At 43.3% G+C, this 72,089-nt stretch overlaps 1 long non-coding RNA gene across 1 annotated transcript; it reads right to left on the bottom strand.

Moving 5' to 3' along the window:
• Positions 1–52,155: 52,155 nt before the first annotated feature.
• On the bottom strand, positions 52,156–58,415 carry LOC135286780 (uncharacterized). The gene is made up of 5 exons (XR_010350834.1): positions 58,312–58,415; positions 58,028–58,097; positions 56,417–56,620; positions 54,507–54,827; positions 52,156–52,847 (listed from the first exon to the last, which is right to left on the bottom strand). It is a non-coding gene; the product is annotated as an uncharacterized LOC135286780 (long non-coding RNA).
• Between the last annotated feature and the right edge of the window lie 13,674 nt (positions 58,416–72,089).

The raw sequence follows: 72,089 nt of genomic DNA, 5'->3' as shown, positions 1-72,089 counted from the left end.
GTGGGAAAAATCCCAAGATCTCAGTGTTTCCCAGCCCTCGACATCTCCAACCGGTTCTACAGAAAAACACTGGAAAACTATCCACACTGAAGGAGCCTCGTGAGGCTTTCTGGAAATGATAAAACTACTTCCTCCTAATCCAAATTTTTCTTCCTTCTTTTTTTTTTTTTTATTTTTATTTCCCTTTTCCTGGTAAGACTAAGAAGTGATAGGCACAATCCCAGGTTCAGGTCGCATTGAGTGCTGATTTTTCAGATTCCAAAGGAAATGGGAATTCATACAAAACGGCAAGTGGCTATAGTGTTGATTTTATCAGAAAGGATTTTCCCAGTCTAACTCCAATCAGTGACTGCCTTTCCAAGCAGCTCAAAATTCCATTAAATTTGTCTCAGTCTTCACAAAGGAAGAGGTGACCTGGATAAAGGCATTGTCACCAATATGATAATGAAAATGGAGCAAAATTCAAATTGGTTTTGGGTCACAGTGTAAATTTTCTTATTTAACTTTAAAATAGTGACCTTTCAATGCCGTGGCTGAGAAATGCAGATTTCTCACATTTCAACTCAAAATAAGAGTTAATACTTAAAGCTTGAAAGCCTTTCAATCAAAATAATTGAAAAATAACAATTATGCCCCATTTTGCAGGAGCTAAGGCACAAACATGAAGGTGTTTGCCCAGAATCACTGGCACATTTGGAAAGTCACTGACCTCTGGGATTGAAGGTTCCTTCCTCTAAAAATATATCTGTGACTTGGGATGTGCAACTCTAAGCCAATAAAGCCTTTTTTGTAAGCTGCCCCAAGGCAGAAGCTTGGAGAAAACCCAGACGTTCAAATGCCATTTTTTCATTTTTCAGTTCTACCTCTCATCCTTTTTTCAGCTTTGCACAACCTCTGAGATTTGCATCTGCCAAGTTTTACACAGCTCTGCTTGATTTTTGCTCAAGGAACGAGTCTTCTGACCTGGAGTCAGATCCCAAAATTCTTCCTTCTGAAGGGCTCCCACTTCCAAGGGCCAGCAGTGCAGCTCCATTGGCTGATGGGATTTGATTAATCCCCCTCTAATGAGGAAGTGGAGCAGCTGAGATGAAAGGCTGAGCCCTCACTGGGACAAGGTATGAACTAATAAACCAAGCTCAGCTCATACGGAGATCCAGGCATTCCCGGAGAGGATTGGAACCAACCTGACTTCGGTGTTTTGATCAAAATGATGCCAAAAATAATCCCCACAGGGTCCAAAACCTAAAGCAAAAAGTCAACAATGCTACCACCTGTCTGCTCACTCCTGGTACTGTTGGATATTCAGTGGTAAAAAACTGCTAAATTCACCCCAAATTTCACTGGTTGGCAGAATGAGGACTCATTCATCTGTTTGCAGAGAACAGAAGATATCTTGGAGTGTACTCCTGGTGATGAAGAAATTCATCATGGGTTTAAAACTGCATGGAGAAATGGAAATGTGGAAGGGAGGAATGTAATCAGAGGAATTTGGGCTGACTGAGTTTGGGACAAACCCTACAAACAATGAGACTTATTGGGCTGCAGAACTGAATTTCAGGAAAAATTGATCCACTAAAATGAGAAATTTAAAACTGTCCCCAAACCGCCCAGCAGAGAACATGCTGTACGTCCTTGGCCAATGGATATAAATCCTTTGGAGTGGTGTTTTCCAGGATCTGGAATGGAAGAAAAATATTTTGCTGTTGATGTTATGTGAGGCTACAGACTTTGTAATGATGGTGGTGCCCTCACAGAATAAAACAGGCTTCACCCCAAGGAATTTCCTTCCTCAGACATCAATTAAACACAATTTTTAAGCATGACTTTTCCTTTATGTAACATTCCTAATTAACAAAGCATGCAGGAGGACTTGATTGAGGGATCAGATCTTCAAGCAGGGCTACTCCTAAATTAGATGGGATGGGAGAGTGGGAAACCACAGCACAGAGGGCTAGAAGTCTGAATGCCAGGGATGACACAAGGGGGGGACAAATGGAATTTGCTCCAAAACCAATTCCACAAGTGACTGACAGTCGAAAGAGACAGTTTGAACCACATTTGAACAAGCTGCTGCCAATTAGCTGGAAAGCCTTGACGTGCCATTTTGTGATGTTGGTATTTTTCTTTGCACAGAGAGATGGATCCGTGGAAAATTCCATTGGTTAAGATTCTCATTTTCCTCTCAGAGTGAATTACTGGTTGCAGATCACTGTTCCTGTGACAGCGAGCAGCTTTGCCAGGAGTTTCTCCCAGGAATGTAAATTAAAGTGCTAAACTGCAATGCACTGGATTTGGGAATGGCATCCAAATGAGCAGTCTGGGACAGGTATCAAATCTCATTTAAAATCACAGAAGCAGAGGGCCACAGAATGGTTGGAAAGGACCTTCAGGATCATCTTGTTACACCCTGCCATGGGCAGGGACATCTGCCACTATCCCAGGGTGATCCAAGCCCTGTCCAGACTGGCCTTGGGCACTTCCAGGGGTCCAGGGACAGCCACAGCTGCTCTGGGCAGCATGTGCCAGGGCCTCCTCATACTCAGAAGGAACAATTCCTTCTCAATATCCCATCCATCCCTGCCCTGTGGTAGTGGGAAGCCATTCCCTGTGTCCTGTCCCTCCAGCCCTTGGAAATTGTCTCTCCGTCTTTCCTGCTGATTCCTTCAGGTCCTGGAAAGTCACAATTAGATGATCCCAGGGCTTCTCCTCTCCAGCTGAACATTCCCAGCTCTCCCAGCCTTCCCTCCCAGCAGAGCTGCTCCATCCCTGGGATCACCCTGGTGCCTCCTCTGGGCTCTCTCCAGCAGCCCCAGCTCCTGCCTGTGCTGGATCCAGGGCTGGGGCAGCTCTGCAGGTGGGGCCTCCCCTGAGCACAGGGGCAGGATTCCCCCATTCCCTGCTGCCCAAGCTATGGGATCAGCCCAGGATACATTGGATTTCTGATCCCAGTGCACATGGTCAGGGAATGTCCAGCTCTGACCCAGCAGGTCCTTCTCCCAGGGCTGCTCTCAATCCCTTAATCCCCAGCCTGGATTGATCCCAGGGTTATCCCAACCCAGTAACACACCTTGTACTTGGTCCTGTTAAAGCTCCACAAACAAAGGTGACACCTCAGAAAGGCAGAGCAGCATCAACAGTATTGCAGCGACATGAAGACCAAATATAAAACCAAAATGGCCATTTTTTCATGGAAATCTGAGCGTTCCTCATGGATTTCAAGGAATACAGGACCATCACACCAGGGATTCCCATGGGCGACTTCTCCCACTTGTCCTGGCACGGACAAGTCCTTCAGGAATGCCAACAGCACCAGTCAGCTCTGTGTCCTCTGCAAACCTGCTGAGGGTGACCTCAGTCCTCTCTGGATTCCATCTGCGGCTCTGCAAGGCTGGTCCAACACCCTGAATTCCATCTGTGTCCTAAAGGACTCCAGAGAGCCATGCATGGATGAACCAAGCCCACGTCATTCCTCCTGAGGGATTTCTCTGGGGTGACATGACCCAAATAACCCAGGGATGGTGATGATGGAGATGGGTGAGGAAGGTGGGCAAGCTGGGAAGACCAAATGTAGCCAACAAGGTGCTGGGAAGCGAGGTGGGAAACAAACTGGGAAAAGCTGGCTCTGCCAAGAGCAGGGAAGCCAGCTTGCCATCGTGATGGTAGGAGATGGGACAAGGGGTTTTGGATCCTTCAAGCTGATAAAGAGGGATTGTGTTACATCACAGCCATGCTCTGCCCCTCCAGCATTTCCAAGGGAACTGCTCTGATCTCATCCCAGCTAAAATAAGTCCTTGGCATGTGTTCCAAGGCCTTGGTCCCACCCCTGTCTGATGCTTGGAGCCACCCACCAAGAAGGGAAGCATCATCACGCGGCATGGCCAGCTGGGTGCTGTCAGGGACTGCCCAAACGTCCACACAAACTGTGGAGGAAGAACCACAGCCCCACGTCAGGCCAAGAGGAAAACCTTTTCCCTGAATTCATCTCCTCCGCTGACAATATTAATCAGGCTGACATTGAGCTGGGAGCATGAGGAGAGGGCACTGCTTTGACTCAAATCAAACATATCTCCTAAAAAAGTCCTCGCTAATTACATCTACAGACTTTCCCAGCCTCAGTTAAGGTGTATGAGCCCTGATTGAGTAGTTCCTGTTCCAAATGTCCCCAAAATTACACCTGTGCCAAGGATTTCCAGAACTCTCTGTTGGTCACGGCTGGTCTGAGCTTTGCCAACCATCTGTGCCTGGGTGTTTGGAGTCAGGCTGTGCAAGGGAAGCAGACAGGGCTCTGGAAAGAACAGTTTTATTTGGAAAATGCATTCCCATTGCTTCCCTGAAGTCCTTTCCTGCTGGTTGAACACACAGAGCCAGGCTCCACCAGGGCACCAGGAGTGAGCCCATCTCCACCAGGTGCTGTGCTGCTCTCACAGATAAACAGCCTGGAAAAGTTCAGGTTTTTTTCCCAAGGATCTGGTTGATTTTCCCAGGGGATGCACAGAAAGGTTTGAAAAAATCATCCAGGTGTAGCTGGAGGGAACTGGGTGCTTGTCATGGGGAAGTTTATGAAAAGGAACCATGGAATGGTTTGGGTTGGGAAGGGACCCAAAAGATTATCCCATTCCATGGGATGGGACATGGGCAGGGACACCTTCCCCTATCCCAGGGTGTTTCAAGTCCTGTCCAGCCTGGCCTTGGACACTTCCGGGGATCCAGGGGCAGCCACAGCTTCTCTGGGCACCCTGTGCCAGGGCCTCCCCACCCTCACAGGGATTTATTTTCCAACATCTCATCTAAATTCACTCTAAATCCACTCCCTCTCACTTTGAAGTCACCCCCACCGCCCTCTCTATAAGTTAGTTCAGTTCATTAAACCTACTGTAGAGAAACTCTGGAGGAATTGAGCTCTCAATCCCTGTTTTCCAGTGAAATCCCAAAGGCTGAAGGACTTAACTTGAACTCTCAAAGCCCACAAACTAAGAATAATGGGGATAGATTTTATCCCAATATATCAGAGATTACCTTCTCCCAGGGCAACTCTGCTTTTGTTTCTGACCTCAGAGCGGAGCGAGCCAAGAAGTGACTCAGATCTCCCACTTGCAACCATCACCAGGATTCAGAGTGAGGTTTATCCTGGATGAAAATGGAAATTCCTGCATTGAATCTGTACTAAAACAGATGGATTGTCTGAAAATTCAGTCATGGTTGTAGGTGTCAGGCCCTAGTTTAGGATTCCTTCTGGAATGGTGTCTAGCATGGATTGCCCAAACAAGAGTCTTTGCCATCACAATGTTGATATATTTTCCCCATCTACAGGCAGGAGAAAGAAGTTTCCTCAATCCCTATAGACAGTGATGGTCCTGAACTCCTTGAAATCCAAAAGGAACCCTCAGATTTCCATGAAAAAAATGGCCAATTTGCTTTTATATTTGGTCTTTTATTGTTGCTGCAATACTGTTGACATTGCTCTGCCTTCCTGAGGTGTCACCTCTGCTTGTGGAGGTGAATGTCCCCTCTACTCCTCTGTTGCCTTGCAGGCAAGGCGTAACGACCTGGTTCCAAGGAAACGCAGCACGACGGCCCAATGCTCTTGGCCGCTCGGGCTAAGGACACGCAGACATCAATGTGATAGACGGTCCAAAAGGCCCTTTATTGGTTTTCTCCTCGGTATATATACCCTTGGTCCTTCCCCTACCTTTGGGGTCTGACTTTTACCTTATATGGTTAGTAAGGGGACTGGGTGGAGGCCGTGTTAGGTAGGGTTACAACATTCTTGGGGGGATTACAACATTCTTGGCCTCTTGTCCTGCGGCTATCCTTATCTCTGGGAGTCAGGTGAGGGAGGCCCTATCAGGTTTCCGTGACAGCCCGAAATCTTCCGACCGCCTGTCCCTATTCTCTCTGCCACACTCCTCCCTTGAGGAGATCCCACCTGGAGTGACTTGTTCAGATTTGGAGTCCAACATCAAAAGGACATGGAACTCTTGGAGTGAGTCCAGAGGAGACCTTGGAGATGTTCCAAGGGCTGGAGCCCCTCTGGAGCCAGGCTGGGAGGGTTGGGAATGTTCACCTGGAGAGGAGAAGCTCCAGGGAGAGCTGAGAGCCCCTGGCAGGGCCTGAAGGGGCTCCAGGAGAGCTGGAGAGGGACTGGGACAAGGATGGAGGGACAGGACACAGGGAATGGCTCCCAGTGCCAGAGGGCAGGGATGGATGGGAGATTGGGAATTCCTGGCTGGGCTGGAATTCCCAGAGCAGCTGTGGCTGCCCCTGGATCCCTGGCAGTGCCCAAGGCCAGGCTGGATGGGGCTTGGAGCAGCCTGGGACAGTGGGAGGTGTCCCTGCCATGGCAGGGGTGGAACAAGATGGGCTTTAAGGTCCCTCCCAACCGAAAATATTTTGGAATTCTACAATTGTGAGGTGGAGTTGTTTTTCCTTTTATCAGTTGGGGCAGGTGCTGGGCTCTGGGACTGCAGCTCTGGTGACACCAGCCCGTCCCACACACTGCTGGTCCTCTTGGTATTTTGGAAGCCATTCAGAACCATTGCATGAAAAAATTAAGAGAATTAAGGAAACCATCACCTAAAGGGAATATCTCCTACAAGAGCAGCCCCAAGCTGCTGTTTCCAATGAGGGTAAGTCCTACCTGTCTATAAAATTGACTCAAAATTAAATATTTTCCACTTCATATTCTGTGAGAAGTCTCCAGATTTTGGCATTATTTTCACATGAAAGCCCATTTTGAAATACCAGAATTTCCTCCTGGATGGTCACATTTACTTTTGTTTAGCAACGTGGTTACTCTATTTTGTTTTGGGTCATCGCTTTTGTGAAATGTTGGCCTTTGCTATTTTTTTTACAAAATTATCCAGGAAAAATCACAAGTTCCATAGAATCACCCAGATATAAAGCTTTAAAATCCAGATACTGAGGAGTTTAAGACTTGCAATAAAATTTCAAGGTTTGGCAATACAGACAATGTCATAATTTCCTTATGGCTCATTTTTAACCTTTTCTTTGAGTCACAATAAACGTTCCTGCATTTTTTTTTTTAATGTCTGGTTTTATGTTATAGGAATAATCTGAGCATTCCAGTCTCTGTGGATTCCATTGATTAATCTGGCTGAATTCTTTTACTTTGGGGATTGACTCATCCCGGTTTTTCCTGACTTCCATAATGCCCCATTCCTGACATTTAGATTTGTGTCATAGCAGCCTGAATTCATATTTTCTGGGCCCTTTTCGCTCTGTTCACATTTGTTGTGGCACCATTTGGCACAGCCAATCTCAAACTCAGAGTAAGTGTGGAAAAAAACACACATGGTCCCATTGCTGTTCTTTAAATTAAATCAGGATTTTAATTCTTAAGGCTCTGGGTTACATCTGACACCTTATTGCACTAAAAAACCCCAAAAAGATAAACCATAAACACACTGTGGAGTCCTCTCACTTAATTAATGCCTCTAAAGCTTAAAGAACATTTTTAATTTGTAATTAATCCAAGTGGATGAGTTCTGGATAAAGACAGAAACCTTCAAAAGGTGATTCCATCTATTTCAGGATTATTTAAGGGAGCTGAGACTTTTGCCCCTAATTTTTGCCTTCAGTAGCTGAGGGTAACCCACAACAAAGATGGAGAGGGATTATTTACAGAGGTGGCAGGACAAGAGGAAGTGGCTTTAAGGTGGATTTAGATGGGATATTGGGAAGAAAATCTTCCCTGGGAGGGCGGTGAGGCCCTGGGATGGAATTCCCAGAAAAGCTGTGGATCCCTGGAAGTGTCCAAGGCCAGGCTGGAGCACCCTGGAATAGTGGAAGGTGTCCCTGTCCTTGGAATGAGATGATTTTTTACCCTGTGGTACCTTCTAAAATATTATTTTCTTTTGAATAAACCAATGTACATCTGTATTTTTACTTGTGAGAGCTCCTCAGCAAGGGGAAATCCATTCTGTTCTGTCCTTTTCTGTACTGTACATCCAGTATATTCCATTGAAACAAAAATTCAATTTTCAAGAGAAAACCATTGTCTTTTAATCAATTCTAGAAATTTCTTGCCTGCCCTCCAACCTCCCCCTCCTTTTCGTTTTTTTTTCTCTTTGATTTCTATTTTAAACAGATTAAATAAATCCCCAAATGGAGTTTTAATATTTCCAGCCATTTTCCCATGTCAGATTGCTCCCAGTAACAGATTTGACTCTGTAAGGCACAACAAATTCCTGTTCTGCCTGTCACTAAAAAATGGATCATTGATCTAGAAAAAGAAAGTTATCTAAATATTTCTTCTAAAACCCCTGCCTTTTCTTCTGCTGAATTCTTTTCCAACGCTCCCTTCCCTATTTTCCATGCCTTCCAGGAGCCTATCTCTCCCCAGTGATTACAGGTGAATTATAGGCCAATATCCTATGGAACATAATAAAATTTTGATAAAGTTTGGCACAATAAATCTCCCTCTTCGTGTCTTTAGACCTCCACGTCTGAACTTTCAGCCTTAATGCCAGACTGGGAAGGATGATTGTGGTTGGCTTTTTGCTTTGTGAACATGATAAAGAGAATTACTAATCAAGGCAGTATCTCTGTTATTAATTATCTGTATCCTCCTTTCATCTGGGAATTATTCTTACTCAATTATTTTTCATCTCCTCTGGATCCACCAGATGGGTTTGGTACGAGGCAAATTCTTTTTTTTAACCTGATTTATCTTATCACTTCCCAGGGAATTTTACCCAAATCTGCTGAGTCTGCACCAGGAGGAATTCAGATGCCAGCTCACCTGCAGTGTGTCTTCTCCAAAGTGCTTTAATCCTAGGAATTATCTTTCCCTGGGAAGCAATTCCTTTGCATCCCCAGAAATAATTCAGTGTCAAGTATCCAAACTAAAACAGCGTCAACAAAGGCAAGTTCGGCTGGAAAATTATGATCCACTTGAGCAACTCTCACCACTGATTAGTGCATATTTATGAGCGAGGTTTGCAGGAATTATTGCTGGACAAAAGCTCCGTTTGCCTGCATGGAAAAGGCCCTGGAATATCCCAGGCAGATGCATCATTTTTATGGCTTTGTGGGGGACCTTTTTTACAGAGCTTTGCAGTGATTTAGACCATTTATTCCACAGCCTCCATTTCACCTTGTAAATCTGGTTGTAAATATGGAAGTGGCCACACACAGAAAACTCTAAAAGAAGCAGAGGAACAGCTGAAATTCAGCATTTAAGGGTTTGCAGAAGATGGATTGCCTTCATATTCCAAAGGAAAAATGAACTGTTGTCTGGTTTGCTGGGATTTTGAGGGAATTTGCAATTTAAGTACTGGACTGAAGCACTATGGCAGAAAAAAATCCAAAGTGGAGATGCTTAAAATTACTTCTAAATTTAGATCTCAGTTGTGACCTGAAAAAGGATCAGATTTAAGTTTAAAACCTCCAGAATTTTCAACAAAACATTGTAAAAGCATCTAAAGAGAAAAGACGAATTTACAATGAATTTACAAGTACATTTTTGGGGGATAACAACAGAATCTTTTTCACTTGAATTTTGAAATTGTTGGTGGTTAGAGTAAATAGGGAGACAAAAGTGGGATCTAATTAGAAGTAAATAGCGCAGCATCTGCTTTGTTAGTGGAAGATTTTTTGCATATCCATAGAGATTAAGCAAAACCTCATTCTGCTGTTATTTTGGAATTCTCTGGGAAAGAAACCTGTGGAAAGGAATGGAAGCTGAACCTTGATCTGATGCTGCCTGGACACATTAATGGCTTGGAAAGCAAAATCCCTGGAGTTTTTATCTCTATCAACAATTTTTTGTGATCCTTTTCACTGATCCCAGGCATCACCATCATCTAAAAACTGGATTCTGTTCTCAGTTACATTAAAATTAAACATTTAATTTAAAATAAAGCCACTGAGCTACTCTTTTAAAGGATATTAATGCAAGATGGAGATGTCAAATCACTCACAAATGAAGTTACATTTTCTATATTTTGGCAGAATTAAGGTGGCAAATTTGTATTTTATTCATTTTGAGTTTCAGCTGCTTATTTGACTTTTTTTCTACAGCAAAATCCTCAGTGTTGTCCAGTGCCTGAATGGCAATTCAAGAGGTGTTCAAATATCTTGGAGCGTTTCTCCCTTGACTTCTTTTTTCCTAAAGGACAAGACTTTATCCACTTACCAGTCACTTTGGACAGAACTCGGAAATTTCAGAAGGATGGGATCATTTTGCTGCAATTCCCAATTTCTTCCATTTATGGTTTTCTCCATAACTTTGTCATCAAATTCTTCGGCCTCACAAAGACAGGAGGTGAACAAGGGGTAAGAAGGAAGAAAATTGACTCACAAAAAGAAAATATCAACCACACTGCTTAAGAATTTCCCAAATGAAAGTCATCAGTGAGATTTAGAGTTTTTATTACTTTGGGTTTGGGAGATTTTTTTAAAATGTTATCTTTTTTTAAAAAACTTCTCTGTTCAAATGCATTTTCTCATCATTAATTATAAATTAATATAATGGGGAACATGGAATAAAAGTTCTCTTGAGACTATTCCTTGCTGTAAATCATGAGATTGCCACTCTCTATTTCCAAGTTTTCCTGCCTTTCAGTAGGAACAAGGGATCCAAGGCTGGTTTATCATCACATAGATTTAAGATTTCAAATTTTTATGTGCCTGACTGGACCCAGTACCGTCTGCAGCTTCTAAATTTGGGACAACATCCAGGAACTGAAAACTGCACAGCCTGATTGCTCCTATTTTCAATGTATTTCCTAATTTCCTATGTTTAACGTAGGAATTTTGAGTGGCTAAGTAGGAATCAGCTTTTACAAATCCAGGAGGAGTGGTGTAAATCCTGAGTTAGCCAACCCAGCCTCTCCTTAAAATTAATGAGGAAAACCAGATAAAAATTCATTGAAATGCTTTTAAAAGAAATTCTTCCTAAAGGGAATAAAAAACCATAGGAGAGCATCTTAAAATTAGAATTTCCAGGACAGGAGGACAATGTGCAAAAGGATTCCTCCCTATTTTCTAAAGGAAAAGTGGGAATGTCACCAGCCAGGTGATTCACTGGCTTTAAAAGAAGTGGGCAAAGTACCACAGTGCCTTTTAACATGTCCTGACTTGGCTGATCCAAGTGCTCAACCTTCCTTACAAGAAGCACAAAGAAAGCCATAAAATAACCTAGAGTGAAGATAATGCCTGGAAGAAAAAAAAAAAAAAAAAGAATTATGGCTTGTTGTAAAATGTTACACATTTTACGGCCTTTCCAAACAGCTTCACAGCTCTTGGAGTTTGCTTTTCATCCTTCTCTTCCATGGAATACAGGAGGAAAAAGTTGAAGCAAAGACAGGAAAGGTCTTTCCTGGAAAAGCTCCACAACGTGGTTCTCCCTCAGCTGTTCCAACATTGGGATTCTCTTCCCAAAGGTGAAAGACCCAAACCAGCAAAACTGCTGAGTGAGCTTTGTTCTGCTTATCATTTTTACTGCACCTTTTATCACAATTAATCAATTTCTTGATAAGCAAGAAGGAACTTTTCCCTCGCCGCAAATTTCGGGCTGAAAAGGGCTTTGATATTTTTTTCTATCATTTACAAAAGCTCTGGAAAAGGAAAAGGCTCTGAAATGCCCAAAGCACCCCACAAACTCCACTCTGATAATACATTCAGAGAGCAAGATGTGACTTTTTCTTTCTATTTCTGGAGGAGGTTCTCAGGACAGGGATGAGGAGTTGAAGTGAAGAATGTTCCCCATAACTCATGGATCAGTTTCCTCACAATTTCTGCAGATTTAGGCAGATTTCTGTTTGGAGCCTTTGGTTCCAACAAAATAATTTAGGGCTTTTTCTCACTCTTGAGGGCTGGAGATTTGGGAAGTGGAGATGATCTCTTAAATATAAATTATTTGCTATAAATTTAAAGAGATTAATTTTAAACTAGGTAAATGGAAGGAATTTTTCTCAGTGAGGGTGGGCAGGCCCTGGCATAGGGTGCCCAGAGAAGCTGTGTCTGCCCCTGGATCTCTGAAGTGTCCAAGGCCAGGTTGGTCATTGAGGCTGGGAGCAACCTGGGATGGTGGAAGATGTCCCTGTCCATGGCAGGGGGTGGAATGAGACGACCTTGAAAGTCCCTTCCAATCCAAACCGTTCCACGATTCTGTGATTCCATGAACAGACCCAGGCAAATATTTCCTACAGTACCAATTGTCCCACAGAAGTTGCCAACATCACATTTAAAGGACTTTTATTCACCTTCCATGACCTTTGTCACAGATCTTGAGACATGAATGACAATTTATCCATCACAAACACTTTTCCATGACTGTTCCAGCACCACCAGCCCTCCCTAAGTTTTCCCTTCCCAACATCTGCTGTTACTAGCCTGACTTTACAATCACAGGGGTCAAATCCAGGAAGAAAAAAAGTCTTCTATGGGGATTTTGGGGAGATCTCAGAATATAGAATGAACAACTAACCCCACCCTGGCCCATCAGGATGAACAGGGCATCAATCCCCTCTGCTCAATACAGGGATTTCTGGGTTCTCACCTTGAAGATCATCTCATTCCACTCCCTGCCATGGCAGGGACACCTTCCACTGTCCCAGGCTGCTCCAAGCCCTGTCCAGCCTGGCCTTGGACACTTCCAGGGATCCAGGGGCAGCCACAGCTGTCCTGGGAATCCATTCCAAGGCCTCAGCACCCTCAGAGAGAACAATTCCTTCCCAATCTCCCATCCATCCCTGCCCTCTGGCACTGGGAGCCATTCCCTGTGTCCTGTCCCTCCATGCCTTGTCCCCAGTCACTCTCCAGCTCTCCTGAGCCCCTTTAGGCCCTGCAAGGGCTCTGAGCTCTCCTTGGAGCCTTCTCCTCTCCAGGAGAACATTCCCAGCTCTTCCAGCTCCAGAGCAGAGGGGCTCCAGCCCTTGGAACATCTCCATGGCCTCCTCTGGACTTGCTCCAGCAACTCCACAACCTTCTGATTTTGGAATCCCTGGATGCAGAGCTGAGAATTCCGCCCCTCAGCCAGTCATTCACGCTGGTTTGGATCCATTCTGGGACTCCAGAGTGACATCTGAAGTGTTTGGGATGGTTTTGCCACGACCACAGCTTAGTCTTGAGGCTTGTGGAGAATTACAAACACCACTGGGCTTGAAAGCATCCCTGGAACGTGGAAGCCACTGGACATTGGCTCCAGAAGTTTCTTTGGTCAGGCCGTCTGCAGCACTTTATGGAAACAATCGCCTGACTTTGCCAAAGGATCATAAATCCCAATTGCTTTATAGCACTTTGTTGAAAGGGAATTACGCTGCAAAAGCTGGGTGAGGTAAAGCTGGAACTGAGTGCTAAATCAGTTTGATGTTTGTGGTCTTCTGAACTTTCTTATCTTAAACGTCTTTTGAGTCATTCTTATCTCTCTCACCCTCATTAACCTCCCCTCAATAATCAAAACACAGCAGGAGAAGAAAGGGCACTGGAATACAACTGGTTTAAAGTGAAACTTTGCTTTCGCCCAGACAGGAGCTCAGATTAGGCTTAGTCTCTGCAAACCTTGGTCCTGAGCCTTTGTAGGCTTCACTCCTACACTTTGACCGGTGTCGTTACCTCTGGAGAACCATCCAAGCTCTAAAACCTGGGATATAAATTCAGCTGAAGTCTTTGGGGCACAGCTGGATGGGGGAATGGATCCACTAATGGAAAAACTTCCTGTGGATGTCCAGACAGAAACAGACAATCCTGGGATTACACTGAGGTGTCTTTCTCCACTAACGCAAAACCTGTAAAGAGTCAGGACTAAAATGCAGCTGCCAACCTCTGCTGGGACATAAACCAGGCATGGATTTGGGATGTGCTGAGAGTTAAATCCAGATTAAGCCTGGATTTAAAGAATGAGCCTGTTCTGATGGTGGTTTTGGAGGAAATGACCTCGTGGCTGAAACCTGGGAGAGTGAATGTTGGACCATCTCAAGTGGGAATTCTACATGGGAGATTAGGAATGTGCCATAAAAACACCATCAAGGTGATATTATTTGGATGAGGTGTAAGGGATTTGGAAGCCTAAATGGCTGATATTGGTTAATAGTCATGGAAATATCTTGGATTTGGATGAGTCTGCCTCAGAGTGGTGATGATCTTTTATATCAGGGGCAGAAATACAGACAATTTCTCTCTGAGTTGCCTTAGACACATGGTTCAAACAACAATATTTGTGTCACAAGAGCTTAAAAATTGGGTCTGAGGGAAAAATAATGGGATGAAACCTGAATTATGCTGGGAACAAGCCATTTAAAAGGCAGATCATTCACAGATATCCTATATTGCCAAGTTTTGGCTGATAATTAACCTTTTCTTACCTAAGGACAATCAAATTATGATTTTTTTTCTTCAATAAACAAACCAAGTTTCATTTCCATGAGAAGTGTTGGAAATATTTTCCATGAAAAAGAAAGAAAAAAAGAATAAAAACTTAACCCTCCAGCCTAAAAGAGTCAATTTTCATCTCAGGATTCCTGGAAAGTTCAGTTAATATTTATTTAACTTATTCAGGTCAAGAGCCTTTAGTCCTTTAGCAGGAGTGGACTTCCAAAATCCACGCGTTCATTCGCATTATTCCACAGTTTCTGGAAAAAAACTTGGTTTTCCCATTCAGCTGCAGCTGAAGTGAAACTCTTCCACATTTTGCTACCTTCAGTGAGACTAAAACAGATTTTCCTTTTTATTCCCTACTACAACATATGGCCACAATTAGTCCAGGATCTCACATTTTTGGAGGAGACGTCAGCAATAATTTGGATTTCTTCCTTCTCCTCCTTTTTCTGGGCAATCTGTGGGCCACACTTCCACGGGGACATAAAGCAGAATGTGAGATGGTCATTCCTGTCTGCGTCAGTCCTTCCCAAAACGGATTGCTCTCAAACCTGATGGCTCACGTAGCAAAATCCATTTTTTCCTCCCATGTCATTCCCAGCATTTGTCACCACCTCATCCTTTAAGCTCTAAGCACCGTCCAGGGAGTTGCATAACTCCTGTGCAAAATTCAAATACAAATCAATGCAGAAGTCAGGCCTTAAGGAGACGCCAAATTATCCTCTACTAAATCATTCTTTCTTTTCTTTTTTTTTCTTTTTTTTTTCGTGAAGACAAAGCCAATTTTTCATTTTTATGGCCTTTTAACATGAACTTCTTGTAAGCACATAACCTGCTGCATGATGGAATACACAGAAAAACAAAACCCCTGATATGAAAAACAGGGCTAAATTTTAGCTTTGCAATGGAGAAAAAAAAATTAAAAATTAAACTGCTACCAGAAGGATTTTTATTTCAGTGCCTCTCCCCGCTCCGTATTTTCATTTTAGGTGTATTTTAGCGCCTATGTTGATTTACTCCAGTTCAGTCTTCCTTATTGGCCCATTGGCCTTCCCTGCCCTTTCACCCTTATATGTTCATGATCTAGAAAGTTCTCCTTTCCCTGAACCTCATTGGTTTATGTAACCCCGCCCATCCAACCTGCCATTCCCTATTGGCTCCTGCCCTTTGTACCGCCCCTGTGCCCTCAAACCATTGGTCCCGATGCTCTGCTCCACCCACTCTGCGCCAAGGGAAATATAGGTTGGATATCAGGAAAAAATATTTTGCGGAAAGGGTGATAAAATTCTGGAATGGCTGCCCGGGGAGGTGGTGCAGTCACCATCCCTGGGTGTGTTTAACAAAGCCTGGATGTGGCACTGGGTGCCAGGGTTGAGTTGAGCTGTTGGGGCTGGGTTGGACTTGATGGTCTTGAAGGTCTCTTCCAGCCTGGGAATTCTGGAAATTCTTTCCCATACTTCTACCCTGCACCCTCAATTGTACCCCATCTTCTGTCCCTGGAGTCCTGTGGGGTTGGACCCCAATAAGCCCTCGTTGGAACCCCACACAGAAGACTCTCCTTCATCTTGTCCCTCAGTGTCTGTGGTGTGCTCGAGTGCTTGGCTGTGTGTGTGTCATGTCCCTGCCCAAACATTCTCCACACAGAGATGGAGTGCCGCTACCTTCTGTACCTTTCAGGGAAGGTAGCAGGATTTATCCACCCAGGAAGAGGGATCAGGATCAGGAAAACTGCTCAGCCTCACCAGGGTGGGCATAAAAATCCTGGATTTCCCTCAATTAGTGCCTCAGCTTTATGTGTTTCAGTCCTTCCAAACTCATCTGGTCTCCACCTGCCACTGCAGAAGGATTTTCACTTTCCAAGGGGCCTGAGTTGGACCTGCCAACTGTTTGTGAATTCCCAGACATTCTCCATGGCATGGGATGTCTGTGTTTAGGGAATTGGATCGAGTCCTCATCACCTGCTCACAGACTGGGAGAGAAACTGGGACCTCCAGGGGCTGCACCACTCAGAGTGCTTCAGACATCAGTGATGGATGGCTTCTCTCTGCCAAACCCAGACACTTTAATTAGAAACTTAAGGTTGGATGCATTGCTGAATCTCAGGTCTCCAGAGCCATTTGAGATCCCTCTGGGTGTCTGGAACATCTGCACAAGGCTGGCAGATGTGACACAGGACCATGGGAGCTGCTCGAGGAGAGCAGGGTGTCCTCAAGCTTTGGACATTCCTCTCAAATGAATGAGTTCTGTTCCCTAAATAAAGGTGCTGCCACTTCCAGCAGCTCAGGTCATCCCAATGTCCCTCCAAAGGACAAAATTCTCCCAAAATCCCTGCATGGAGTCTCCAACAGTGCCTGTGGCAGTCGCTGCTGCTGTAACCTGATACCACTGGAGACTTTAGCATCAGCTTTCCCTAAACATCGACTCCTGAGCTCACATCCACATTTTCCTGCCAGTTCATCACCACTCTGTGGCAATTCGAAGGATTCACATCATCCCATGGGAATGGCAAAATCCATGTTGTGATGGAACAAGTTTATTTTTTGCCTGTGATGTCACCAAGACCTCTGTCCCCTAAACCAATTCAAGGAGTTTAATACACCTAAAACAAGAGACCAAAGGAGACAGCGCAATGTGGAGTACAAGCACTGATATAATGATTATTTCTGGGTTTAGGTGAAGTATTTGGGACTGTGTAGTGTGGTCTGAAAGACAGAAGAGGTTTTGTGATAGTCACACATCCAGGACGCTGCATTCAGTGAACCATTATTACACCCGCTCTTAGAAAATTGTGTTGAGACACTCATAGATAAATCTTTTAGAAATTTTAGAATTTATTTTAGAAATTTTTGCTTCTGGCAATGGTTTTTAATTTATTTTCTGCCAGAACTCTGGGAGTGTTTGGACAACAGGCACAGGTTGGGGCTGTGCAGGGCCAGGAGTGGGACCCCATGATCATTTTAGGCCCTTCCAAATGAGAATATTTCATGGTTCCATGAAATACAGACACTGAGAACCATCTGACATGCCCCAGAGTAACTTGCCCCCAGCTGGTGCTGCAGAAGGCCATGAGTGTCCTGTAGGTTCTTGGTCACATCTGCCAGCCTATGCAGATGTTCTCACCATCCCAAGGTCTCTCAAACAGCTCTGAATGACTCTGTGTGGCAATAGAATCAAGCCTTGGATCCCCACTGTGTCCACAGAGAGCTGAGAGGCTGCTGCTCACCTGCACAACCAAATCCAGATGTCTTCATCTGAAAGTTTAACCCACCAGAGTAGGGGAGAATAAAATGTGGATCTGAGCCCACAGCTGGGATTTGAGCCCCAAAGACTTCAGCTCCCAAGCAGCTACTCTGTCCCGGGAATGTTTCTCAGCTGTGCCAGAGAAAACTGAATCCATTTGTCTCCGGTGGAAGCGGTTCTTCCCAGAGTTTCTCAGGTGTCAACACCGCAGAATTAGTGCCTCACAGAGCCATAAATCAAATCAAGTTGTGCAATGAAAGACAGAGCAGATGGATGGAAAGGAGACCCTTCCCTCCTTCCCCTCCCTGCTCCATTTCTCCTTTCCCACTGGCCAAACAGAGGTTTCTCCCTGTTTTTTAGGGTTAGTATTTCACAGGGTTTATTTTCACTTCCTTTGCTTTGCAGGTCTCATTTGGTTCCTCAGCATCTTTGGAGCTGGAGAACACCAGCCCTGAGCTGGGAGGGATCTAGGACATCAAAAACTGTGCACAGTTCTTGTCCAAATCCAAAATGAGGAGCTACAACTCCCCTGTGCCTCCCAACCCGGCAGATTTTACAGGACTGATTCCTCATAAAGGAAATCCTCTCCTCTGGTAGTTCTTTCACTTATTGGGACTGTGCTTGGTAAAAACTGGCTAAAAATAGTAGAAAAATGGAGAAAATACAATGTGAACACCATGGAGTATAAAAGATGAGGATATCTGGGAGAAGATGAGGATATCTGAGAATATGAGGAGCTGGAAGAGCAAACCAGTGATCACAAGATAATAAATCCCTAAGCTTCAGTGGAGAAAAGGTGAAATCTGGGATAGAGGAAGATTCCTTTCCTACGGAACTGGATGATGTTTTAAAGTCCTTTCCAGACCAAACCATTCCAGGATTCTGTGGATCCTTTGGGATCTGAAGCTGTGAAGCGGCAGAGAGCTGTGGATTTGTGCTCAGGAGGGAATGAACAAGTGGGAGATGTCACTTCTGAGCTGTGCCAACAGCACATTTCTGTAGATGGAACCCACTCTACTTGGCCAAAATGACTCAATAAACCAAACGTGTCAGGCCTTGTCCAAGTTCCATGGCAGCAGGAAAAAGATGGGATTGAGGACACAGAAACAGCATGGAGAAAAGAGCCGCAACTGAACAGGACATTGGCTTCAGCCATTTCCAAAATTTTCAGTTCTACCATCCATGGAAGTCCGGGTTTAGGGCTGATCTAGTGGGTCACTGCTGACAATCTGGGAAATCCTAAATCCCAGGAATATGGAAAGACTGCACCCTGCTAAACCACATCTTTCTGAGCAGCTCCTCCTCTCCCTGCTGGAACTCCTGCTTCCCCCTAGGAAGCACTTTGCTTCTCACAGCCCAGAGCAGATTTTGGGAATCCCCTCTGGGTTCAACAGTGGAGCAGAAGGAGGAAAGGAGCCCCAAACCACTCCATGAATTTTCCAGACTTTTGCTTTAAACGTTGGCAGAGGCTGTAATTAATTTCCTTGTTCTCTAAGCTTGTTGACTGATTTAATGAGGACTGGTTATAATAATAAAGAATTTATGTCCTTAGACATTAAACACGAGTGTTGCTTGTGATACAGAGCACGGGGCTTTCCCAGATCTCCTTCCTTTTTTTTTTTTCTTTTAATTTCCTTCTGGAATTCCTCGCAGCCACCCAAATACCTGTGAGTGCTCAACACTTTCCTCTGCCATCAGGGAGAAGATGCCAACCATGGTTAGCGCTGGGACCATTGGATTTCTTCCGTCATCCAGAATCGTCATCCTTGAAAAAGAGCAGCCCACAGCTTTTAGAGTGTGACTTATATAAAAATAATAATTATAAAAGGGACAAGAGTTTTAGAGTCTTAAGTTTCTCCTCTTTAATTTATTGATAATTTGGAAAAAAGAGAGATGAAAGTGAGTTCAGACTCTCTTCTCTTGCAGAGAAATGATGAATTTTGCTTCAGTGATTGGATTTCAATATTTTTTCATTAATCCTTCTTCAAGCCCAAACCCAAAATTAAAAACTGATTTTGAAAATAACCCCCAATTTCTCAGGAGTTTACGTTAAAACTGTCAGGGTCAGGGTAACCTGAGTTTCCTTTTCAACTACTTATAGATGTTAATGAGTTTTTTTCTGAAAACAAGAAACTCATAATTTGCTTCAGTGTTGCTGAATCTGACCTTTTTTTTCCTCTAAGAATATTTTTTTTTGGCCAAAGAAGTGTCACCCTGTGATTCTGATGTGACAAAAAGCAAAGGGTGCTCATTCCTCTGATTTTATTTGATATAAATGGGTGTGAAACACCTGTAGGGAAAATTTTACTAGTTGGGAAATCTTTAAAAATCCTGCAGAATTGCTTCTCCTATAATATTCCTTCATTTTTATTTTTGCATATCCTGAATACAGTGTATTAAAATGAGATGGGAAGTATCCACTCAGAAAGAAAGGGAATATCCTTTTGTTTCTATCACAGCAAGGGTAAAAGTGATGACATTAAATTAGAAAAGGAAGATGCAGAAGTTTTGAGGCAAAAATTTCAACACAAAGGACTAAAAGAACAAACAAACAAAAAATAAATAACCAAAGCCTCAAACAAAACATCTCCAAGAAGAGACTTTTTTTTCCTTATTTTTAAAATATTTTTTTATGTTTTTCAGCTGATTTATGAGAACAAGGTTGAAATCTCCTTAGATAATTTTTTTAAAGACCAGATAGTACAAACATTCTTCAGAAGTTGTGAGGTTGAGTTGGCTTAATTTTGGAGAAGAGGCAGAGTGGCAATTTTGTCTTTTAATCAACATTTAAAATTCCAAGATTAGAGCAGAATTTATTGCTTAAAGCAGCCTGGGGAATTTTGTCTTTCTCAGAGATCAATTTATTTCTCCATGCCATTAAATGACATGTTTTTCCCCTGGAGGTGACTGTGGAGTGAAGAAGGCAAAGGGGTAAATTTGGGTTTAATCCAAACTGATTAAAAACTGGATTAAATGGGCAGGACTGGGTGATCCTGCAGGACTACTTTGGTCCACTGTGTGAAAGGCAGGTGGGAATAGAGGTTCTAAAATCCTTCAAATTCCAGCTGCAGAGGGGAGAGCCAGCCTAACAAACACCTGCCTGTTTTCCTGGAGGCCCGCAAACACTTCATGATCCAAAAGTCATGGAATCATAAAATCATTCAGGTTGGAAAAGACCTCCAGGATCCTAAAATCCAACCTTCAAGCCAATCCCACCAAACCTTATCACGAAATGCCACATCCACTCATTTTTTGAACACTTCCAGGACTTCCCTGCAGAGCATCTTCCAAATCATGACCACACTTCCAGTGAGCAATTTCATCTCGCACATTTTGAAGCCATTTCTCCTTGTCCTATCTCATATCCTGACCTGCTGTGCCACCACTGGAAGTCACAAATGAATTTTATCATCCTAGCAGTGGAGGTGTGGATTTTCTGCACCAAATGCAATGGAAGCTGGAATTACCAATCCCATACAGCCCTCCAGACCAACCTGCCTGCGTCATTCCTGTAGGGTGATGTCAGGAATCAGCACTCCTGCCTTAAGGAAGGCAGGCACAGAAGTGCTGGACACCTCATTTTGGGCAGAGAAGTCTTGGAATGTCATCCTTGGACACACTCCAGGGGAGCTGCCAGCTGCATATGCTGATGGGAGGATTGATGCATTAAGTTCTAGCTTTTATATTTTTCACATTCTGTGCTGCTTTAGTGTGTGGGTCTGAGCTTCACATCAGGGCATGGTGAGCTCTCTGCACAGAGCAGGGAGACAAAACAATTCCTGCTCCAGCTGGGCACCAAGGACAAATGATCCAAATCTCAGCCCAAGAGCACAAACCCCGTGGGCTGCAGAGAGAAAAACAAGCAGGATGGGACTGCAGGGGCTGCAGCTGGGATTGGACACTGAACTGCAATGTGCACATGGAGCAGAGCTGAGCCCAGGGAGAGACCCCGGCAGCGCTCGTGCATTTTGGGACCATTTGGGTTCATCTTGGGTGCAGCCCTGGCTGGGCTCTGGTGCTGCCCAAGGTGGATCCATGGAGGAGATCCTTTGAATAAATCCCTGCTTTATTCTTTAGCTCTGTCCAGTCTCTGTTCTAGGGCAGCCTGCACAAAGCATCAGGATTACAGCAGAGCTTCTCTCTCACTGCACCCAGCTGCAGAAAAGCTGCTCTGCACCAACTCTAACCCAGCTAGAATGTGACATTTGATCATTTAAAACCCAATTATCAGCTCTTAATCATCAAGACCTTCCCTGTTTCCAAGAGATGCCTTTCCCTGTGTTTCAAAGCCATTCCTGTCTTACCCAGCTTGAAGAAGTTGCTCTGTTGAATGTAGGATCATGACTTGGAGAAGCCACGCCAAGGACCGGTATCCTCAGGAAACATTTGGGAATGTCCTTTGCACACACCGCTGTACCTTGCTGGATAATTCCACAGCCTGTTCCAAAGACATGCCTTGCTCTGGAAACAATTAACAGAAAAAAAATAAAATAATCAGAGATTCTTTGTGCCTCACCATGAAACTGAGAGAGAAAATGATTTCTTGTCTTTACCACAGAGCATCCAGTGAGGCAAGACCACCGTAACTTATTTCCCTCAACAGACAGTGGGTACAGGTTTAAAATACAGGTACAGGGCTCAAAATCCATCCCATTTCAGACAGAAATTCCCTGATTTAGCTAGGAAAGAACTGCATGGATACAGACTTTTAATAATTTTCTATTAATTTGGTGACAGAGTAGGAGAACAGGAAAGTTTGGAGACAGGGAAACCCTTCTGCAGGTCTGGAACTAGTAACAAACTAAGAACTTATGGCGAAAAATTGCCCTGAGCGTAACTTAATGATGTTAATTGCCTGCAGAGGGGATATTTGAGGAGCAGGAAGATGTGTTACAGAGGATGTGTTAGCAAGGAAGAGGGGATAAGGTCGACAGTTCCTTAGGGAGAGGGAAGGGGATAATTATCCTTTGTGGAACACGGAAAGGTTAGTGCAGGGTCAAGGGTCAGGATAACTGTGCTATAAAATTGTGCTATAAAACCAGTATTTATTATTTTTAGCAGGCAGTGGATCAATAATCTTATCAAGTTAATCACCAGATATCCTGGTTGATATTTTCTAGGGACCAGGATGCAGCTAGAGGGAATGTTTGATGGAATTTTTTCCCCCGATAAATAAAATGTTTCTGACCTTGCCTACTTTCTGCAAGGGCAGGAAATTTTCCATTGCCTCACTGGCCTGAGTGAATCCCTGCTTTGCATGAGCTGGTGTTTCACTGCTGCCTCTTCCCTGCTTGCTCCTCCTGGCACTGTCCTAAGGACCTGTCCAAGTCACTTCAGTCACCTCTGCTTGAGTCACCCCCAGTGGAAAAATGAGGCACAAAATTATTAATTCCCCTTCCTAGGAGCATCAGGATGATGGATGGAAAGGGAAAAGCCTGGTTGGTGGAGGTGGGAGCGTGGCATGAGGGATGTCAGGATTCTGCTGTCACTTTGTGAGGGTCACCTCTCGTGGTGACATCTGCACTGGCAACCCTGGCAGCTGTCAGCCAAGCAGCAAAACAATCCTGAGCTGCTTTGTGAAACACTTTGATATCCTAAGGTAGAAAAAGCCTTCCACATCCAATCTCTGAACATCAGGAATGGATTGAACTGAGTCCTGTGGGTTCATTTCTTAAAGGGTGGCACTGGGAGCATGAGAAACCCGGGGGATTTGAGATTTAGGATGTGGTCATCGTCTTCACACTTCATCACAGCAAGGTCCTCTGTGTTGAATGTAAAGGAATTAGTTCTGATTTAACTAAGCCAATCTTAGTTAATTTGGCAGATAAAGCTTGTATTTGTCCAGGCTAAGGAAGCAGAGCTTCTGGTGTCTCAGAGCACACATGGGACATCCCATGTTTTGAATGTGTAGAGTCAGCCTGGTCATCAGAGAACCTTAGAAAGGTTTGGGTTGGAAAGGAACTTTTTAAAGATCATCCAGTTCCCCCCCTGCTAGGAGCAGGGACACCTTCCATTGTCCCAGGTTGCTCCAACTCTGTCCGGCCTGGCCTTGTGCACTTCCAGGGATCCAGGGGCAGCCACAGCTTCTCTGGGCACCCTGTGCCAGGGCCTGCCCACCCTCACAGGGAACAATTCCTTCCTAATATCCAACCTGGTCTTGTTACTTTAAAGCCATTCCCTGTGTCCTGTCCCTCCATGCCTCGTCCCCAGTCCCTCTCCAGCTCTTCTGGAGCCCCTTCAGGCCCTTCAAGGGGCTCTGAGCTCTCCCTGGAGCCTTCTCCTCTCCGGGAGAACATTCCCAGCTCTCCAGTCTGGCTCCAGAGCAGAGGGGTCCAGCCCTTGGAACATCTCCATGGCCTCCTCTGGACTTGCTCCAGCAGCTCCACATCGTTGTTCTGGGGCATCCAGAGCTGCATGCAGCACAAGAATGGAGTGGAGCGTGAGAATCCCTTCACTCACATTTCTTTTGATGCATCCTTAAATGCAGTTGGCTTTCTGGGCTGGACGTGCACATCCCCAGGTCGTTCAGCCCATGGATCCAATCCTATTTATGTATGAATGTATGGAAATGCAATCCACAGCCCTTCCCCTCACTGGTGCCATGGTTTTAGGATGCAGTGGGGGGCACAGGGGATGCAGTGGACCCACACATGGACCAAAGGAGTTGCTTTTCATTTCTTGTCCACCTTGTGTCCATCTGCATTGCTGCAAAGGACTCATAAAAAGCTGCCTCAATGACCGAAGTAGCTTTTCCAGTATCTTTTTATTCCTGGTTGAGTGGAAGGTAAAGCAATCTGCTGTCAGGCTTCATCCAGGCAGGCTGACCTTTCTCAGAGGAACATTTTACCCACTGGAAAACATTGCCAACTAATCCTATTAAATGAGTGTGCAGACAACAATTTTCCTTGAATTTCTTCATTTTCCTGCCCTTAAACCTGTCTCTAAACTAAGCTGTTATCTTTTTGAAACCAGACGTGTGCCCACTGTCTTTTCCTTCCACAGCCTGGAGGAATAAAATAATAATAATAATAACCATCTTAATAAAAGCCTCATCAAATCATCTGTTTAGTCTCATCTCCTTGGTTTTGTTGCTGGTCAGTCTGGTGAAGTACTGAGCTGGGAATGTGAGTCTGGAGTGTCAGTGCTCATTAACGTAAATACGAGCAAATGGAAAAATATTCCAAGAGCTGGATTCACACTCGCTCTAAGGTCCCTTTTTACTGCTTTGGCAGTGAAAAGAGACCAAGAAGTGGGTGGCCGTGTCATTTACTGCTCTGTTCCCATGTTTACGGCACAAGGACTTGCTCACTTTTCAACAGCTCGACTTAAATCTGCTAAGATGGACCAGTGGAGCCGTGGCTGCACAGCTTCATTCATCAAACAGCTCCTACTTTGTTGAGCAGCCCCATTTAAAAACCTCCAGTAGCAGAGGAGCAACTGAACTCATGCAAAGAGGGAAAGCTTGGGTCATGCACTGCTGAACGTCCTCCAGATGAACACCAGCACAGGAGTTCCTTTCAAGTCATTTCAGATGTTGTGGGATCATTTTCTGAGGGGAGGTGTCGTGAGCCCCCTCGGTGATGTCATCACCTCTTCCCGAAATACCTGGGGATATAGGTCAGACAGTCTGGGCCTGAGAAGTTTATTGCTCTGCAGTGACAAAGTGGGGATCCAAGTGTGTCACTTCCACCCAGAATCTTTCCTTGGATTCCCCTCAAGCCTGACCAATAACGGGGTTTCGACCTTTGGGCATTCCCTAAGGTTGTTGTGTCCCACTTGGTCCATCCAGCTGACTCCGTGCAGGGAATTTGGGTTTCCAGAGAACATGTGTTCCTCTGAACCAGGAATTGTCCTGGGAGAATTTCCAAGGGGCGTTTAAAACTCTCCAAGTTTTTCACCAGACAGGAGCAAAGGAGGGGTTTGCACACAGCCGGTCACTCGTCTCAGCAGGGAAAAATAAGGATAAGTGGTCACTTCCAGGATCTCCTGCTCAGGGAAGGGAAAGGGAATCTTGTGGGAAGTCCTCTGGGAGCCAGAGTGCAGGGGAGGGAGGGGTGGAGGGGTGTCCCAAGGGCAGCCAGCCCTCAGCCCAGCCTGCAGCAAAGCACAGAGGAGCTCCCAGTGCTGCCATCAGCACGAGGGTCACGTCTCTCTTGGTGTCCCCCCAAACCATGGCCGATGTCACCCCTCAGGCCAAAGCTGCTGCTGGCTCCGACTGGGAACTTCCTCAGGCTCAGCATAACAAACAAATTGTGTGGTTGACCACAGGCAAGCTGGGAAAGGCCAAGCTCCACTTCAGCTGTGCTGTCATCAGTGTCCCCTGGGGAACGCGATGTTTCTGCAGAGCTGATTCTCGGGCAAACTCAGTGATTCCCAATCTTCTGTGGCCAGCAGCAATCTGAAACCTTTCCATGTTTCTCCAAGGCCACCAAGGCCTGTCGTTGCCAAGCCTGAGGCTGGAAATGCCAGACAAATCCTCCAGGGTGCTGTTGGAAGGACCACCAGCGCTCTGGAGCCAGGGAACAGCGGCCACTCTTCCATTACAGCACTGCTTGTCCCGTTCCATAGGCAGCATCCGGATGCTACCAGCGATGTTTTATCCATCTGCAGCTCTTTCCCTCACCTGTCATCATCTCCAAGTGCTTGGCATCTCTGACACCAGCAGCTGAGCTCAGGGCAGAAGGAACTGGATGGAAATCATGCCGCTGGTTTACGTTGGAGATGATTTTAAATAATCCGAAAAGGCCTTGGCCTTAAAACGCAGAAATCCTCTGCTTTTTTTCCTTCCCTCGTGGCTTGCAAGAGTTCAAAGACCTCAGAAAGCATCTGCTAAAACACTCTGGACTGACTCAAGACTCCAGAGCAACTGTAAATAGACCTTAATTCCAAAAATAGAGAATGAGCAGATTCTCCCTTTTGGATGTCCTGGACAGGAATCAAATTCAGAGCATAGGAAAAGTAGGAGTCCTTGAGGTCCTCTGAGTCCTCTCCTGCCATCTCAAACTTCCAAACAGACCAGGAGAAAATCCATAGGATGTCCTGCACTTATCACAAGCCAGCAAAAGCTACTCTGCACCCTGAAAGGCTCCTAAAATCAGAGAGGAAAGGAGGGGGAGATAAGAGACAGCACTGAAGTCCCGGCAGCTGCAAAAAAAAATTGTTGTGGGGAGTTCTTATTCCCTCCTTGTGTCTACACAGTTGAAGAGTAAGTTAATGTCTAAATAAGCAATACTCCAAATCCCAGAACTTTCCAGGAAAGGAGGGTGAGTGTTGGAACCCTGGATACTGAGAATTCCAGACTTTCTGTGCTGCCAGGCACTGACCCCCAAGAGAACACTGCATTGACCTGAGGCCGTGGAGAAGCTTCCAAAATGGAATGACAGGACTGGGATTGTGGGTGTGGAGTTTGAATAGAAGTGTGTGATATCACAGGGTGGGAAACTTCGAGTTTAAGGGTTTAGAATATAGAAATATAGATAAAGCAAGATGGAGGTTTTAGGGTGGAGGCTGCTCCTTCTTCTTCTCCTTCTTCTTTTTGTTCTTCCCCTTCTTCTCCATGGGTTTGGGTGGTTTTGTGGAATTGAATAAAAAAGTCCCCATTGTGGGCACGGGTGGTTGTTTATTGGGTTAAAAGTAAATAAAATTTAGGTGTCATTTCTTAATTGGACAGTTGATCCTTCAAAGGCCTTGCAGAGAGAGAGATGGGGCTCCATTTTTTAGTTTGTCAGAGTGCAGTGCTGCAGAACTCAGGGTTTGTGAGAGTGTGACAGAGATAAGAACTGATAAACATCTGAGTCCCAACAAGAAACACCATCTTACACATTTAATCCCGACCTTGGCAAAAAGAAGTTAAGTCTCGACTGGTGAGGTTATCCCAAAGGAAACGACGAGGAAAGGATGTAGTGATATCTCCAAGGGTCAGTTAATCACAAAGTCCTGAACTTCGCATCCTTTTTATTTTCTCTACTTCACTTTAACTTCAGTCTCCTCTTGTCCAGAGCAGCAATTTCCCAGTCAGGGACTCCAAGTACCTTTCCCATAATGGATTTTCCATATTTGAGGATGAGTTCAGATCTTCATGCATTAAAATTCTCTGTATGAAATGTGAGACCCAATGGAAAGAAGAGTCCACCACTGGTAGAGAAGACACCTGCAAGGAATGTGCCATGAGTTTGGAATTATTTTTCCTCCTTCAAATTCCACTTGCTGGACTCATATGAGTTCCTAAATTTTGGATTATGATTTAACCAAATATTTTTGTTTGGTTCTCTTTTTTTGTTTGTTTCTTTTGGTTTGGTTTTTTTGTTTTTTGTTTTTTTTTTTTTTTTTTTGGGTTTTTTTTTTTTTTTTTTTTTTTTTTTTTGTGGTTGTGGACAAAAAGGTCAAGTTTCATGGCAGAGAACAGACAAAAATAATCTAATTTCTGTTGGCTCTAAAAAGAAAATCTTCTTGATTTATACATCCATTTTTTCCTTCTTCCACTCACCTGTGGCACAGAAGTTTGGGGCAATGAAGCAGAATTTGTCTCAAATCTTCATTTGAATGAGTGACATTTTGGTCCTCATGAGGCATGGAACTGTAATGAATTCAATCAATTTTCTAAAAATCACCTTATTTCTAATGTGTGTCATTTCAGAAATGGGATTTGGCTGAACATCCAGGCCAAAAAAAATCAATGAAAGTATTTTTAAATTTTCATTTTTAAGGGAAAACTCAGAATAAATAATGAAAAAAAAAACCAACTCAAACAAAAAATGAAACCAAAACCAAAAGCCTATGAAAGAATTAAATCTCTTTATTCTCAGGGTTGTTCATTCATATTTTTCAGTGAATATCTTGAGTATTTGAGTTACCTTCATTTAGATATCTAGAATGATGGAGAAATGCTGCAAACTTTAGAGGAAGAAAAAGAAAGTTTAGAGGGAGAAACAGTCTCAAAAAGGAAAGAAAGGAAAAAAAATAGGTGGAAAAATGAACTAAACTCTCAGACAATCCTTTATTATCAATCAGCTAAATTAAAGTCACTGCAAGTAGACAATATTCTTAGGTAAAAGAGTAGAAAATATACCATACTAAAAGATGAATTGAAAAAATATAATTAAGCCTTTTCTTGCCTCAGTACTAATTATTTCATGGTATTTATTAACTATAGCTAATAAAATATGAATATTTAAAAATATTCCAAAATAATATTTTATTTCAAAGCGGAATTATTTTGTTTTCTATAATAACCAAAATACTGTAATACACAGAGGGAAGAAATTCACTTTTCTTCTGCTTTGAGGCTATTTTATTCCCATTGGATTTGAAGGCACAAAGTGGCCTGGAAGTGACATTTCATTTCATTTTCTGGTGATGAAAATGAATTTGATTCCCCATTTATCTGAATTTTATTGATAAGCACCCAGCCAGTGTCATCTGAAAGGGAAAGAGGGAAGTGCAGTGAATCTGGAGGGAAAACCACTGAGCAGGCACCAACCTGAACTCTAAATCAGCCCAGATTTGATACATCATGACCAGACAGAGGCAATTCTGGGAAATTGTGATTTTTCTTAAGGGGTTCAGATAATAAAACCCAGAGGAGAATTTTGTCCTTGTGCCAAAAAAAAAAAAAAAAAGGAAAAAAAGTCAGTTCTTTCGCTGAAATACCACAAGGGTACAACTTTATGCAGCATTTCAGAGTGAGGCCCATGAGGTTTTTATTTGGGAATGCCACGAGAAGCAGTACTTGTATGGGATACTCCAAATGAGGAACACATGGATGCAGGAAGTGCTTGGAATGGTGTTATCCTCCATAAACACTCCTGTTAAAGGCAGCTAAAAGTGTGGATCAAGGGAAGATGTCTGAGGGGAAGGATAGAAAATTATCAGCTCATTCACATCCCCTGACCTGCAAGAAGTGATTATAGGTGGCTTAATGCTCCCCAGGCATTTGGATCTCTGTTAAGGATTTCATGTCTTCAAAATTCATGGGGTGGAAGGAAAAGAAATAAAAACCCTAAAGGAAAAAAAAACAAAAACAAAAACAACAAAAAAACCCCCAAAAAACTATAAAAAATAAGTGGTGTGCACTTTTGAAGACAGGTGTGATGTTTTACTGGACAATTTTATGGAGGGGGAAAGGTGATGAGAGCTCATTCTCCTCCTGGTTTTGTTCTGTCACCTTTCCCAGGCCTCTGGCTGTCCTCATTCTAGTCCATGCTCCGTGTGCTGTCACCCCACACACCCCACTGCCTCCAGGTTCTTCCATGATGCCTTAAGGTTTTGCTTTTATGTTTTCAGATTCTGTGCTGCTTTAGTGTGTGGGTCTGGGCTTCACATCAGGGCATGGTGAGCTCTCTGCACAGAGCAGGGAGACAAAACAATTCCTGCTCCAGCTGGGCACCAAGGACAAATGATCCCAATCTCAGCCCAGGAGCACAAACCCTGTGGGCTGGAGAGAGAAAAACAAGCAGGATGGGACTGCAGGGGCTGCAGCTGGGATTGGACACTGAACTGCAATGTGCACATGGAGCAGAGCTGAGCCCAGGGAGAGACCCCGGCAGCGCTCGTGCATTTTGGGACCATTTGGGTTCATCTTGGGTGCAGCCCTGGCTGGGCTCTGGTGCTGCCCAAGGTGGATCCATGGAGGAGATCCTTTGAATAAATCCCTGCTTTATTCTTTAACTCTGTTCATTCTCTGTTCTGGGTCAGCCTGCACAAGGCATCATCCAGAGCTGCTTCCCAGCTGGAATAAGCAAATAAAGGAAATCAGGGCAGAATTTGGGGTGATTTCTCTGTAGTTCCTCAGATAATGAATTACAATTTATTCCTGTGAGTGTCCCTGGGATGGTTGCAACTGCATCTCTGAGGTCCTTTCCAACCGAATCCATCCTGGAATTCTGGGATTCTAATTTAGTGGAGTGGGTGTAGCCTTGAGATGGGATTCTGATGCTCCTGGCACACAGGGAAAAATCCCAAAACAGAAAGATGTAGAGGTTCCTTAGCAGAGCAATTCTGCCCCAGCAGGTTCAGGGACAACCTGCTGCCACAATTCCTGCTAGGAGTGAATCACTGGAGCAGGTCAGATTTGGGATGAAAGGTTGGAAAAAGCTTTGTAAAAAACTCTTTATTAAAAACTTCCCTCTGCTTCTCCCCAGGTGGCAGCAAAGAAGGTGTGTGGAGGTATTAAAGGGAATAAATTGACTGGTGTGGTCTGGGATGAGGGTATCAGGATCAGGGGAGGGGAGAGCAGGATGAGCAAAAACTGGGAAAGGCGAGAGATGGAACAGAGCAGGATAGAAAAGATGGACACAGAAGGGAGAAACCACAGGAGAACGGGAAGTTGGGAAAAGCAGATTATCCCTCTCCTTTGGGCATGGAAGTGTGAAACCAATCCCTATCTGCAGGTAAGGAAGTTATTCTGAGAAAGGGATTGGGGTGAGGATAGACAGAGAGCAGAGCTGGGACATTCCAGACACTGCTGAAACACCACTTAAAAGCTGGGCTGGACAGCCTTGGAATGATGTGAGAGAGCAGGAAAAGGAGATCCAGCCCTTTGGTAGGATGGAGAGAGCACACAGGGAGTCTGCACTAACTCCTGTGATGCTGCACTCACCCCTGGGATGATGCACTCACTCTGGGAGTCTGCACTCACTCCCAGGCCCTTCATCACCACAAAGATAGGGATGAGCCAGAGGAGGCACCATGGGAGAAACCCAATTCCATGATTAATTGGCTGAGGAGAGCTGCCTCTGAGTCATGTCAAGATGAATGGCTTGGCTCTGAAAGCACAGCGCGGGGAACCTGGAAACAGCCTGCAGACACTGGACGAGATGTTTCCAGAAAGCAAAGAGAATTTATCCAGCACGGAGCAAGGGAGTGATGTTTGAACAGGGAAATGGTGAAAAATTGCTGGAGTAGGAGCCACTGGAGATGGGGCAGGGTGCTGGTGGGAATGGCAGGATTTGAGCTGGCGTCATTACTTGGGAAAGGTTGGAATAATGAGAAACAGTTATTTTGTGGTCTGGAAGGAGAGAGAAGACCGTTGTTTATTGGGGTTATAAACCTTACCTGTGGGAAGGAGTTGATGCTGCAGAGCTCTGGGAAGAATAAACAGGGAAGTAATAAATGGCTTCCCAGATAAGAAGATCTGAGAACACACTGGAATCACAGAATCACAGAATCATTAAGGTTGGAAAAGACCTTCAGGATCATCAAATCCAACCGTCAGGCTGGCACCACCACCATGTTCAGCACTAAACCACATCCAGACACGTGCCACATCCACGTGATTTTAGAACAATTCCAGGGATGCTGACTCCATCACAGAATTCAGAGAATTCACAGAATTCCCAGAATTACCAAGTTGGAAGAGACCTTCAGGACCATCGAATCCAACCCAGCCCCAACAGCTCAACTCAACCCTGACACCCAGTGCCACATCCAGGCTTTGTTAAACACACCCAGGGATGGGGACTCCATCACCTCCCTGGGCAGCCATTCCAGAACTTTATCAACTTTTGCATGAAAACTTTTTCCTGATATCCAGCCTGTATTTCCCTGGGTGCAGCTGGAGGCTGTGTGCTCTGGTTGTGTCAGTGCTGCTGGAGAAAGAGCCCAGCCCCAGCTGAGCACAGGCACCTTTCAGGAGCTGTGCAGAGTGAGGAGGGCAGCCCTGAGTCCCCTTTTCTCCAGGCTGAGCACCCCCAGCTCCCTCAGGGGTTCCTCTCAGGGTTTGTGTTCCCAGCCCCTCTCCAGCCTCGTTGCCTCCTCTGGACGTGCTCAGTGTCCCAAGGTCCTTCCCAAACTGAGGGGTCCCCTCACTTCCCCAGGCCCCTGTTCCAGTGCTTGACCACCCTTTCTGTGAGGAAATGTTTCCTGAGATCCAATCTAAACCTCTCCTGGTACAACTTGGGGCCATTTCCTCTCCCGTCACTTGTTCCCTGTGAGAAGAAACCAATCCCCACCTCACTGCAACCTCCTGTCAGGGAGTTGAAAGATGTTGGACAAAGCCGTCAGCTCTCAACAGTCTCTCCACTGTTTTGGGCTGTGTCAGAGTGGGATGCTGCCACATTAAAAAACAAATAATAGCTTTGTTCTTTAATTAAATCCTTAATTAAGGATTTACAGCGATCTTACTGACAAAAAATTTCCAGATTCCAACAGATTTTCACTATCCCAACATAGGTGATCACTAAATTTTTAATTAACATCTGCCTTGGCTCTTATAAAATGCATTTTTCTGTCTTAAAATACGCTCCTTCCTCTTGGATGCCTTTGCTTCAAGGACTCCATTTTCCACTTTCACCTTCGGGGAGCTGTTAGTCGTTAAATATCCGTTATCATTTAAGTTATCAGCACAAAGAGAGCTTGGCACTGAGCAAGCTGAGATAGTTTGGGTTGTTATCAGGCAGCTGAGATAACCTGGTGGTGGAAAAGAGCATTATCCTGCTACTGGAACCAAAGGGCAGCGGGAAGCCTGGGAATACCGTTGGGTGTAAAGGAGTTTCTTTGGAAATCCTGGAGGAATTGTGGAAGCCCCAGCAAAGGAATTGCTACTTCTCTCACATTAAGTAATTTGTTAACTAATATAAAAAATGTGAGACGTGCAACTCTGCAAAACAGGACAACAATAAATTTTCTTTTGCTAATGGGTAGACATGAGTGTAAAAATTGGGGAAGAAGGGATGGGGAAGAGCAGGATGCCCGTCAGAGGATGTTGAGGGTTATCCATAAGCTGGGACGTGTGTTATGATACGTCAGGTTTCAGCTTTTCTATTTTTCAGATTCTGTGTTTCTTCAGTGTGTGGGTCTGAGCTTCACATCAGGGCATGGTGAGCTCTCTGCACAGAGCAGGGAGACAAAACAATTCCTGCTCCAGCTGGGCACCAAGGACAAATGATCCAAATCTCAGCCCCAAGAGCACAAACCCCGTGGGCTGCAGAGAGAAAAACAAGCAGGATGGGACTGCAGGGGCTGCAGCTGGGATTGGACACTGAACTGCAATGTGCACATGGAGCAGAGCTGAGCCCAGGGAGAGACCCCGGCAGCGCTCGTGCATTTTGAGACCATTTGGGTTCATCTTGGGTGCAGCCCTGGCTGGGCTCTGGTGCTGCCCAAGGTGGATCCATGGAGGAGATCCTTTGAATAAATTCCTGCTTTATTCTTTAGCTCTGTTCTGGGTCAGCCTGCTCAAGGCATCGGTTGGAACACGGATGGATCTGGGATGTGGATCCGGCGTGGGAATGTGGTTCTGCTTAACTGCACACGTGTGTGCACATGTGGGAGCAGCACAAATCCGTGTGAGCGCACGATATCCGCAATCCCTGGAATCTCACGGGAGCACCGCCAAGGAACACTCACCGCCAGCTCACAGGACCTGCTCCTCCAGCTCCTTCTGATCCAGGGGAGAAGCCGGGATTCCAGATGCAAGTCTCATCCCTCTGTTTTGGAAAAAGGCTGTGGGGATGGTTTCTGTCACTACTGGCATGGACAGAAAACAGAATAAAAACGTAGGAAGGATTCCTCAAGGAATGCTTGATGTTGCTCACTGTCAGCAGAGCACATAATATTAATAATAAAAAATATTTTAACTCAAATTGAGTTTATGGACACCCATTGCTCCAGATTGAAGTTTTAGGAAGGATATAGAGAGGGATTAATGAAGAAAATCTTAGGTAATGGCTGTGACACTGAAAAAATTCAAAATTCCTGAAATTAATTTGATGCTGGGGAGTTCATCAAAATAAGATGAAATAAAGATGACTCCTGATTTATAATAGGATTTAAAATTTAAAATTTGTATTTAAACTCCAAAATAAAGATGAGCTAAAGATGACTCCTAATTTCACAAGAATCAAAGGTTCCATCTTGAAATTTTCTGCTGTAAGAGTCCTACAAATGCAGATAAAAATGTTGAAGGAAGAAGACTTTTATTTCTTTTTTTCAGTCTAAAATATCAGAGATTATTTTCATCAATACTTAAACCCCAGAAATAATTTAAAGAAATGTATTTGTTTTCTTTGACTTTTGCTAGAAATCTCGAAGTATTTCCTGAGTGGTTTTTCCTGTTGTTTGAATATTCTTTAGCTCCAGACTGAAGGGGAAAAAAATACCCAAACAAAACCAAATCCAAAAAATTCTCTCTTTCCAAATTCCCAGTCAATCTTCATCACGAAAAACAGAGATAGAACGCAAATCTGACTTCCAGCAGTTGTTGGAGCTTCTGGTGTTACAAAATTTCCCTCTCTGATTTGGAGTGAAGCGAGAACGTGGCAACAAGTGAATGTTGGAACATGTGCTAGCAAGTCTGAAGCTCGAGGAAAAACTCATTCCTAAGCATGGATTACACATGGGAGAAGATTTTATCTGGTGCAGGAGCTGGTTGAGAAATCACAGGGAAAAATCATTATGGCAAAATATGGAAATGCTTTGAAGAAAAGAATTTATTCCTAAATTTTCGTGACAGTTGAGGTGGTGGTGAGGATTAGAGAGAAATAATAGAGAGAAGCAATAAATCATTTCAAATACATTGTGCGTCTGTGGGTTTCTCACATTTGTGGTGGAACACTCTGGATTATCCCACCCTGCCTTGCTGGTTTTTAATGGAAAATGTTTGCTAGGTGGTGTTTCCTCCTGCGTCAGAAGGAAAAGTGCCTTTGTAAAACCTCAAATGCTTTTCTGAGGTTAGGACACCCCGGGATTGAGCTCCAACCCAATATTTTCAGTGTTCAGAGATAATTTGTGAAGATCCTGCAGCAAAACCAGGCCAGAGCCTTCTCCAGACCATGCTGGTGGGACATGGAGGGACAGGACAAGGAGGAATGGCCTTAAATGGAAGGAGGGGAGATTTAGATGGGATATTGGGAAGAAATTCTTCTCTGGGAGGATGGGGAGGCTCTGTGAGAGCTTTCCCAGAGCAGCTGTGGCTGCCCCTGGATCCCTGGAATTGTCCAAGGCCAGGCTGGACAGGGCTTGGAGCAGCCTGGGACAGTGGGAGGGGTCCCTGCCCATGGAAATGGATGATCTTGAAGATCCCTTCCAACCCAACCCACTGAATATTTTTGTGAGTAAGATGAATTGTTACAGTATTTTTCCATGAGTAATTGTTTAGAAAAGCCTTTTTTCTTTATGTTTCATAACAGTCATTTAAAATAACAACCACTGCCATTCTGCAGTTGTTATCTCAACCTGAAAATATAAGTGGGGAAAAGTGTGTAGGAAAGAGATGAATTTATTGCAGATTTTAATCCAGTAATGAACTTTGAGGAGCACAAATTCTATTTTGAATTAAAGCCAGGAGAGATTTCAGAAATAAAATCCAAGTGTTTGTTCTTCAGCAAATTTTAAGTTGAAAAAAAAATCCCCCCAAAATAAAGTTTTTTAAAATCCCTCCCTGACTTTGCAATTTCGTTGTTATTAATTTTACATGAGGTGTCACATGTGTGGAACAGTAACTTCATGCTCTAATGTGTCAAACAGAGAAAGCAGAAATAAAACATTTCCCTTGATTGGAACAAGATGTTTCCCTTTTCATAAATATTTTTCTGCTGGCAGTGTCAAAATGTGACAATTCCACGCTAATAAAATGAAATATTTCTCTGGTTCTGAACAGTATTTTCCTTAAATTAGTGTTGTTTTCATATGACATCTTGGAATTCTCGTGTTCATGGCTGGTTTAAGAACAGCTCTTGGAATTTAGGTGGGACTGGTCTCACCTGATGAGGGCATCTCCCCTCCAGGGGCCTGTCTGTGGACTCAATAAAATCTAAATTAAATCCAGCTAATTGCAAAGAAAATAAATCCAACCAATTGGTTAAATCCAATATAAAAATATCCTTTTTTTTAATCCACCAGTAATTTTTGGCATTGATAAGTAGACCTGTTTTGAAATTAAATGCACCCTGTGCAATCTTCAGGTCTATATTCAATTTTGTTTTAATTTTCCTTTCTTTTTCATTGTCTTTTTAATGATGACTTTTTCTGTGAATCTTTACTGGAGAGTTTCTGAATTAAAACTCAGTGGTCACTATTGATCCACTGAATATATTTCCAATAGAATTCCAATTCCAAGGATCCCACTGGCAATAAACCATAAAGACAGAGAAATTTTTGTCTAGGACAAAGCAAATCTTGTTTTCCCTCTACAGAAGTTAAACCAACTCATTTTTTCCGTGGAATTTTGGAGTGGACTAAAATCTTGCAGGGCAACAATTTAAGACCAACCAGGAGTTGCCAGAATTTACCTGTGCTGGACTCCGTGCCCAACTTTCCTCTGGAAAAGGTGAGGGATTAATTTTATTCCTTGAAACCCAACTGTAAACAGCAGAACATGGACGTGATGGGACGGATCCTTGTGCCCTAAAGTCTTCCCATGGATTCCAGCAGTTTTGGGACATTCTAACCTGGAATAGCTCCCAAATGGGATGGGAGCTGGAGCTGACCCCATGTCTTCTCTGTTGGATTTTGGGACCATCCCCAAGACTTCCTTCCCTTCTCTGTGGTCCAAAGGAGAATTTCAAATAATGACTTGAAGAATCTCCTGAGCCCAATGGAAATAATAATATTAATAATAAAAACAGACCCCTAAAATAATAAAAATTAAAATAAATAAAAATAAAAAATATTTTAAAATAAAAATAAATAAAAATAAAATAACAACAACGATGATGACAGCACAACAGCAACAGCAGCAGTAATAATAACAATAACAATAACAGCAAATAATAATAATAATAATAATAATAATAACAATAATAATAATAATAATAGTAAAGTAGCTCCTTGTGGAACATGCTGAGTCCAGGGAGGCAGCCCAAAATGCCAGAGTTTCCTCCACGATACAGGAGATTTGGCAGCAGGACTGGAATTCTATCTCATTCCAGACAGGGAAAATAACCAAAACCAGGAGGTTTTTCATGGAACAAATGGGAACCATGTGACCAAGTCACAATGGAAAAAGTGGAGCTGCTTTCAGCTCCCTAAGCCCTGACACTTCTTTTTGATTTAACCACAATAATCTAAGTGGAAAATGAATAAATGTCTTTTTTTTTTTTTCAGTAAATCTGTGCATGAGCGAGAACAGGAACCAGAATAAAAGCTTTTCATGACATAAAATTCGTGTGTTTGGATCTCTGACAACATTTTCCTTCTCTTATTTTTTATCATTATGATTACGTCCGGTTGCACCATTTATTTCAGAAAACAAAATATTTGAAGACAGGGAACCTGCCTGGAGTTGCTAAGCCTGGAGTGAAAGCCCAGTTCTTAACAGGATGACCTGAAGCATGATGTATTTATTTATTTTTATGAGTTTTAAACCAAATATTTGAGAAAGAAGGATTTGCCCAGCGGTCGCTTGGGCAAGGCTCCTGCCTGTTGAAATGAGAGTGGTTGAGCACAAAATTTCAACCATATGCCAGCAGAAGAAATTAAATGGGATAAGATTGGGTGTCATAGCTGTCATTTTTTGGAGGGAAAATTAATGTCAGGAATAACCCCTGCAGCCTCATTGGTGTGTTTTTGTGTACCTGACTGAGCCAAAGCCTCAAGGAAGAATTAGTTCACCTGACAATGGATGTTATCTCTTAGACAATGTCTTTTTAGACAAAAAAAGAGTAATTTTGGAACACTGGTACAGCAGTGACTGATGACAATTCATGACTTTGGAATTTGATTGGAAAGAGAAATTTCCCTGAGACCTCATTTCTAGGGAGAAGGTACTGCCTGGCATGCTTATAGGAAGAGATGATATTCAGATAATGTTCAAAAACCCCCCATATTTATCACTATAAATCTTGCCTTGCTTATGACTTAACCCATCAAAGCTATGAAACCACTCCTGCTGTATCTATTTTATGTCCAAATTCCAGCTTATTCCCTAAATAATAAGGATGCACAAGTAGAAAGCCACAAAAATTAAAATGCTCTAACAGACACATTGTCCTGGAGGTGGAGGAGAAAGCTCTAAAGTTCAGCCTCCACTCTGTGCCAATCCCAAATGCAAAAAAAATCCAATTTTTATTGCCAGAGACTTCTAAGATCCCTGGGCCAAACCAGTAAAGGTAGATCCCATTACTGGAAATGATCCTCATCTGTTAAAATTGCTGCCACGGAGGGTCTCCATTGCCTGGGAGACATCCAGTGTTTTCAGGCATCCTGGTGCCACCTGCCCTGACCTTCCCAGTGGGTAAAACCCACTCTGAAGTGGGGAATGTGGAGCTCAAAGGGTCCAGGTGGAAGGAAAAGAAGCAACAGTGACCAGAAACAGGAAGGGAGATGGAATTATTCTTCTGGGAAGGACAAGCAGGGAAGCAACGCAGTGACTTCCCAGAGAAGAAGATCTGGGCACACACTTGATTCAGGAAATGGTGGAATTGTTAAGGTTGGAAAAGAAACCCTTAAGATCATCAGATCCAACTGCCAGCCCAGCTCTGCGTGTCTTCAAGTGCCACATCCACTCATTTTTTGAACACTTCCAGGGATGGTGATCCCACCACTGCCCTGGGCAGTCTGTTCCAATGTTTACAACCATTTCTATTCTTTTTTTCCCCTGCTACTATCCGATTTAAACCTTCCCCCGTGCAATTTGAGGCCTCTTGTTACCTGGGAGAAAAGACCAACCCCCACCTCCTCACAGCCTCCTTCCAGGGAGTCCTAGGGAGCAATAGGGTCCCCCCGAGCCTCCTTTTTTCCAGGGTAAACACCCCCAGCTCCTTCAGTTGCTCGTCACAGGACAAGTTTTCCAGCCCCCAAATTAAGGAAAACCTCTGGGTCTGCAGACAGAAGAGATGTTAGTGTGGCTTCCCATTTATTCAGACTGAGAAAAGCTGGGAACACAAAGAGTCCATCGCAAGGGAAAGAAATTTTGGACAAAATATTTTCCCCACCACCTGAAGGACAATAGAACATCTGGAAAGTGCTACCAGCCTATTCATGCAGGAATAAAGCCTGGGAATGAGGTTTGGAAACCAACTGGGTGCTCTGGGAAGTGCTGGGGGAGTGCTGAGTGGGTGAATCAAGGTGAGAGAAGTGATAAGGAGAAGCTCACCAAGCACAAAGGACATTTTAGCTTTTCATGACATAAAATTCATATGTTTGGATCTCTGTACAACATTTTTCTTCTTTTATTTTTTATCACTATTATTAGGTCTGGTTGCACCATTTATTTCAGAAATACCTGCTTGTCGGTGGTAGGTTGGAATGACCTTTTCCCTCTCCTTGCTTTGCCAGGTCCTGAGGCCAACAATTTATTTAGAGGCTTTATCCATTTCAAAATCTTGCTGTGAAGGTGTAGAACCTTTTATAAGACATTCACATTAAATGACACCAAGCTTGGCATCCTCTTCTGCCACCTGTCACAGGGGCAGCACTGCAGGGACCACCCTCAACCTTCCAAAGTCTGGGAATGACAGACTGGGGGGAAAAAATATGCCCAGAGTAGAGACAGCAGAGCTAGGAAACATCTTTTCCATAAATACCTGCCTGTTGTGAAATCTTAGCCAGCAGAAATAAATTCCATGTAGAGCAGCAGAGTCTCTCTTGGCTTCACGGGGTGAGGTGGGGGGTCCAGTTCATGGCAGCTGAGCACCAGGTTTGGATCTTCCAGTGGGATAATTCTCACTTAACGAGCAGTTTGATGTCCATGGAACACTCCCATTTCCAAAACTGAAACCAGGTTTGATTAGGAGGGGAACAAGGCTTTCATCTCTGCCGGTCAGTGGGGCCCAGTCCCCAGGAGCCAGGATCACTCTGATTATCAGCCCTGGGGTTTGCTCCTCAAATGCTTCCCTATTGAAGCTGAAGGCTCTTGGACAAAAGAAGATTTTCCTGCTCAAGATTTTGTTCCAGATCCCAAAGTTTGTCGTAACTCCCGGCAGTTCCTAATGGAATAAAGAAGTTTTGATTCATGGCCCTCATTTGGCACAAATAATTTTCAATAGCCTGTGTTCTGTTTGTACCAGATCAAGCTTTTTGCCATGATTTCACAGAATTGAATGGGAAAGAAATTCCCATTGACTGGACTGGCAACATAAAATATCACATTAATTTCTTAATACCTAATTAAGACTATTCTGTCAAATAAAGCTTTATTTTTGGCATAGTACTCCTCATGTTAATTGTACTCATTAAGATTGGGAAGAATTCAACACAAACTTTATTTAATAAAGACCCAGGGTTTGGGTGGGGCTCAGGGGCTGATGTGGAATTTCCTGGCATAAATTGCTTTCTAGGTGTCCTTGGAATTTTCAGCCTGGATCAGATCCATTTCATGTGGCCAGTACTTGCCTCCGACATTGATGGATTCAGGAAAAGTCCAAGTCTAAATTATTTGGGGTGTGTGTGATAAATCACCCTCTATGCCTAGTTTGTGAGAAACACTCATTTGTTAAAATTTTAGAAATTCTCCTCCTTATAGCTCAGGTTGTAACAATCTGTGGGTTTTTTTTTTTTTTTTCAATTTAAGGAAGTCCTTGGCTGAATTTCTGTGGAATTGACCACAATGGAAGTCAGAGGATCATGGAGTTGTAGACTATGCTGAGCTGGAAGGGATCCACATGGATCATTGATCCAAATCCTGGCCCTGCACCCCAACAATCCCACCCTGTGCATCCTGGGATGTTATCCTGGAGCTCTGGCAGCCTTGGGAATGTGCTCATTTCCTGGGGATCCTGTTAAGTGCCCCAGCATCCTCTGAGGGAAGAACCTTTTCCTGAAATCCAACCCAAACCTATCCTGACACAGATTCAGGCCAGCTCCTGTCACTGCTCAGCAGAGGAAAGAGCTCAGTGCTTGTTCTCTCTTCGCTTCTCCCAAAATCTTCACTCAGACAGACAGGAAAAGTGACCTAAATCTCCATCCATGAAACTTTTATCCAAATGACCCACGAAAGGCAGCTCCAGTTTCCGTTCTGAAATGGTTTCACCAAGCTTGGATCAGGAGTTTTCTCCTGGAGAGCTTATTGCAGTCCCAGACATGGGGAATCCATAAAAACCTCCCTCCTTTATGGATTATTTGCTTCTTTTTTGCCAAGGTGGGGATTAAATGTGCCAGATGCTATTTCATGTTGGGACTCAGATGTTTATCAGTTCTTATCGCTGTCACACTCTCACAAACCCTGAGTTCTGCAGCACTGCACTCTGACAAACTAAAAATGGAGCCCCATCTCTCTCTGCAAGGTCTTTGAAGGATCAACTGTCCAATTAAGAAATGACACCTCAATTATTTTCACTTTTAACCCAATAACCAACAACCCGTGGCTGCAATGGGGACTTTTTTATCCAATTACACAAAACCACCCAAACCCATGGAGAAGAAGGGGAAAAAGGAGAAGGTGAAGAAGGAGGAGAAGGAGAAGGAGAAGGAGAAGGAGAAGGAGAAGGAGAAGGAGAAGGAGAAGGAGAAGGAGAAGGAGAAGGAGAAGGAGAAGGAGAAGGAGAAGGAGAAGGAGAAGGAGAAGGAGAAGGAGAAGGAGAAGGAGAAGGACAAGCCTCCACCCCAAAACCTCCATCTTCCTTTATCTATATTTCTATATTCTAAACCCTTAAACTCTGAGTGTCCCACCCTGTGATATCACACACTTCTATTCAAACTCCACACCCACAATCCCAGTTCTGTCATTCCATTTTGGAAGCTTCTCCACGGCCTCAGGTCCATGCAGTGTTCTCTTGGGGGTCAGTGCCTGGCAGCACAGAAAGTCTGGAATTCTCAGCAGCCAGGGTTCCAACACTCCTTCCCTTTGGTGCCATAGATCTGGAGCATTCCCTCGTGGAGAAGTGACATCGAAGGTAAACAGCAGCTTCATCTCCCCAAAATGAAAACCGAATGTTCTCCCTTCACATCAAAGAGCCAAGAGTTGAAGAGTCCCAGACTCCGGGACATGAGCGTTCAACTCCAACATAAAAACCTCATTAGCACATGAAAGTGTTACATAAACATGTTTGCATTGTTATTTACTGAGTGGCCCAGGAATGCTTTGTACCACTTAATCAACTCAAGGGCTCGAGCAGCAGGAGGAAATGGCTTTGCAATAATGAAAGACAAAGATTCCAGATCAAATGGAAGTGAAAAAGAACAAATAATCCTCTAGAAACAACAACTAAAGCCCCAAATCCATCCAAAACTCTGTATAAAAAAAAAAAAGGCAGCCTCAAAACAGCTGTCTAGAAATGAAACTTGTAATTGTTTGGGATGGCTGCTTTGGAATTACATCTGCATTTTAATTAATATTTCAGTTATTGAAAACTTTGAACTACCCTGCTCATGCTTTCAGGTCATGAATGTGAATCACCAAGGGGGCTGGAGTTTCAGGCAGAAAACAGATCCTAGAAAGGGTTGAAAAGAAATTTCTTCATCAGGGCTTTTCCTTGGAAGGTTGTAAAATTCCTGACAGTAAAGGCAGTATGGGTTATACCAATGGGAAAGAGGATTTGGGCAGGATTCTGAATGTGAGGAGGGGAAAAAAGAGGATTATTTTGCAAAAAAAAAAAAAAAAAAAAAAAAAAAAGAAAGAGATTTGTTTAATTATGAGCAGCTGACAGGCAAGACCCTTTAGTTGCATGTCATCCAAAGCCTACATGGGCTGTTTTCATTTAGAGCAGGAAAATTGCAAGAATGAGGCTCTTTTCAATCCATCTTGATAGGAACTTTTTTAAACAGAACTTTTAGAGTATGGTGACGCTTCAAAAATTATTGTCACTGAAGTACTCTGAGAACTGAGATGAAATTGGATCAATCCCAGCTGTGGTGTTTTTGTGAAGCTCCTGTCAATTCCTCGATGTCCACAATTCCTGTCCTTGGGAGACATGGAAAGACACTCCATCGCTGGAAGGAAATCACCCTGGAAAATATTTCTTTTTTTCTGGTTCATCTGTGGAAGACACAGTGGTAACCATGTGGGAACAGGGCTGGGAAGGGTCTGGAGCCCCAGGAGAGGATGAGGGAGCTGGGAAAGGAGCTCAGCCTGGAGAAAAGGAGGCTCAGGGGGGACCTTGTGGCTCTGCACAGCTCCTGACAGGAGGGGACAGCCAGGGGTGTCAGGCTCTGCTCCCAGGGAACAGGGACAGGAGGACAGGGAACGGACTCAGACTGGGTCAGGGCAGGCTCAGGGTGGGCGTCAGCAGGAATTCCATTCTAGAAAGGGTTATCCAACCCTGGGCAGTGGTGGAGTCCCCATCCCTGGAGGGATTTAAAAGCCCTGTGGATGTGGCACTTGGGGACATGGGTCAGTGGTGACCTTGGCAGTGCAGACTTGATGATCCCAGGGATCATTCCCAACCCAAATGATTCCAGGATTCTCTCTTGACGTGCCTGCTCTCCTTCAGAACATCCAGTAACCCCATTTTGGCTGATGGGATGATCTCAGGCCATGGTGACCATAAACATTTTGAGGGTAAGTCAGGCACAGCCTCCAATAAAAGAAAATTCTGCTCCCTTCTCTCAACACTTCTGTGATTTAAACCAGGCCTAAACTCTGAAGGAAGTTCTCAGGAGCAGCTATAGCTCAGAATATGATCTGCAACCTGACAGTCACCAAACTCCACAGATTTTAATATTTTTTTTCTTCAAAAAATGTTGCTATTCTCTTTTTTGTTTTGCTTTCAGTACTTCTTTGACATTTTGCCTCCTGGTTTAAGTTACCACCAGAAAACAGCAGATTGTGATTCACTGGGGCTAAACTTCAAATTTGATAGATCATTGCTCACTGTAAGGCAGAGAAGTGACTTTTATTTAAATCAGCTGTGGAATCATGGTGACAAACGTAAACAACCCAAAATAAAGTCAGATTTTATGAGTGAGGCTGTTCTTGTAAAATTTTGGAAACCATCAGGTGAGAACAGACTGAAATCAATTTGCAGCTGATTCTGTGGTGTGGATGCATTGATGAGACAAGCTGAAATTATGGAAAACATCCTTTAAATCTGTAGGGAGTCAATCTTCCATTCTGGATACAGAGAATATTTTTATCTAGGGAAGATCAACAAGGCAGAAGTGAAAATCTGATCCCTGTTTTATACAAGGAAATTTCACCTGCCCTTTTCTGAGCACAGACAACAAGAATTCAGCAAAATCCTCGCACGGAGTGAGGAACACACACTTGTGTGTTATCCCAGGAAAAATTGCTTCCCACTGGGCAGATCCAAAGACCTGGAGAAGCTGATAAAACTCAGATTCTTCTCTGAGTTTTTTGGCCTGGCACCACTGGGTGATCTACATTTGGTTGTCACACAGGATTGCTGTGTTGGTCACGGTGAGCTCAGGTCTGGTCCCACTGCCATGGGCAGAATTGAGTATTTAAGCCCAAAAGTTGAGGTTTTAGGCCCAAAAGTTGAGGTTTTAAGCTCAAAGTCAATAGCCCAAAGTCCTGTCACCTCAAATTCTTGGGAATCTGGAGGTGTGTGCTGCAATTAGGGGTGCAGAACAGAAACTTAAACTGAAAAACTGAAGTATTATTACAAAAACCAAGGTCTGCCCAGCTGCGTCCTTCATCCAAACGCTGACAAACACGAGGAGGGATTCCCACCACATCTGTGCTGTCTCTGGGAGTGAATCCACAGAATCCAAGGCTTGGAGAACATGGGCTGCTGCTCCTCTGTGAGCTCCATCACACACCACTGGTGCTACTGGTCAGCTCTGGGAGCCTCCCCTCTGATAGCCCCTTCTAGTGATGCATTTTTTGGGGAGGTCCCACCTTTTCCCATGTGGAAAAGGGATTTTCCCTTTTTTTTCCCCCCCTTTTTTCCCCTTTTTTTTTTTCCTTTTTTCCCCCAATTTTTTCCCCATTGTTCCAATTTTTCCCTCTTTTTTCCCCTTTTCCCCCCCCATTTTTTCCCATTTTCCCACCTTTTCCCCACTTTTTCACATTTGTGGCTCCATCCTCCACGTGTCCCATCACCGAGCATCCAGCCAGGCACTCTCATCTTCAGGAGTGTTCTCCATGATCCTTGTGGGGCACTTCCAGCTCAGGAATTCCATCCTCCTCTCCCAGGATGAAGTCAGTGGAGACCAAGCCTTGTCCTCCTCCTTGCTGGCTGTTGGTCACTCAGGTGCCCATTTGTCCCCACATCTGACACTGATCTAAGCCCAAGTGGCTACAAAAACACGACATCCTCCAGCCCCACACACGCACAGATGGCTTTGAAGTCCTCCAGGCTTTCCTTCTGATTTCTTCCCTGTGTTTTGGTTTGGGTTTGCTGCTCCTTTTTATTGTTATTTTGTTTAGACAAACCTTTTCCAGGCACTGTGTTCTTTGTTATCCCTGTGGGAGAGGGACAGTTGTTTTTTCACCCCTTCCACAGCAATTTTTTTTTTCCAGGCACTGCCCTGATATGGAATTTGCACATGTTTGAAGCAGAAATAAATGATTAACATTTTTTTTCCCTTCTCCCTTTTTTTGCCCCTTTCTTGGAGCTGGATGAAGGTAAGAACACGGCATCCTTTCCTACAGCCATCATGTGCAAGCGATTACAGAGTTGCCCTTAACTTGTACCATATCCCCAGTCAGCCCTAATAAAAAAGACACAAGAAATACGAATTCCACCAGATTCCTGTATGGAATCAATCCCTGCTGTGTTGTTAAAACAGCAGAGGAAATTTGGTGTTGAAAGAACGGGAATTCAGGGGGGGAAAAGCCACTGGATAAATCAGGCTTCTAACACCAGAAAGACAAACCTATACTAGATAAAATCTTATCACAAGTGCTGCCCCTGTTCTATGGACCGGACACAATATTTGAATAACTCTGCTAACTCCAGGATTGAAAAGAGTAAAACCTTTAAAGAAATATCCATTAAAAGGGTTCCTGCATGTGGAAATGTTGGAGCCTGGATGGACAAGGATGAAACTCAGCTTCAAGGTGAAGAGCTTGGATGCTGTGAAATGAGTTTGGACTGATTTCAGTTCACTTTGTCTGTGTAGTCACCCCCTAAAATCACTGTAGAGGAATAAATTTATCCAGAAAGGGATTTATTCTCCCTCTCAGGATGGGAAATAACTTGTGTCTCTCTTTACCTCCAAAGCCAAGCTGGATGATTGAGGTTTAAATAATTAAAATTAGGTAAAAAACATATTCACAGATATTTCTGATGTTAAATGCTCCCTGCAACAGAGCCAAGATCTCTTTCCAGGATTTTAGAGGTGCTGCTCAATATCATAATCATGATTCCATCCTTTTTCAGCCAAAACTCAGGTGGTCTGCAAACATCCAGGATCTCTGGAAATTGCCACAGAATTACACAATCATAGTTTGATGATCTGAGAGGTCTTTTCCAATTTAATGATTCTGTGATTCTCTGAAAGGGACATTCCTGTGAAAGGAGGAACTGAGCAGGGGAAAGGGAGTCACAACCCCAGGATTACCAGTGGCTACATAATTATGTAGGAATATTTTTGGGAAGAAGATCCCAAAATTAGGAATGCATGTTAGATGATGTGGGAAGGTGAGTGAGAGGTAGCTGTGACTCTGAAATTCAGAGAAGTGAGGAATGTGCAGCACTGACTGGCTGCCAACAGAAGATTTAGTAACCATTCCTGTTCCTGATTCCCCGTCCCTGAACCAGAGGATATCTGGAATTGGTGCAGGAATGAAAAGAGCTGTAATAAGGTAATTAGGAATGGGAGCAGAGCATTGGTTGTATTTCCTTTTCTAACCTAGCCAGGAAAATTATTTCCTAAGATTTGCCAATCTTAGATCTTCCTGGTTCCCTGGATGTCTGGTGAACCCTGAGAATATCCTGAGTCAGAAGGAACCCACAAGGATTCCAGCTCCAGGCTCTGCATAGGAAGATCCCCAAAATCTCACCTTGTCCAAATGTTCCGGGAGCTCTGGCAGCCTTGGGAATGTGCCCATTCCCTGGGGAGCCTGGGCAGTGCCCACCACCCTCTGGGGAAGAACTTTGTCCTGATATCCAACCTAATCCATCCCTGGCACAGCTCCATGCCGTTAATTTTTATTTAAAAAACATTTAACTCCCATTTTCCAGGTCCACACAGTGCTTGAGGGATCAAAAATAATCAAGTAATTTGCAGGGTTTGGGAAAGTGCTGGTGTGTGGAGCAGGCTCTGGGATGCTGGGAAGGGTCAGATTTTCTACAGGATGAGGAATCCCAGAGGATCCCATAAGGGGAAATTCACCCCAATGCCTGACCCAACACCTAAATCTTGCACAACTTCCCTTTTTTATATTATATTGCATATTAACATCAACCTGTAAATTCTTGTTGGTCAAAACTCTCATCCTCAAAAAAAAAAAAAAAAAGAAAAGAAAGAGGAAAATCCACAAAATTCCTTCCTGGAGAATTTCCTTTGGTCTGAAGCTCCTTTTTCTCAGGATAAACACCAGTCTGGCTCTCCTGGTTATTCCCATATTCCCATTATTTTCATCTGTAAGCAATTTCAGCCATAGGATGGAGAGGAGATGAAATGTGCAAAGCATAAAGTCACTCAAGTGTCCCAAAACTGTGACATTCCCTTCAAATGAGTGGCCTTGGAGAACAATTCCTTTGGTTTATGACGATCCCAAGGATTTTCAGCTCCCTGCTCCCACACTGCAGCCATGAGGAACAAAAATCTGGTTTATATGAGACCAGCATTTCTCAAAAAACAGATTTCAGATTTTCTCTGGAAGTCCCACCAGATATAAATTCTGAAATTATGAGAGATGAAAGGTTTGAAACCCTGAAGGGAAGCTCTGGTGAGGTTTCCTCATTCCCTGTGCTCAGCTACTGCCTCTGTATCCTGCACAGCTCCATTCCCATCCACATCTGGGAGCAACATTGTCCCTGGAATCCAGGCTGGGGCAAAGTCTCCCTTTAGTTCAAACATTCTGTCTTTTGATAGGAAAATTATCCCCAAATTTGTTCGTGTGTTCCTGAAGGGAAAACATCCCTTAATCAGCCAGGCAAATTTGCTTTCATGTCATCCAAATTAAGTGTTCTTGCAATGTTTTCCAAACAGTTTATCCAAGGGAAAAAGCAAATAAAAGCAGGCAGAGAAGGAAAGACGGAGGGTGAGGATGGAAAATTGCTCTTTGTTCATTTGATTTATTTTTGTCAGGACCTGAAGCCACGGGAGAACATTAATGAGTCACTTTTGAGAGCTGGGATAAAGAAAAACAAGATTTTATCTCATTTCTGCAGAGCACGAAAAACTGGACATGGAGGGATGGTGTGAGGAGAAACTGGCTGAAGTAGAGTTGACACTTGCAAGGGTATCCAGAGCTCTTAATAATCGTAATAAATTAATAATAAAAGGATGGCCAAGGAAAATTTGTGCCTGTTTCTGGGTGGGATGGGTGATTTAGAAAGAGCTGCCACAAATAAGGCTGAGGTACCCAACCTCTTCCATGCTTTAGTCTTCCAACAGGATTCCCAGGCCTCTATGACAAGAGGTGGGGAGAATTCCATGAATTTCATGAGGAGAATTCCAACAGTGAATAAGGGTCAAGTCAGGGATTCCTTGAAGGATCTTCCTGTTCAGTTCCATGGGCAGAGAGAACTGATGTCCTTGAAAACCTTACCAGGTCATGGAGAACACCCTGTCAGCCTGTATAAAAAGGAATTTCTTCCCAATATCCCATCTAAACCTGCCCTTGTCCAGCTTAAGTCCATTCCCTGAGTCCTGTCCCTCCATTCCTTGTCCCAAGTCCTTCTCCAGCTCTCTTGGAACCCATTTAGGCCCTGGAAGGGTCTCTGAGGTCTCCCTGGAGCCTTCTCTTCTCCAGGTTGGACAATCCCAACTCCCCTAGGATGATTTTACAAGAAAACCCTGTGATCAATTAGTGACTCTTGTTTGGAGGTGCAGCAGAGGAGAGAGATCATTTTCCCAAGGAATATTAGGGATATTATTCCAAAAGATTTCATTCTACACAACTTAAAAAAAAAAAAAAATCTGATTAAATGAGTTTAAAGCTTTAAGCAACTGATTCCTGACTTATCCTTAAGGATGTTGCTCCTTTAGCTTCAAAGTTAATGGAAATCCATGGAAAAACTGGATTTTCCTTAGGACCTCAGTAGGGTGGAATTAAAGAGCCCTTCCCAAATAACTGCTTGAGCCAGGGAGTTGGACCAGATGATCTCCAGAGTTGGAACCCTGGCTGCTGAGAATTTCAGACTTTCTGTGCTGCCAGGCACTGACCCCCAGGAGAACACTGCATTGACCTGAGGCCGTGGAGAAGCTTCCAAAATGGAATGACAGAACTGGGATTGTGGGTGTGGAGTTTGAATAGAAGTGTGTGATATCACAGGGTGGGAAACTCAGAGTTTAAGGGTTTAGAATCTAGAAATATAGATAAAGCAAGATGGAGGTTTTGGGGTGGAGGCTGCTCCTTCTTCTTCTTTTCTTCTTCTTCTTCTTCTCATCCTTCTTCTTCTTCCCCTTCTTCTTCTTCACCTTCCTCTTCTTCACCTTCTTCTCCTTCACCTTCTTTTTCCCCTTCTTCTCCATGGGTTTGGGTGGTTTTGTGTAATTGGATAAAAAAGTCCCCATTGCAGCCACGGGTGGTTGGTTATTGGGTTAAAAGTAAAAATAATTGAGGTGTCATTTGTTAATTGGACAGTTGATCCTTCAAAGGCCTTGCAGAGAGAGAGATGGGGCTCCACTTTTAGTTTGTCAGAGTGCAGTGCTGCAGAACTCAGGGTTTGTGAGAGTTGACAGAGATAAGAACTGATAAACATCTGAGTGCCAACACGAAATACCATCCTGAGAGCTTCAAACCTGACCCTGGCAGAAAAAGAAGCAAAGACTCCAACACCACAGGTCCCTTCCAGCCTCATCCACTCCATGGTTCCGTGACAATGTGGAGTTGTTCAGCCTCTGGATTGCTTTTTCTGCCCAGTTTGGATTGCTCTGTAAATACTGGGCAGGCAGATGTTTGGGGTTTTCATTTTCCTTAACAGTGGTCACTGCTCTTTGATCCTGGGACAAACCAGAAACCACGGGGAAGGCACGGAAAATTCTGTTCTGATTAAGGTTTGGGACACGGAAAGGTTTATTTATTTATTCATTTCTTTATTTATTTTGATTTCTAAACACACATATTTAATTAGTGAATGAGTAATGGAATCTTCTTCTTCTACGGAGAAAGCAGAACCTCCTTCTTCTGCTCCTTTCTCTCTTTGAGGGATAATTGAATCCTTTTTTTAGGGGGCAGTTGAGTCCTTTTTTAAGGGAAAAATGGATCGTTTCTTGTGGGTGTGTGATAAAGATTTGCACAAGTTTATAAAGATTTCAGTTGCAGAATGTTAAATCAGACTAAAAAGTCCTACTCAGCCCCATGGGATCTCTTGGAGCTCGTGCAAATCATTGGGAAATTACAGAAAACATTTAAGACTTCCTTAAAAAATTTTCAAATTTCCTTGGTTTACAACAACCTTCAGTCAATAAAATATTTATGTAATGCACCTATAATGCATCTCCACGAAACAATGGGAATTTTATCCCTACCCAAACCTATGAAATAGACAGATATGGAAAAAATTGCGGGAACACAGTCCCAGTTTTTTGATCTAAAGGAATTTGCTAAAATTACGTATTTAAGATGTGGAGGAACAAAATGTATTTGTGGAATTAATTTCCAGTTTGGCAAAAATTTTCAGCCAAGAAAAAAGGAGAGATGTTTCAAAACTGCTCAGCTTTGTATTTTGAGAGGAAAACTTTGAGATTTTTCATAGTGCCTGGTATCCAGGCTATAAAATGTCTTTAATTTTGGATGAGGAAAAACAGTTAAACTGAAAGTTCCAGACAAAACCAAGCACTTGGTTTTTAATCCTTCTACTTTAAAACTTGTAATAATTCTCATTTCATCCCACCAAAAAGCACTTTTCAACTTTTTAGGGTAACCTATTTATCTTTAGTTCTGTTTATTTTCTTTTGCAAGGACTGGTGGTGTAAAATGAATTTAATTTGGTTTAGGTTTGATATTTTTAAATTATTTTAATTCTTTATTTTTTTTCAATTTTTCCTACTGATTAACCAAAGAGTCTGATGGAGTTGGCAGTGCTGGGTTGGATTTGATGATCTTAAAGGTTATTTCCAATCTCAATCATTCCATGATTCAATGCGTTGTACCAAAGGCAGAAGTGAATCCAAAGTGCATCTTCCCAGGTGGAAATGCAGGAAATTTGCCTTTTCCTGGGCCAGGAGGAGAGGCCAGCTGGGTACACAAGGCTGCTCCTGGGTTCTGATAATTAAAAGCTCTTCTTCCTTTCTATCCGCAGAAAATTCCAACCCTAAATCCATCCTGTTCTCTTTTGGGAAAGTGAGTTTTGAAGGATAGCGACCTTCACCTCACAAATGGGGAAACTGGGTCACTAAAGTGACACTTTGTGACCTGTGCCATGATGCTGTGACCTTTGTTGTTATTCTGCCACCTCTGCTATGATTCTGTGATATTTTTCTGTGATTCTGGGAAGTTCCTTCTTTGTCATCACCTCCAGCACAGATTTTAGTGCTGAGCATTTCTGCGGTGCCCTACAAAGCTCATCTTGGAGTCCTTGAGCTTGAGACCCAGGCAGAGCTTTCCCAGAGAAGGTGTGGCTGCCCCTGGATTCCTGGAAGTGCCCAAGGCCAGCCTGGACAGGGATTGAAGCAGCCTGGAAAGTGTCTCTGTATTGGAATGAGTTGATCTTTAAGGTCCCTTCCAACCCAAACCATTCCAGTTCTGGAGAACATCAGTGGAATTCTTTATCTTGTTCACAGGTTGGCACAAGGAACAATTTCTGTAGGAAAAAAGACTGGGAAAGAGGAAGATGTGTTCATGCACAGGGACAGAAGGAATTGGGATGAGGAACCCTCGTGGGCTCTTCTGCAACACACCCAAGGCATAGATTTCAAAATGAGATTAAATATCCCACGGAAGTTTTAGTTCCTAAATATGCTTGAAGCCAAGCTCCTTTGCTCTGCTGAATAAAATTGATACAATTAAATTCTGTGATGCTGGTCATGAGTGATAAAACATGACACAGAAAAGTACTGAAAGCGAGACCATGAGAAGAGCAGAGTTGAGTCTCATTGGTTTCCAAATATTTCATTTCACAGCTGCTTTATGATTTCACAGGTGCTTTAAACACAACCATTTCCCTCTTTCCATGCAGGTGGCAATAATGAAAAAAACTGAGAAAAGGCCCAAAAAAGCCATGAAAGCTTAAGACAGAAAATTCCTTAAAATCATGGATTGGTTAAGCTGCAGAAGAACTTCATGGGTGGGAATGAATGAGCTGATTGCTGAGGAGCTGAAGGTTGAGGTGAGCAGGTCCCTGAGGAGTCTTCACCTGGGACAAAACCCAAATGCACTGTGGTAAAAAAAAATGAAATCTTTAATTTTCTTTGTTTCTCTTAATTGCCAGCAATTCTGTGGCACAAGGACCTAAGTCATCCTAAAATATTTCCTTAAACCGTGTTACTTTTTGTTCTTTTTCTCCATTGCCCCCAAACAACTCCCGCCAAAAAACAGCCAGGAAAAGCCCTTTGGAATGCTGGAGCCCAGGCCTAGGGTGGTATGTGGAGGAGATAAAATAGGTTGGGAAGTCGCAACCTTTTCCCACATCAGTAATTCCCACGGCACAGGAGCCACCTGGAGGGAGTGTGGATGTTTGGTGCTCTCTAGTGACTGCTCCTCAAAGACTTTTGCCACTCATGAAGAGCTCCTGGGAGTAGAGGTTGAGTTCTTTGATTTCCTTGGGTTTATTTTAGCTGAAACCCATGAAAAAAACCTCTGTTCAACACTTGTGAGTAGTACAGACAGAGCTAGTCAGGCAGGTTCTGATGATGTCAATAAATTGACTTTTTAATTTGCTTTTGGTTTCTCACCTCACATAAAACTCCAGGCAGCTCTTCCAAAGGCACTGGATTCTCTTGGGATAGTCAGGGGGAGTCGATTTAGGATGGAACAGGAGAGGTTTAGATCTGATACTGGGAAAAAAATCCTTGGCTATGAGGGTGGGGAGGGACTGGAACGGGTTTCCCAGAGAAGCTCTGGCTGCTCCATCCCTGGAAGTGTCCAAGGCCGGGTTGGACAGGGCTTGGAGCACCCTGGGATATTGGAAGGTGTCCCTACAATTCCAAAGCAGCCAGAAGGGTTAGTGTGAGGTTTTAAAGCATGAGAATATGCTGATCAATACAGAACAGCTGATCCTGAGGATCAGACAGGAACAGGATCAGACCTCCTTCAGAGCCATGTCCAAAATTTTTGGTGGTCAAAAAGCCACAGGATTTTTGCAGCTCTTCTCTAAAGAAAAATATTTTATCTGTATTTTATCTGTAAAGAGGTGCAACTGCTTTTTCTAAAAGCAACCTGCTCTTCAAACAGATCTTTCCATCCTTAATTTTCCATATCCTCGTATCTCAGATGTCAAATTTGGTTCAAATTGGATAAGGGACTAAAAATAGGACTAAAATGGGCTCAGTCATTTATGAGATTAACTTTCTCTGTTTAGAAAAGCAGAGCAGCAGACTTTCCTGACATGTTTTCCAAAAAAATCTGGAGGGGCATGGAAAGGAAGGAGAGACCCACATCCCACTTGGATATTGATTCTCATTCACTCTGGCCCTGCATTTAAACAACATGCAGAATTTCCTTTTTTCCCCCACCTATTTTTTACTAATTTTCTTAAATCTATTTAGTCCAGATATTAATTACTTTCATACAAGGCAAGAAACAAAAACTCAGCAGTGAAGATGTGGCCTGAACCCTCTGCTTGGGAGATTTATGGGAGCCGTAGGCTTCAAATGGCTGAGCCTGGAAAGATTCCTTCCTTTTTGGCCCCTTCCCTGTTTGCTTGTGTGTGCATAAAAGAGCTCCTCACGCATCTGTCCCTATCAGTGCTGGGCCTGTGATAGAGCTGGGATTTATGGCTCTGTGAGCTTTTAAAAGTGTTCATATTTTACCATCTTTCCTGCTGAAAGGATGCCAGCATCCCAGTAGCCTTTGGGATAAACCTCTGGCTACTCACCTCTGGAGCTGGAGCTGATCCCTAGGGATTGTCCTGCTTGGCTGAGCTGCCAAGAAATGAAATCTGGGCTCTCTCAATCTCTGAGCATCAGCAATCTTCAGAGGACACTGGAACTTTGCTGAGTTTGTGTTCTTTCCCCTTCACTTTTTCTCTTTTTTCCCCTCTGTCATCCAGCTGGGTTGTTTTGTTTGGTTTTTATTTTAATTTAAAAGTTTAAAATGTGCTTAATTCCCCCTCCTCTCAGCTGTTCCATCCTCTTTTCCATGTTCACTATGGCAAATTCTTGTTGCTGGCTTGGAGGTGAATTTTCTTTCTGTATCACTGCAAAACAACAACCAAATCCTAATAAAATTAGGAAACCCCACATGACTCCAGAGCAAACCTTCCACTGGTGTAAATCATCACTGAGCCATTGCAATCACTGTCAGTAAATGTCTGTATTCAGGATAAAGAAAGGGGCAGTTGCAAAAAAATGTTAACTTTAGAGCTCTGGGATGCGATTTTCTCTATCAGCTGTTTTTTAGCTCAGGAAGCATCTTAGAATCTGAGAATCCCAATGGTTTGGGTTGGAAAAGACCTTAAAAATCCCATCCAGTTCCACCCCTGCCATGGCAGGGACACCTTCCACTCTCCCAGGGTGCTCGAAGCCTTGTCCAACCTGGCCTGGAACACCCCAGGTTGGTTTCTCCCTTTTTCAGGAGTCTGATAAAGATATTTATTCCCTCCCCTATTGTTTCCAGCAGTTGGAAATCATCAGCAAATGAAAATATTTTCTTGGGAAAGCAAAATGCCAAATACACCAACATCAGGCAGGGAAAGCATGAGACTGGAGTTATGTGCAAACCATCTCAGGGCAGCAGCTCAACGATCCCAGCAAAACAGAAAATATTCCTGATAAAAGGTGTGGTCAGAGCAGTTTCCTTTTTAAAGTACATCTATTAAAACCATCCACGTACTTATGTGCATATATATATATATTTTATATATAGGAATATATTGATTTTTTAGGAATTTGGTTTCCTGGTTACAAGCCTGCCCATCCATTTTCAAAAAAATTAGATTTAAAAAAAAGAAATGAGATTCATCTCAAATTCCTTTCCAAGGAAGCCTTGCTCAGGAGGATTGTATTTACAAGTCATGGCAAGCTGCATAAAAAAATAAGCAGAAAATTGTGATGGCTCCTGATGTGACTGGTGCTGTTGCTCAAGAATTTTTTGGGGTGGCTTGGAACATTCCACATGCCCAATTCCTCATCCCAGAAGGTTTCTCAATCCAGACAGACCTCTCTGCCCTGGAGGAAATAGAGCAGGAAACCCCAGAAGGTCAGGGTTCCTCAGCTTCTTGCAGGTCCTATGCGTGGTATAAATTCCAGAGGGAGAATCTTTGGATATTTCTTGTGGCATCAGGCAGAGTTGTAAAAGATGAGGTCTTGTGGTCTGGTGGTTTTTTTAGAATTTTACTATTATGGGGTGGGAAATCTGGCAGCCTGAATGAGGGAAAGTCCCTTTACGTCTATGTGAGTGGAGAGAGGTCAATTAATCCATTTAATTCCTTGTATGAGTGATGAGCTTGACTTGCACAGTTTGATCTGTTCTATAGAGCTTCGGTCACACCTTCCCTGTGTCACAAAATCAGAGGTGACCATCTTTTACCTCCTGGGGTGCTCAACTTGCCCCTTTCTGGGCACATTTTGGCAGATCTTGTTGGGTCGCAGAGCCATGGGGACCTTGGAAAAATTTTCCCAGAGCAGCTGTGGCTGCCCCTGGATCCCTGGAAGTGTCCCTGGCCAGGCTGGACAGGGCTTGGAGCAGCCTGGGACAGTGGGAGGTGTCCCTGCCATGGCAGGGGTGGAATGAGGTGATCCTTAAGTTTCCTCCAACCCAAACCTATTTGAGATTCTCTGATTTTACCTTTCCTGCTCCCATTGTGATAAGGACTCTGAACTTGGCTGTTGGTGTCACCCACCAATGGGATCAGTTTCATGCTGTCCCAGTTATCTCCTCTCTGTCCCTGCTGGCTCCATAAGGGCTTCCAAGTCCACATTCCAGAGGATTCCACGCAGAGCTAACAGTGGAGAAGGACACAACATTCTTCAGGAATCACTCCAGCTGTTCCTAAAAGAAGAGAAATTAGGCAGCATTGGCGGCTCCTGGCAGGAGTCACTGTGTGCTCAGTTCAATCAACGTGGTTCTTCACAAAATATCCCAAAATTTGGGTGGTTAATGAAGGAACAGGGATGTTTCTCCCAATCCAACATCTCTCCAATGGGATTAATGGGTCTACTGAGAAGTTCAGCTCTGGGCTGAGATGGAAACTGGGAGACCATATCCCATTTTAGTGCTCCAAAGGCTTGCTGGGAATATGAGATTCAGAGGGATTAACTCACCTTCTTCAAGGGCAAAGCACAACCAGATCTAAACACAACATTCCTACAGAAATGGATCCCTGGTACCATCCTTCCTGGTTATTGTGCTCCCGGGGATCCAGAATAACGAAGCCCAGATCCTGCCCTGACGGTTCTGAGCTCTGGGGTCACTGCTGGTTTTCCCAGAATAAATACAGGGTTCAAGGTGCTGATAAGAAAAACAATCAAAACCCACCCGGCCCAACCTGACTAGAGCATTTCAAATCAATGAATGGCAGGGCCTGAATTAAGGCAGGCAATAGAAATAAAATCCTTCAGCTTGGACGAGCCTTTGTAGGTTTTCTATTGGTCACGATTTTTGCTCCGTCAGCTTCTCCAGGCCTGAATTTTGTCATGGAATTACACTATTGCTTTAGGCTGCAAGGCAAGACAAACAGTTTGAGAGGAAAGGAAAGCTCAGCTGCCTTCCTGACCCACACTCACTGCTGCTCAGCAAATACCAGAGATTTCGAGGCCTCGGCCGTGTGAGAAAGAGCGGCCCTGACTTCACTCGCTGCTCCTCCTGGGTCTCGTCCAAAGCACATGGAAATCAAAAGGTCTTTTCCTGCTGACATCAGTGGCCTTTGGAACACACCTAGAATGTCCCCAGGCTAAAAGTCGCTGCGCTCTGAGGGTGGCTGGGCTGCTCCCAGGCTGCTTCTCAAGCACAGACAGTCCCTGCTCCCTCACAGGCCCCAAAATTGATGATGTTGTCACCGTTGGTGGAGTCAGAGTCCCATCAGGGCTCTCCAAACTCAGGTTTATCAGTAGCTGAGGGATTTTGGGACAAGATGTTGTCCAGGGAGGGCTGGCAGGGTGTGGGGACATGCCGGAGGCTTTCAGGGGTGCTGGGGGGTGGCAGTGGTGGTCCAGGATGCAATTCCTCTTCCCAGAGGGATTCCAGCTGTGCCGAAAGAGGTGGAAGTGGGGTCAGCTGCAGTTTCCTTCAGCACTGGCAAAGGAGGTGGTTTGTCACCCCTTGGGCACTGATCCTTTCCCTGGGGTCCAGAGGATCCTTATCCACTCCAAAATACCAGGCCTAGGCCCACAACAGCCTGATTGAATCCAAATTTTGTTGGATTCAAGGGTAAGAAGAGGTGGGATGGAGCTCACCTACCTTTAATTGTATGGAAGGAAATCATGAAGTTCCAGGTAGTCATCATTTACAACCATGAGGAAAAACACCCCTGAAAAAGGAAAGTAATCCAGGCTTTTTTTGGATACATACCTTGGAATGAAATTATTTATTGTGTTGAGTTTTGAAGTGATTAGAAAGGACAATCTAAGATACTCTGAGATTTTAAGATGTAACTAAAAATTCAGGTGAGATTTATTCTTCCTGTGACCTCTAATTGTCTTTTTATTTTAACAACCATCCACACATCAATCACTCATTATTACCCAGGATCCCAATGAATTATTGACACTCATAAATTATTATTTTGTTCTGGTCTCTGAATTGCAGGGAAAATGCAGTCCTGAGGAGCAGCACATGGGAGATAGGGTGCTGGAAGGGATGGGCTCTTTTTTGATTCCCAGGCAACACCTCTTGTTCCTGCTCATTCCGGGAACACCATCTCCCATCCCGGTGACGCCAGTGGATTATCTCCCATCAGGAAACACAGATCTCAGCCAGTCCTCCAGGAAAGATTAGGCTCAGCAGCACGAGGCTGAGGAGAGTGAGCTGTGAAACCTCCCTGAGCATCTGAGCCCCTCAAAATCCTAAATTTTGTCTGCACCATGCCGGTAAACACGGAGCTGCTGCTCAGTGACACGGAGCTGCCGTGCCGATTCCGGTGACACTTTAATGACATCAAGCCCAGCAAGCTCAGGAAACAATAAATCCCCATGCCAGCATTGTGTCCTGCTGTCAAATTAGGCTCTTTTCTGACCCAGAGGTGGGGCAACTGAGAGGTGTTTTAAAAACTTTTATTCTATTTTCAGTCTCCTGTGAAGGGTGAGACAATACAGATGTTACAATTCACACCATCACAATCAAATACCAACTATTTCCTAATTACAATAAAAGTATTAAATTACCAACTTTAACTACACCGTGTTATAAATACTTTAAAACTTATAATCTAAAATTACTTCTCATAAATCCTACTATAATACATTTTTCATAGTCCTATTTCTCTAAAATATCTAATAATATTTACAAAAAAAATCCTGCAAAACTTATTTCTAATTCCATTTCTCTCTCAACAATACCTTATCTTATTTCTAAATCAACATTTTTTATCTCAACATTTACATACAAATACCTACTATGTAAACCTTCCATCAAACTTGAAAAATTCTCTTCAAATCTATTTCCCACATCCTGGCTCTGATTCCAGGAGTGACCACAACTCCTGACAACCCCAATCATCTGCATTTAATGATTGTTCTGCAAGCTACGGGCCTGTTCCTCAGCTAAAAAACAAAATAGCAGTGTGGACCTGTGTTTTCCCTCATTTCCCCCCCTTCACTGCTTCCTTCTCCTGTGGAGTCTTTGCTTCTTTTTGCCAGAGTCAGGATTAAATGTGTAAGATGGTATTTCATGTTGGGACTCAGATGTTGATCAGTTCTTATCTCTGTCACAGTCTCACAAACCCTGAGTTCTGCAGCACTGCACTCTGACAAACTAAAAATGGAGCCCCATCTCTCTCTCTGCAAGGCCTTTGAAGGATCAACTGTCCAATTAAGAAATGACACCTCAATTATTTTTACTTTTAACCTAATAACCAACCACCCGTGCCCACCAAAGGGGACTTTTTTATCCAATTACACAAAACCACCCAAACCCATGGAGAAGAAGAAGAAGGAGGAGAAGGAGAAGAAGAAGAAGAAGAAGAAGAAGAAGAAGAAGAAGAAGAAGAAGAAGAAGAAGAAGAAGAAGAAGAAGAAGAAGAAGAAGAAGAAGAAGAAGAAGAAGAAGAAGGACCACCCTCCACCCTAAAACCTCCATCTTGCTTTATCTATATTACTCTATTCTAAACACTTAAACTCTGAGTTTCCCACCCTGTGATATCACACACTTCTATTCAAACTCCACACCCACAATCCCAGTTCTGTCATTCCATTTTGGAAGCTTCTCCACGGCCTCAGGTCGATGCAGTGTTCTCTTGGGGGTCAGTGCCTGGCAGCACAGAAATTCTGAAATTCTCAGCAGCCAGGGTTCCAGCACTCACCCTCCCTTGTTGTCCAGGCAAATTCCCACAGCTCCAGAGCCAAGTCCAGCAGCTGCTGGGGGTGGCTCAAGGCTGGAGCAGGAGTGGCTGGACCAGCTCAAATCCCAGCTCCAGATTTCCTGGGAAACCTTGAACAGGCATCCCACCTGTGTCTGGGAGCACAAGAATATTCCCAGTCTCCTCCAAAATTCTGAGGAATGCAGACCTGAATGAATGTGAGGTGAGTCAGGAAGATAGATGGAATTGTTTCCACATCAATATAATTCTAAAGGGATTTTTTATTGTATTTCTTTCAGGAGCAGAGAATTTTTTTCCTTACAAATTCAGGTTCTGGGGCATTTTTTCCCTTCCCATCTTTCCTTAACCATTTTCAAGCTTTGGAAGTTCCACTGAGTTTATAACCCAGTCATGAAGAGAGAAGAACAGAATTTTTGAAAAGAAATTTTCCCAGTTTAGAAAGGTGATTTTCCTAACTCATTAGCCATCTTTAAACCTCTCTGACAATGTTTGATTTATACCAAGCTGATTTGTGTACAAAACAACAGAAATTTAAAACCCTACATTTTAGAAAGAGAACCAAGCACAGAATTTTCTCATTTTCTCACCTCAGCTGAAGCAGAAATATTTTTATTTAGAGCCCAAATTTCAGCTGTCCTAAATAATTCAACCTCTAATTACAACCAGTGCAGCATTATTCATTTTCACCAGATGAGGAGCTAGCCCAGATGTCTGCAGGGAGCCACTGGAAGCCAAAATAAAACACATAATTAAGTGAGTTTTTATTAAATCTGACTACAACTTATTCAGTGGGTGTGAAATTCATTTCACTTCACTTCTGCTTGTGTATTCCTGTGTGGGATCTGAGCAGGGCAGCTCCAACACAGGGGTGGGATTTGCTTGGCAGATAAGGATGGCAAGAATTATCTCAGTGCATATCAGGGCTTCCTCATGAGCAGGAATTAGTGGCAGTTAATTCCCAATTATTATTGATAATTAGTGACATCTATGAGGTTTGATCAGTGCAGCTGAATGGTGGGAGTGGCTGTGGCAGGGTGGGATCAATCCATGTGATTTGGGAGATTTTCCTGAAAATTTAATGTCATTGGAGAGGGAAGGTATCTGGAGGATGTTTTGGAGGATGGAATTATGACTTAGGAAGTGGAATCATAGATTTGCAGGATAATGAAGGTTGGAAAAATGCACCAAGTCACCAAGTCCAGCCTTTGACCAGATCCCACCATGCCCATGAACCTGTGCTGTGAAGGATCACATCCACCTGGTTTTTGGGCACTTCCAGGGATGGTGATTGCACCACTTCTCTGGGATCTCTTTTTTCAGGGAAGAAATTTATCCTAATTTCCAACCTGAATCCAAGAGGAGACACCTTTGTAGTGACACAAGAGAAATGTCCCAAGCCAGACCCTTCTGCCTGAAGTGAAAAACTGAACCCCAACCTTTAAAAGAACTAACTCTCTGATCAGAGCTATCCCAAATTCCAGCAGAAAAAAAACATGCATGAGGCATAAAATATAAAGTGCTGACTCCTTTCTCTACAAACAACCTTTTGCTTTATCCTGGCTTGAAAAATAAATTTATTCCTAGTGTGACTTTGGGAGAAGATGCCAACAAAGTGCTGCACGGGGCAGGGTTTATTTTGTTTATGCTGTTAGTTTGGAAAGGAAAAATAAAAAGGTATCAGTGCATACCCTGAGCAAAAATAATGGGAAATTGTATGAAAACAGAGCCTGGATTCTCAGGAGACAACTTACAATTATATGGGACATGACAGGATTTAAAAAACAACACACGGAGCGTGTAGGATAAACACGGGCAAAATATCCCTCAGGCCTTGCAGGTTCTGAGGGGCCATAAATAAAAGATAATGATATTTAGGTAAGAGGGGGAGGTCCCACAGGGACTCCCCGTCCTATTAATTTTCACACTCAGTTTTTTGTGACTGGTTAAGGTTGGATTTGGATGCCTTTAATGGCAAGGAGATAATTCAAAGGACAGCAAAACCAGCCCAGAGCAAGTTTTTAGTGTGAAGTAAGAGCAACTTTTTATCCTTGTTCTGAGGTGCTAAAAAAAATCCCCAAATCACAAATCCATAGGGAATAAAATGGCATTTGAGGAGTAAAAAGTCTCCTTTTTTTCTGGCATTACAGCAGGGAAAATCTCTATTTTCCATACCTGTGAACATGAACTTTCCTTTAGTTGCAGTGGGGAGGTTCTGGGTTATTAAACTTAATTCCTGAAATAAACATTCCTAAATAGTTGCCACCTTTCTACTTTCCTGGCCTCCATTTTGAGAGAATTTTATTCTCAGTTATCAAAAAAATATCAGGATCTCATTTTGCCTTGTCCTTGAAACATCCTAAGGACATGGAAATTTTAATTCCCTGACATTGTGAAATATCCTAAAATTTTCCTTATAAAGTTCATAAGCCAAACATCTCTTCAGTTTTAGAAGGAATGGAGATGAACCAGTGGATGGATAAAACTGATGCTATAAATGGGAATTAATGAATTCCAAGGTTGGCCAGAGCTGCAGGGGAGTGCAAAGAAAATGAGGTGGGAACAATGGATTATGGCAAAATCCTTCCATTCCTGGTGGAATAAATCCTGTTTTTTACACTCAGCAGACTATTGTCAATCCTCTGGAAAGCAGAACCATCACCAAAAATGTACAGGAGAGACCAAGTCAGGGTTGTTAATTACTCAAGATATTTGAAATCTAATAACAGGGTCCTTATAGAGCTTGAAATAATGCAAAACTTTCTGGGAACAGCAGTTTCTGTCTTTTGTACATCCACAGAATTTGGCAATTTGGGAATTAACCCGTCCCTCCATAAGGCTGGATATGCTGAGAATGATAACCCTTTAGATTGTGTTTTTATCTTCTTTTTCTGTCTGGGTCAGGGTTGGTGTTGAAAGCACTTGAAACGGAATTTCATGTTGGGACTCAGATGTTTATCAGTTCTTATTTCTGTCACACTCTCACAAACCCTGAGTTCTGCAGCACTGCACTCTGACAAACTAAAAATGGAGCCCCATCTCTCTCTCTGCAAGGCCTTTGAAGGATCAACTGTCCAATTAAGAAATGACACCTCAATTATTTTTACTTTTAACCCCATCACCAACCACCCATGGTGGCCATGGGGACTTTTTTATCCAATTACACAAAACCACCCGAAGAAGAAGAAGAAGAAGAAGAAGAAGAAGGAGAAGGAGAAGAAGAAGAAGAAGAAGAAGAAGAAGAAGAAGAACAACAACAACAACAACAACAGCAACAACAGCAACAACAAGAACCACCTTCCACCCTAAAACCTCCATCTTGCTTTATCTATATTTCTCTATTCTAAACCCTTAAACTCTGAGTTTCCCACCCTGTGATATCACACACTTCTATTCAAACTCCACACCCACAATCCCAGTTCTGTCATTCCATTTTGGAAGCTTCTCCACAGCCTCAGGTCAATGCAGTTTTCTCTTGGGGGTCAGTGCCTGGCAGCACAGAAAGTCTGAAATTCTCAGCAGCCTGGGTTCCAACATCTAAAGAATGAAATTCTTCAAAGCTCAAAGCCTCTGAAATCAGCCCCATACTGGCTGAGAATATCATCCTGTTGTAGGATGTGATAAAATTTACCAGGAGCTGAAAAAACTAGGATAAATCCTGGATGGAATTCAAAGACCAATAGAATTCTGCTCCATTCAGGACATTTTTTGTTGCATCTGAAGAAGAGGTGTTCAGTTTTTAGCCTCAGCAAGGCCTCTCTGGACATTCAGACACTTTTCACCTATTTGCAGATGGCAGAAAACTGGAAATTATGATTTTATCTCCATTATCCACTGTCTTTCTCATAAATTTTAACTGGAACTTTCTGATGTCTAAGATTAGAGGGCCAATTAAGAGGCAGGGCTTATTAACTGCATGGCTAGAGATGCTGAAGGAGAGATAAGATAAAAATTATTTAGAGGAAAAGCTGAGTAGATAATAAATCACTTTTTTTTTTCCAGCTCCAATGCATTGTTACAAGGTTTAACAACATTTAGATTATCATTAAGGTCCCTTGTAATTCAAATTTTTCTATGATCATTAAGATCCCTTATAATTCAAATTATTCTATGAGTTTATGATTCCCTTTGCTGTCACTGGCCAGCAGGAATGAGCTTTTTTTAGAGCCTCATCCAGAGAAAAATATTCAAATTGAGAATTTCACTTCAGGAGCAACACAAATCCAACTTTCCTTTTCCTGAAGAGGAGCAGCATCCCCGTGGAATTAAGGAAAGCAGAACCAGCTCCTTTCCTAAACAAAGGCACAAACTAATTTCTATTTTTGCAGCTGAAGTCTCTCCTCTCTGGAGGTGCTGGATTAACATTCCCATTGGGAATTAGGGGCTGGATACCAACTCTTAGTTCCCTCAGCCTGCAGCATTTTAACCACCAAAATCCACCAAAATCCCCCAAAATCAGAGCAGGGTTCAGCCTGGGAGGTCAGGGCAAACTGACATTTGAGGGTGGGTCAGGATGGAGAAGCAGATGCATGGGAAGAATAAATCCTGAGCACAGATTTTTCCAGGTTTTAGTTCCAGCCTTTATTCCATGGGCTTCTTCCTCCTGTTTGTGAAGAATTTTTGGCCAAAATTTCACCAAATGGCCTCAAAAATATATGTAGAGAATCATGGGCTCAAATATAAATGAAACTCACTTAAAGCTGCCTATTTCTTCATGAAAGACTGAAGGAAATATAAAGTATTATAAAAAAGCATGACTCTGAATTTATAAATGTCTCAAAGAAGATATAACTCCCCCTGTAAAATGTTGGACGCATGGAATATTTCTAATTATGGAAATTTGTAACTTCAAGGGCAGCGTGGTCACCACCTGGATGGGATTCCCACTATATTCCCAAAATAGTGAAGGAAAACAAGTCAAAAAAGAAATCAAGGTCAGGAATTTAATTTAAAATCAGCAGAGCTTTTTAAGAACCTGGTGCAGGACACATTTGTTGTTCACCATCCGAAAAATATTAACTTCTTTTACCTTATAAAATATTTAATTCCACTTCATAATGACAGGCAAATTCTTATGCAGCACAAGTGAAAATCCACACGGTTTGCATTTAATAAAAAGCCTTTTATTTTCTCCAGCTGACCTTTAGAAAAGTGTGTCATTTCCCAGGGAAAGGGAAGCAGAGGTTTGGAAAGTGAAAATATGAATAAAATGTCTTTATGTGAGGTTTGGTGTCTTAATAACCTTCCATTTCTCTCAGGGAGATAAAATGATTGAAAAATTAAATAGTAGAGTGATTATTACTGCCATTGTTATTGACATTAAAGCAGGTCAAAGTGTCAAAACATTACCCCTGCAAAGGATCTGCTGGACTGGAATCTTTATTTCTTCCAGCCAGAATTTTACTGTGTGGATTTTTAATAGCCAAACATTTGGAAAAACGTCTTTGGAGGATTAGGTGGCTGGAGCTGCTGAAATGCTCTTATGCAAGCTGGGAAAATCATTGCTGAAATACAAAATTCAACACAAAACATCGTCTGGGCCTGATAGCTTGGGTTTTAAGTTTTTCTGTTCTGTTTCAGTATATAAATATATATATTATATATATAAAAAATTGTATTTAGTATATATAATATAAAATTTATAGACATACATACATACATACATATATATATATATACATATATAAAGCTTTTATCTTCATATTAAGTGTTACTAGGAACTTTTCACAGAGTGGTGAAGACAAAACATTCCTATTCTAGCTGGAGACTCAAGGACAATCTCTTCAAACTTCAGGCCCAAAGCATGAACAATGAGAAAATAGGAGGGTGGGCAAGCAGCAAGGAGGATGAAACTTCATAATTTAAAGCCATTAACTGGACAGTTAACTCCTATATGCAAATGGACTAGAATTTATAAAAATGTGATATCTTGTGACCAAACCCTCTTTGGCTTCCATCTTGGAGACACCCAGGCACTGCCAGGGTGTGGCCTTTTAAGGGTCTTCAATAAATATCCACTTTATTCCCCTTAATTCTGTCTGGCCTCTGTTATAGCTCCTTAAGGAATCAGGGCAATAATTCCCAGGCCAGAAGTGACAACCTGAGCTGGCACTGATGCCTTGAGAAGGCTGGACAGAGCTAAAGAATCACTCTGCACAGCTCCTGAAAGGTGCCTGTGCTCAGCTGGGGCTGGGCTCTTTCTCCAGGCAGCACTGACACAACCAGAGCACACAGCCTCCAGCTGCACCCAGGGAAATACAGGCTGGATATCAGGAAAAAGTTTTTCACAGAAAGAGTGCTAAAGTTCTGGAATGGCTGCCCGGGGAGGTGGTGCAGTCCCCATCCCTGGGTGTGTTTAACAAAGCCTGGATGTGGCACTGGGTGCCAGGGCTGAGTTGAGCTGTTGGGGCTGGGTTGGACTCAATGGTCTTGGAGGTCTCTTCCAACCTGGTCATTCTGTGAGTCTGTAATAAAGCAGGGATTTATTCAAAGGATCTCCCCCATGGATCCACCTTGGGCAGCACCAGAGCCCAGCCAGGGCTGCACCCAAGATGAACCCAAATGGCCCCAAAATGCACGAGCGCTGCCGGGGTCTCTCCCTGGGCTCAGCTCTGCTCCATGTGCACATTGCAGTTCAGTGTCCAACCCCAGCTGCAGCCCCTGCAGTCCCACCCTGCTTGTTTTTCTCTCTGCAGCCCACGGGGTTTGTGCTCTTGGGCTGAGATTTGGATCCTTTGTCCTTGGTGCCCAGCTGGAGCAGGAATTGTTTTGTCTCCCTGCTCTGTGCAGAGAGCTCACCATGCCCTGATGTGAAGCTCAGACCCACACACTAAAGGAGCACAGAATGTGAAAATATAAAAGCTGATACCTGAGGCATCAGCACCGACAGCAGTGGGTTGTGTGGAATTGTCCCTCAGGGCTTTATCCAACATTAAAAGCCAAAAGGAAGAGATTTCCCACCCTTTCCCTTGGGAAAGTCACAGTCATCTGGTGGTTGTGGTTTTTCAGGAAATATCTCCTAATCATCAGCCCTCGTTTTCCTGCTGTCATTTTTCATCTCCCCACGCCTCGTTCTGCTTCAAACACCTTTTCTTTTTCTGTGCCTATCTAGGAGGGGCTTATATTGTATTTCCCTCCCTTGATATCATTTTAACTCACCTAAATCTGGGAAAATACAAAGGATAATTGATTTTTTTAAAATTAAATTCTTTTCCTAGAATCATTATTTTTTTAAGACATAATATAAGATTCATGTGTTGCATAAAGGCTTGAATGCATTTTTTAGGAACAGCTCCAAATCAGAAGGAAAATAAAATTATCCAAATGATATGGCTAAAATAGTGGAAGTCAAAGCCATAATTTCTGGATGCTGCATCAAGATTTGTGGCAACTGTGGGTGTGGTGACTTTGTGTTTTCACACTTCAGAAAACATTAAAATTTTATTTCTCAGCTGGTTCTCCCTGGTCACTTGGGCCAAATTCCCTCTTCTGCTCAAAGATCAAAAGGGATGGACCAGATGATCCCCAGAAATCCTTTCCAGCCTTTCTTCCTATTATTTTACCAGTTCATAAATGTGAAAAAGGCTTGAAAAATATTCCCATAATTTTCTCCACTTCACTTTACCAATGCTGATGATCTTGATGAATCAAATTCTTTTATGTTGGAATCACCTGAGGTTCTCCTCTTTCCTCGTCCCTTCTGTTATGGGATCAATTTAATTTCATTTTTTTGGATAGTCCCATTTGATTTCTATCTCCCCTCCAGAAGTTCAAGTCTTTGTGCATTAAAAAAGAAAAATATTTCTGTGTAAGGTGGAATCATTTACCCACAGAAACATCTTTACAGACCTGGACAGAAATATTTCAGATAAAATGGAAGAAAATCAGCTTCCCAGGGCCCCAGAATGTTATAACTGAATAAAGACAGGATTTTCGAGGCCAGATGAAATCCTTTGCCACTGCTGGACCCTTTGGAACACGAGGAGAAAGCCAGGTCTGGATGACCCTGAGAAGTTCTGTGTCTCTATCTTTGCCAGCTCTGGTTTCAAACAGACACAGCGAGGTCCAGAGTTACCAAAATCCCCTGGGAACATCCCAGAGTGGTCATGTGGGAATGGGGAAAAAAAGAAAAGGTGTAGGACTACCCAGACTTTTTGGAAAGGCACAGAATTCCCTGGCTGGCAGCCAGCTCTGGTTTTGTTCTGCCTCATTTTACACCCCAGCGTCCTCTTGGACATGGTCCTTCCCAGCTTTTCCTTATTTTTGCAGCCTCTTTCTTTTTTCCCTTCAGCTCCTGTTGTTCCATGGATCTCTCCAGTTTCAGAGGATGTGATGTCACCCGAGGTGTTGATGTTTGTCCTGAGCCAAAGCTGTTTGTGGTCACAGCAGGACAGGAACAGGACAAAGTTGCCTTTCCATGAGTTGTGAAATCCCATTTCTTTGGCCAACAGAGTTCCAGCCTCCATGTGGACACTGACACAAAACTTTTTCATTATTTCTGCAATTTTGCTAAAGAAATTAATGTTTGTTTGCTCTAAATTACATAATTCTCTTTTTAAATTAATTATTTTTTAAATTAACCTTTACTGATTATTGATTATTAATTGGTTATTATTGGTTATTATTATTGGTTATTAATTGTTACTACAGAAATTCATGTTCATTGGCTCTAAATTACATAATTCTCTTTAAATAACTAATTAATTATTTTTTAAAAAAATAAACCTTTACTGGTTATTGATTTCGTGGTGTTCATGCTAATTAATCCATAATTTTAATCTTTGCAGGATCTTTTCCTCTGGCAAGGACACACATACATTGAGGTTTTTTACCTTCTCCTTTATCTTCTGCTTCCTGCAAAATGTCCTTGTGCTCCATAAATCCTGCACTCCTTGTGTTCAATTCCAACAATCCATTTCCTTCTCCCAGGCCTTGCTCATTGAAGCACCTCAGGATCTGTTTGGAAAAAAATTTTTCTTAGAAAAATGGTTTTTTTTAGAAAAACTTAAATTTTCAGTGATTTTCCCAATAAAATCTGTGTAAAAATACTCAGCTATATGGCTAAAAGTGATTTAAGACTAAAACATTCTTCTATTAATTAATATCCTGGTTATGATTAATTTAAAAAAACCCCCAAAATTATATAATTTCCAACACATCTACTCAGTTTAAAGCCAGGAGATTTTGCAAGAGCCTCCTCATGCCTTTTGTTACACATTCTGTCATTAATGACGTCATCCTCCTAAATTAAGTGTAATTTCTTTCCAGGTCGCTTCCAAAAATTCCTTTGGAAAGCCCTCCAAGCTCCTGAGCCCTGAAAGTCTCCCAGGAATTGCAGTTGCAAAGATCTTTATTTGGTGATGCCTCTTTGACAGCTGCTTTTTGTGGCCTCCATCAAGAGGTGAGCTCGAGGCAGAGTTGGCTCTCCTGATCTTCCCGAGGGTTAAAATGCAAATTAAAATATCCCAGAAAACTGGAATCAGGGGGAATCTCAAGATTTCCTTTGTCTCCTGAGAACAGCTCAATTAAATCAATAAATACCCACAGACAACTCCTGACTATCCACTCCACTCTTTTCATTACTTTTACCATTAACAAATCCCAACAGAAAATTCCATCCTCCACTCCCAATTTCCAAATGGATTTTCCCTGGCTGAAGTTGAAGGCCAAGGTCTCTTTTCCCATCCTTAGTGGGCGGGGAGCTTGGTTTATTTTCCTTCAGCGCTACTGTCTCCAGATTAGGGATGTGGTATCAGGTTTCCCCTTCTGTTTATTTTCCCCTGGACTTTAAAAAAACAGAAGTCTGGTCACTGGAAGGGAGAGGCATCAATCCCAGAGGGAAAACACTTGCACTTTTCTTCCTAATCAAAACCCATTCCTCAAATAATAAACAGATGATGAAGCCCAAAGTCAAAGGGCTTTTTCATCAAATCTAAAATTTCCTCAATGAATGAATCTGAGTTTTGTTGGTCTGAGGTTGTGGCCATCAAATCAAGTTCCCCAATCCCAGGCACGTTCCTGCCTTCAGTTTCTTTGGATCGAAAAAATTAAAATGAAAACCATTCCAAAGGGACTGTGCATGGAATTGATAATTTTGACACAAAAATGAAAGGGAACAGAAACTGCCTTGAATTATTTTAATTGATTTTTGGGAGAATTTATTGCTGTGTAATCAAACTTGGTTTCACCATTCCCTGTCTTTTTCTCTTTTTTTTTTTTTTTTTTTTGAGTGCAAGAACTCCAAACATTATTTTTTAATCCCAGAAATCCCCAATATTATTTAACCCTCATATGACTCCTCTCTTCTCACTGCTCTTCCTTGCTCCAAATCAGCAGCTTTGGAAGCCTTTAGCCCACGTTCCCTGGGCTGGCAGGCAGCTGATTTCCTCATATCCCAGTGGAATGTTGTCCCTTTAGCACGGATCATCTCTTCACTTCTCCAGGCTGTCCTTCCATCCCTTCCCTCCTTGGCTCTTTGCCTGACATTTCCATTTCCCTCCACCTGTTTTCCTGAGCTCCACTGGGTCATTTCTCTTTCTTATCCTATTTTCTCCTTCCTTCCCTTATAATATCAGGAATGTGCCTACTCTAAAATATGGATTTATCAAGTCCATATTAAAGATGACCTTTGCAAATTGCAAAGGTCTTTGAGTCAGATTTGTTTCGCTCACAGGGGGCCCAGATTACCAATAAACCTGAATAAAACCAGAGCAATTTGCTCAAAGGCCAGGCTAAGAATAGATGCTGGGTCTGATTGGATCAGGAATACTTGGAAGGATTGGATTTTTTATGCTTCATATGGGGTAGGATTAGCTCCAGCTAAAGCCAGGAATTCAGCTCAGAGGTGAAGAAAGCAGAATTTTGGGATTTGCACGTGGATGGCCTGGGGGATTTCACCTGGCCTTCAGCTGCTGCTGCAGTCTGCCCAAAATTCCTTTGTCATGTAAATCCCATGGATGTCTGGGAATCCCTGTTCTCCCAAGGGTCCTTTTCTCTGTAAATCCTATGGATAGCTGGGAATCCCTGTTCTCCAAAGGTCCTTTTCTCTGTAAATCCCATGGATGTCTGGGAATCCTTGTTCTCCCAAGGGTCCTTTTCTATGCAAATCCTATGGATATCTGGGAATCCCTGTTCTCTAAAGGTCCTTTTCTCTGTAAATCCCATGGATGTCTGGGAATCCCTGTTCTCCCAAGGTCCTTTTCTGTGCAAATCCTATGGATATCTGGGAATTCTTATTCTCCCAAAGGTCCTTTTTTGTGTAAATACTATGGATGTCTGTGAATCCTCTTCTCCCAAAAGTCCTTTGTTCTGTAAATCCTGTAGATGTCCTGGGAATCCTGATTCTCCCAAAAATCATTTTCTGTGTGAGTCTCATGAATGTCTGGGAATATCTGTTCTCCCAGAAATCCTTTGCTGTGTAAGTCCCATAGGTTTCTGGGTATCCCTCAGGTTTCTCACTGGCATTTGGGATCTACAGCTGCCTAGGGAATCCAGGCTTGGATTAGAGCTCCAAGGAGATCAAGGCTTTGACTCAGTGGCCCAGATGGAGCTGCTGTCACTTCACAGGGAACCTGGAGAGGGACTTTTCCCAAGGGCTTGTGGTGACAGGACAAGGGGAATCGGCCTTAGGCTGTAGGAGGGCAGGGATGGATGGGATATTGGGAAGGAATTCCTGGCTGGGAGGGTGGGGAGGGGCTGGGAGGGAATTCCCAGAGAAGCTGTGGCTGCTCCTGGATCCCTGGAAGTGCCCAAGGCCAGGCTGGACATGGCTTGGAGCAGCCTGGGACAGTGGGAGGTGGCCCTGTCCATGGCAAGGGATGGATGGGATGACTGAAGGTCTCTTCCAATCCAAACCTTCTGGAATTCCACAATTCCATGGGCATTAACACCAACACTCACACTGATAATGTGGTTCTCATCTATTGATAAGAACAACTACTTGAATTTCTCTCTTGACTTCCAGGTATCAAAAACTTCTGCTGGTGAAAG

This window comes from Passer domesticus, chromosome 1 (assembly GCF_036417665.1).
Source record: "Passer domesticus isolate bPasDom1 chromosome 1, bPasDom1.hap1, whole genome shotgun sequence".
NCBI lineage: Eukaryota > Metazoa > Chordata > Aves > Passeriformes > Passeridae > Passer > Passer domesticus.
This window is presented reverse-complemented; position numbering and strand designations above follow the sequence as displayed.